At 39.3% G+C, this 72,089-nt stretch overlaps 1 protein-coding gene and 1 non-coding gene across 2 annotated transcripts; one reads left to right on the top strand and one right to left on the bottom strand.

Moving 5' to 3' along the window:
- Positions 1–21,086: 21,086 nt before the first annotated feature.
- LOC148548169 (uncharacterized) lies at positions 21,087–67,468 on the top strand. The gene is made up of 4 exons (XM_088495584.1): positions 21,087–21,293; positions 33,234–33,518; positions 33,615–34,897; positions 66,817–67,468. Exons 1-4 carry the CDS (start codon positions 21,087–21,089, stop codon positions 67,466–67,468), a joined length of 2,427 nt encoding a protein of 808 aa, XP_088351710.1.
- LOC148548170 (small nucleolar RNA R71) lies at positions 50,448–50,555 on the bottom strand. Its single transcript, XR_015897226.1, has one exon. It is a non-coding gene; the product is annotated as a small nucleolar RNA R71 (small nucleolar RNA).
- Positions 67,469–72,089: the final 4,621 nt, after the last annotated feature.

Here is a 72,089-nt window from a genome sequence, read left to right as displayed (position 1 = left end):
GTTGAACCTCCCTTGTTCATCAATGAACTAAGTGATCTGGATCAACTGAAATTGCCTCAGAAGAGACAGGATCCTGAAAAGTTCATAATACCCTGTACCATAGGCACCATGATCTTTAAGGCTCTGTGTGACCTTGGTTCAGGAATAAACCCTATGCCCCTCTCTGTAATAGAGAAACTGGGAATCTATGGGGTGCAAGCTGCTAGAATCTCATTAGAGATGGCAGATAATTCAAGAAAATAGGCTTATGGACAAGTAGAGGACGTGTTAGTAAAGGTTGAAGGCCTTTACATCCCTGCTGATTTCATAGTGCTGGATACTGGAAGGGAAGAGGATGAATCCATCATCCTAGGAAGACCTTTCCTGGCCACAGCAAGAGCTGTGATTGATGTTGACAGAGGTGAAATAGTCCTTCAATGGAATGAGGACTCCCTTGTGTTTAAAACTCAAGGATCTCCCTCTGCAACTATGGAGAGGAAGCATGAAAAGCTTCTCTCAAAGCAGAGTCAACCAGAGCCCCCACAATCAAACTCTAAGTTTGGTGTTGGAGAGTTTCAACAATGCTCTGAACATCTGTGAGGCTCCATGAGAGCCCACTGTCAAGCTATTGACATTAAAGAAGCGCTTGTTGGGAGGCAACCCAATTTTTATTTATCTAACTATATTTTTCTTAGTTATATGTCTTTATAGGTTCATGATCATGTGGAGTCACAAAACAAACAAAAAAATCAAAAACGGAATCAAAAACAGCAGAAGAAAAATCACACCCTGGAGGAGCATCTGTCTGGCGTTCAAACGCCAGAACAGAGCATGGTTCTGGCGCTGAACGCCCAGAATGGGCAGCATCCTGGCGCTGAACGCCCAGAACAAGCATGGTTCTGGCGTTCAACGCCAGAAATGGCAGCAAATGGGCGTTGAACGCCCAAAATGGGCACCAACCTGGCGCTGAACGCCCAGAGTTGTGTGCAAGGGCATTTTGCATGCCTAAATTGGTGCAGGGATGTAAATGCCTTGACACCTCAAGATCTGTGGACACCACAGGATCATCTTAGGATCTGTGAATCCCTCACCCACCTCACTCTCTCTCCATTCATGACCATCCCTTCTGTTCTCCATTCACCACTCACATCCATACACAGATCCCTCCATCTCCTTCATATCTTCTTATTCTTCTATTCTTTCTTCTTTTGCTCGAGGGCGAGCAACATTCTAAGTTTGGTGTGGTAAAAGTATAGCTTTTTTGTTTTTTCCATAACCATTGATGGCACCTAAGGCCAGAGAAACCTCTAGAAAGAGGAAAGGGAAGACAAAAATTTCCATCAAGGGTCTATAGCTTAGTGGTAGAACATTTGACTGCAAATCAAGAGATCCCTGAGATACCTCAGGGGATTCATTTTCTTCCACACAATTATTGGAAGCAACTAAGTGTGGAACATCAAGAGCACTCCATCATCCTTCATGAAATCAGAGAAGATCTAAAAAGCAATGAAGGAGGAGCAACAAAGGCAAGGAAGAGACATAGAAGAGCTCAAAAACATCATTGAAACGCCATCATCACTAAGGTGGATTCATTCCTTGCTCTTATTTCTTCTGTTTTTTTTTTCGTTTTCTATGTTATGGTGCTTATCTATGTTTGTGTCTTCATTACATGATCATTAGTAGTTAGTAACTCTGTCTTAAAGATATGAATGTCCTATGAATCCATCACCTCTCTTAAATGAAAAATATTTTAATTCAAAAGAACAAGAAGTACATGAGTTTTGAATTTATCCTTGAACTTAGCTTAATTATATTGATGTGGTGGCAATGCTTCTTGTTTTCTGAATGTATGCTTGAACAGTGCATATGTCTTTTGAAGTTGTTGTTTAAGAATGTTAAATATGTTGGCTCTTGAAAGAATGATGACTAGGAGACATGTTATTTGATAATCTGAAAAACCATAAAAATGATTCTTGAAGCAAGAAAAAGCAGCAAAGAACAAAGCTTGCAGAAAAAAAAAATAGGCGAATAAAAAAAAATATATATATATAGAAAGAAAAAGCAAGCAGAAAAAGGCAAAGCTCTTAAAACCAAGAGGCAAGAGCAAAAAGCCAATAACCCTTAAAACCAAAAGGCAAGGGAAATAAAAAGGATCCCAAGGCTTTGAGCATCAGTGGATAGGAGGGTCTACAGGAATAAAATCCTGGCCTAAGCGGCTAAACCAAGCTGTCCCTAACCATGTGCTTGTGGCGTGTAGGTGTCAAGTGAAAACTTGAGACTGAGCGGTTAAAGTCAAGGTCCAAAGTAAAAGAAGAGTGTGCTTAAGAACCCTGGACACCTCTAATTGGGGACTTTAGCAAAGCTGAGTCACAATCTGAAAAGGTTCACCAACTATGTGTCTGTGGCATTTATGTATCCGGTGGTAATACTGGAAAACAAAGTGCTTAGGGCCACGGCCAAGACTCATAAAACAGCTGTGTTCAAGAATCATCATACTGAACTAGGAGAATCAATAACACTATCTGAACTCTGAGTTCCTATAGATGCCAATCATTCTGAACCTCAATGGATAGAGTGAGATGCCAAAACTATTCAAGAGGCAAAAAGCTACAAGTCCCGCTCATCTGATTGGAGCTATGTTTCATTGATAGTTTGGAATTTATAGTATATTCTATTCTTTTTATCCTATTTTCAGTTTCTTGGGGACAAGCAACAATTTAAGTTTGGTGTTGTGATGAGCGGATAATTTATACGCTTTTTGGCATTGTTTTTAGTATATTTTTAGTAGAATCTAGTTACTTTTTGGGATTTTTTTAATAGATTTTATGTTAAATTCACATTTCTGGACATTACTATGAGTTTGTGTGTTTTTCTGTGATTTCAGGTATTTTCTCACTGAAATTGAGGGACTTGAGCAAAAATTAGATTCAGAGGTTGAAGAAGGACTGCTGATGCTGTTGGATTCTGACCTCCCTGCACTCAAAGTGGATTTTCTGGAGCTACAGAACTCGAAATGGCGCGCTTCCAATTGCGTTGGAAAGTAGACATCCAGGGCTTTCCATCAATATATAATAGTCCATACTTTGGCCAAGAATAGATGACGTAAACTGGCGTTCAACGCCAGCTCTCTACCCAAATCTGGCATCCAGCGCCAGAAAAGGATCCAAAACTAGAGTTGAACGCCAGAAATGGATCAAAACCTGGCGTTCAACTCCACAAATGGCCTCTGCACGTGGAAAGTTAAGGCTCGGCCCAAGCACACACCAAGTGGGCCCCAGAAGTGGATTTATGCATCAATTACTTACTCATGTAAACCCTAGTAGCTAGTTTATTATAAATAGGACCTCTTACTATTGTATTTGACATCTTTTGATCACCTTAGGATCTTAGGATCATCTTGGAACGCATTGTTCTTAGACCAAGGGGGCTGGCCATCTCGGCCATGCCTGGACCTTCACTTATGTATTTTCAACGGTAGAGTTTCTACACTCCATAGATTAAGGTGTGGAGCTCTGCTGTTCCTCAAAGATTAATGCAAGTACTACTGTTTTCTATTCAATTCATCTTATTTCGCTTCTAAGATATTCATTTGCACCCAAGAACGTGATGAAGGTGATGATTATGTGTGACGCTCATCACCATCTCCCCTATGAACACGTGCCTGACAAACACTTCCGTTCTACATGAAATAAGCTAGAATGAATATCTCTTAGATCTCTTAACCGGAATCTTCGTGGCGTAAGCTAGAATGATGGCGGCATTCAAGAGAATCCGGAAGGTCTAAACCTTGTCTGTGGTATTCCGAGTAGGATTCAATGATTGAATGACTGTGACGAGCTCCTAACTCGCGATTGCAGGGCGTTAGTGACAGACGCAAAAGGATAGTAAATCCTATTCCAGCATGATCGAGAACCGATAGATGAATAGCCGTGCCGTGACAGGGTGCGTGAGCATATTATTCACTGAGAGGATAAGATGAAGCCATTGGCAAGGGTGATGCCTCCAGACGATTAGCCGTGCCGTGACAGGGCATTGGATCATTTTCCCGAGAGATGACCGAAAGTAGCCATTGACAGTGGTGATGTATCACATAAAGCCAGCCATGGAAAGGAGTGAGACTGATTGGATGAAGATAGCAGGAAAGCAGAGGTTCAGAGGAACGAAAAGCATCTCCATTCGCTTATCTGAAATTCCTACCAATGATTTACATGAGTACCTCTATCCTTATTCTATTATTTATTATTCGAAAACTCCATGATTATCTTATATCCGCCTAACTGAGATTTGCAAGGTGACCATAGCTTGCTTCATACCAACAATCTCCGTGGGATTCGACCCTTACTCACGTAAGGTATTACTTGGACGACCCAGTGCACTTGCTGGTTAGTTGTATCGAAGTTGTGACAAATTATGAATGTGTAATCACGATTACGCGTACCAAGTTGCTCACGTGCCAGGAATAGTTTGAGCCTGGACATCACAATTTCGTGCACCAGTACGCGTGGCCCCTGTTTCAGCAAACATGAAGGTTGTATTTTAAAGCTAAATTTTAAACCTTTAAACTTCTAATTTTCACCTTTTTAACCCTGGATCTTAGTAATAGGCCTAGTAATGAAATGAAATTAGGAAATGGAGGTTACTTGGAAGAGAAGAAAGGTTTTGAAGGATAAATTGGGCTTGGTAAAGTGTAGAATTGTTGATGATGTATGATTAATGAATTGAGAATGAATGAACATATAACATGATGATGGTATGGATGTGTAGGGTGTGGGGAAGGCGGTAGGGCGCTAATCTCCCGATTCATTCTCCCGCATTCCTTGCAATTATGTTTTATGAGATGTAGGGAAGACGGTAGGGAACTAATCCCCCGATCTTTTTCCCCTACATTCTCTGTGTTTTGTGATGTGTAGGGTGTGGGGAAGGCGGTAGGGCGCTAATCCCCGATTCATTCCCCCGCATTCCTTGTGATTGTGTTTTGGTGGGGATGTGAGGAGGGTGGTAGGGCACTAATTCCCTGGCGTATTCCCCCTCATATTCTTTCTCTCTCTGTCTGTAAGGTGGTAGGGTACTAATCCCCCGACCGGTATGGCACGGCCTCACCAGGGGAAGATGGTAGGGCACTAATCCTCCGATTTATTTTCCCTTAGTGTATGCCTCCAGTAGAAGGTGGTAGGACACTAATCCCTCGATTTTTTGCCTTCTGGAGATTCGCAGTCGAGAGACGGTATCTGAGTTAGCTATCGGGTGTGTCGGGTTCTGGCAGTTAATCGACACGTGAGCTCACGACCAGAAGGAAAGGCATGCAACATATGCATTTGTATGTTTTGTTTGAGTGTGCATTGTCTTGGCTTGCTTAATTGTCTATTCATGTTAATTGCTAATTGCTTACTTGTTATACATGCTTTCTGTATGTGTTTGACTTGTCTATTTTGTCTGTCTATGCAATTTCATCGCAGTTGGAGGAATGGAGGAAACGCAAAAAGGTTGAGGGATCTAGTTGAATTTTGGTTAAGTTAGGACCTTAGATAACCACCTGTTTATTGTTTGTGTTTTAGTCCCTTAAGTTTTATAATCTGAGTGTCGGCGTTCTAGGATTGCCTCTGGCTTTTTTGGGACCTTATTTATTATATATTTGGGCACCTTAACCATACTGAGAACCCCCGGTTCTCATCGCATACGATATTGTTGTTTTTCAGATGCAGGTCGAGATACGCCTCGCTAGGCATCTGAAGTTTTATCGCAGCAAAGATAGGAGTTTGGGCTTTTATATTTTGTTATGTATATATAAATGCTTAGACTTCTCCTTTTATGTATTATATCTTGGTGCCTCATAGAGGCTTTTGTTGGAGAACTAAGGTTTATTTTGAGGACTTTAGATATGGGTTATATGTATCTATGTGTGTAAATATTCTTTGGCTAGCCTTAGCTTCACAGGCTGAGCTTGGAGCTTGACTACTTTGTATCCTTGATCCTCTACTCTTATACTATATATGTATTTATTTGCGCTTAAACTTTTCTTCGAATGCAAGTAGACGTTATTCATGAGCGTTGCGCTTTTCGGTTTTACGACTTTGCTTTACCCATTTCTTCAAAGGCTCCTAGATATAAAACTTTTTCAACTAATATATTATATATACTAGCGGCTCAACAAGCACTAACGTGCCTGTTCAGCCGCTTTTCTATTATTTTAATGTTGATGTGACTTTATTTATATTATATTTTATTAAAATTAAAATTACTATAAACCAAAATATAATTCAAAAAATAATGATACTAACATTATTCTGATTCAAAAACAGTATATATAAACCAAAATACATGTTAGTTATTTACAAAAGATAACTTTTATTTAAATTTCATGGATATTCATATTTGTCTTCATCTTTTTTAAGTGGTAGGCCAAAATATGAATCTAAATACGAAGAGGTCTTCATTTTTTTATAAGTAGTGGAAAAATAGAATAAATGAGAATGCTTATTTTTTTTGTTTTTTAATATCAAAATATAAGAATAATTAATAAACAAAATAGGAGAGTATAAAAATTGTGTATCTAAAAAAATCCTTCGTAATTCATCATACATCTTCTTATCAATAACTTCTTTAGTCTTAAAAAACTGTCAGATTTATTGACCATAAAAATAAATATATAAACCCTTCAAGATTATTCAATTAAAAATTATGTGTAACAAAATCAAAATAAAAATTTAGAAACATTATTTACAAATTAACTATTTATAAACATTATTAAGTTTAATTATTTATTTTTAATTAGTATTTAATTTGAAGTCGAGATAAAAATTTATATTCAAAGCACTCTCTATCTTCATGCATAATTTCAATTGTTAAAAAATATTTTATTTTTTTAATTTTATATTTAATTTTTTAAATTATCTTTAATTTTATTATTTTTTAAAATTTTTAATTTATATTTTTATTATATCCCTTACTATATCAAACACTATTCTTTCTCTTGCTATTATTTTCTATAAACATACCTGTATGTCATTGTCTCATCGCCATTATTATTATTATTTACCTTGTTCTCCTTTCTCATTTTTTCTTTCTCCTTCCATCTTCTCTTCACCCGACCATCCGTAATTAATTATCACCAAGTATTATTATCGCAGCTTTTAATCTTGTCTATTACTTTGATTTATAACAATCTATTCGGTTAACTTTTATGAGCTGTTAAAGTTTCGCTAAAAAAAGTAAGACATAAAGCATTTAAAATTTTTACCCAAATTATCAAATTAACTTTTAAAATGTATAAAATTTATAAATTTAAATTAAATAAGATATTAAACAAATTTATTATGTTGTTAATATGAATAACAAAATCAAAATAAAATTTTAGAAACATTATTTACAAATTAACTATTTATAAATGTTATTAAGTTTAATTATTTATTTTTAATAGTATTTAATGTGAAGTCTGAGATAAAAATTTATATTCAAATGACTCTTTATCTTCATGCATATTTCCGATTGATAAAAAATATTTATTTTTTTAATTTTATATTTAATTTTTAATTTCATTATTTTTCAAAATTATTAATTTATAATTTTTATTATATCCCCTTACTATATCAAACACTATTCTTTCTCTTATTATTATTCTCTATACACATACCTATCATTGTCTACCATTATTATATTACTTTGTTCTTTCTCGTTTTTTTCTTCTCCTTCCACCTTCTCTTCACCCCATCGTAATTAATAATCACCAAGTATTTATGTGTTACATATTTTATATGTTAATCAAATAACCAGCGCCATATGCCAAACAAATGATATTATAGAAGTAAAAATAATAAGATCTATACAAAAAACCTATTTATCACCACTGAGTAAACATTTGTTGGCTTCTAATTATTTTTTTTCTCATTTCATATATAGCCACAAAAATAAATCTTTTGAAATCGTCTTTACCTAGTCTAAGATGTCACAAAAACGTATTTAAATAATTGTGTCGTACAGAGAAGAGTTTATAAGATAAAGGAGAATTAGAGCAAAATAAAAAAAAATTAAAAAAGAGAGATGGTGGGAATAAAGAATTGAATAGAAGTTATGCGTGAGTTTTTGTAACTGTTAGTAAAATATGTTAGTGAAATAAGTAACTGTAAAATATTTTTGAATTATGTTAGTAGGGTTAAAATAGGAAATAGAAAATTGGACACCAAACCCCATGTATTGGCATTATATATATATATATATATATATATATATATATATATATATATATATATTGTTTTTAGAGGTCGTAATACCTCACCACCAATGTCTTATGACTTAAGTATAACATTCTGTGTGGTAAGGTGTTACATTATGCTATCAGAGCAGTTCGTTCCCATAGAGCCTAGGGAATGGACTGACTATGCTTCTGAGCATACTCTGAGTCGTATTTATGTGCTATTTAGGATGTCTGACTGATATACATAACATAAAGTTCGTGAGCATGCATTTGGGGCTCTAAGGTACTAAACTTGAGTTATTGAGACTGATCACCCTAATATCAATTGTTTGGTGTGATCAGGGACCAAATGACATCTCACGGATCTCGGCAAGGTACTCGGAGAGGAAATCTCGTGGTTGAGTCAGCGCAAGGATGTCGAGATGGAAACTCTGGTGCTGGTACAAGTAACGTAGGTCAATACTATAAGTCTATGACCCTTATTGACTTCCTTAAGAGTGGTCCGTTTCGGTTTAATGAAAACGTCAATGCTTTAGAGGCTGATAAGTGGTTTCGAGATGTGGATAGGTTTTCGTACACGCAGCATGTTCCTGAAGAACAGTCAGTGGAGATAGTGACTTATATGTTGGAGGGAGGTGCTCAGAATTAGTGGCAAGAGCTATGTCATACCTTGTAGGTGGAGTTAACAGATATCCCTTGGAACAGATTTAAGACCGAGTTTTACGGGAAATATTTCTTGCATGCAATCCACACTGCAAAAGAGTTGGAGCAAACGCAACTGACGTAGAAGGATATGTCTGTTGCTAAGTATACCCGGGAATTCAATAACTTGTGCTATTTCTCAAAAGCTTGTTAAGGATATCCAGCCGATTATGAAGAGTGGATGTGTTCTCAGTATGAAAGAGGACTTAAGAGAGACATCTTTGACTATGTATATCCACAAAAGCTAACGAGTTTTACTGAGTTGGTTAAGAAGAGCCAGTTCGCGGAAGATTGCTCCATAAAGTGGGCACTGCTACAGAAAGGCTGTAGAGAAAATGCTCCAGATGGGCCGCACGGTGCTGGACTAGGGATGTGTTTTTGATGTGGGGCAGCAGGACAAATGTCTAGGGATTGTCCGTGACGAAGAGCCAAAGGTGTGGGTTGGCCGCTACATGATCAAGATAAGTGTGATACCGGATACGTAGATCGGATTTGTTCTGTTTGGAGCTGGGACCCTACTTTCGTTAAGGTTATGTAACAGAGTTTAGAAGTTTAAGATTGGAAAGATTGGACGTAGTATTGAACTTGGATACGAACCAAGAGTTGAGGCTAAGGGGAGTATTTCTAACCGTTTTCTTCAGTAACTGGAATTTTCGAGGGCAATAATTTCTGTTTAGGGGTAGGATGTAAAACCCGAGAAATTAGTAAATAATAAGCGAATGAATTAATTAGTAATCAAGAAAATTAGAAAATAAAATTTTTTAGTAATCAAGAAAATTAGATCATACCAAAAACTGAGCGATACCAACTTGTTTTCCTAATTATTATCTTTTATTTATTATATGAGCCTAATCGTTGTTAAAAGCGTAGTTATTTAGTGAGGTAATTTTTTTTTAAACGTTTGGACTAGTAAATGGAATCATTCACAATCAACTCGCAAATAATAACAGATACAACAGTTATAAATAACCACACTTATATACATCTCAAACAGTTAACAACACTCAGTTATCCAGCCTTTATTAGAGTAAAGATATTTAGTTAGAACACCCCTAGATATAGCTAAATAATATCTATATACATATATACATACAACATCCCAGGTCCTGACCTGTTCAAGAAGTCCCTAAGCTGGCACCCAGGCTAGCCTAGACTCTATACTCACCTAGTCCATCTAAACTACTAAACTGAGGAAAAGTACGTTCTAAGTCTTCAAAACTCAAGTAAGGTGGAACGTCATCTGCTACTCCTCTGCACGATTAGACATTGCCATATGACGTCTCTATGGTACCTCATCAAGTAGCCACACAACATGAATCTCGTACACAGGATTTAGGTTAAAGTTCAGTACAAACGGGGTGCAGATATTGGCTGGTCTCACATTATATACATATAAATAAAGAACGAGATTCACCCTAGACTCAGAAGACTAACTAGAGTGGAATCCTCTTCTTGCGAATAGTCGTCAGTGAACTACGAAAGGGAACTCATGCTTCCATCTGAAGGGGGAAGGGAGAGAGAAGGGGTAAGAACTGGGGAGTTCTTAGTAGGGCCGGGGTTATTAGTTACGTTCATTAATTATGTGTTGTTTAGCAGACAAATATCAGAAATACAGAAAAGCAGTAAATAGGAGATACAGATAAATAGAAGAAATAAAAAAATAGAAAGTAAAACACAAACAGAAGAATACAAGAAAATATAACACAAACACAGAGAATAGAATACAAACAAAGAAAGCATACATTTATACAATAATCATAACAGAGGAAATGCACAACCAAGTATGATGCATGTCTAGCCCTAGTGCAGGTAATGAGCTCATTTGTCGATTACATACCCGCTCCCGACGTTACCCAGAGTCCTTTGACCAGGTAAGGCTTCCCTGTTGGCAATGCTCCTCGCAAGAGTCCTTTGACTTGCGAGGCAAACCACTGCAAGAGTCCTTTGACTTGTATGAAGGAGCTAATTAACTTATATTTGCCCAACACACTCACTGTAAGAGTCCTTTGACTTACAGGGGTGTATGCTAATTATGTTTTCTCGATACCTCTGTAAGAGTCCTCTGACTTACAGAATAGCATTATAGCTAAGTATCCCAGGGAAGCGCTCTCAGTGGTTGTACCACCATCTATCTGATTGCCTCTTTGTAGCAGATTCTTACATAATCATTCTCATTGTCATCATTCATTATCATTCTCATTATTCATCATTACTTTCACATGCTTATGCAGTACATCTTTCTTTCTCTATTCAATCATGCTATACAAACTCTACAGCTTTTACTTTTACAACATCTTAACTCAAACCGTTTCTCTGTATTAAATTACTCTTTTTTCTGTATCCCTTTATTCTGCTCTGGTTACTATTTTCTCTGTATCTCTTTACTCTTCTTTGATTTCTCTTCTTAACGTATGTATTTAAAGCTTATGTAAATTTCGGTATGAATAGTTAGCCTGTCCCAAGTATAGGTTCATTAAGTCTATACTGAAACAGTTTAACTTTTCATATAATACCTAACCCTAGTTGCAACTCAAGGACTAACTATGTTGCCCTAGTTCGTTCACTAATCTCTGTCTATCTTTCTATCATTAAAACTTTACAAACTTTTTCTTCGATTTTTACCTCTTCTTTAACTTTTTATCTTTCCTTTATCTTTGCCTCACTAACATGTTATTACCACTCCCTAAGTGTTTTATGAAGGTAATTATGAGATTCTACGCTTAAAGTTGTCTTTCTAAGGCTTTTACAGAAAACTATCTTTTCTGCATTATTTTATTATTTCTATTAAAATATTATTTTTAATTAAATATTATTATTTAATATTTCATTATTTTTTATTATTTTATCATTAAATTTTTAAAAATTACCCCACTTTAATTTTTAACCTTTAAAATTTACTTTTTACCACCCGTAACTTTTAATATTTCTACTTTAACCACCCTAATTTTTGGAAATTACCAAATAACCCCCCAAACACCAAAAATTTTACTTCCTTGTCCTTTTCAAGATCTAAGGCTTGTTCTTCCATGTTCTTCATCACACTTAGAGTGTTCTTTGTGTTCTTCATAAATTCTTCAGATTCTTTCTCTGTTTTTACCCATTTTTTAGTCTTTTCAGCAACCGATATTTACCATAATTCAAAAGAAATTCCCAGCCACTGAAACCCCATCTTTTCTATATTACTTTAACGCAAATTGAACCCCAATTTAGGGCCTAGGGTTTCGTTTTTCTAGCAGCCATGAAGAACATAAGTTCAAAGTTGAATATCATCAAATTTCATCAAAATTTCACCAAAATTTCAACAAGAATCACTCATATAAACTATCAATTTCAAGCACAGCCAAACCATATCATAATCACACAACTCAAACACAATAAATCAAGTTTAATTTCGTCAAACCCTATGATGAGCGAATAATTTATACCCTTTTTGGCATTGTTTTTACATAGTTTTTAGTATGTTTTAGCTACTTTTTATTATATTTTTATTAGTTTTTATGCAAAAATCACATTTCTAGACTTTACTATGAGTTTGTGTATTTTTCTATGATTTCAGGTATTTTTTGGCTGAAATTGAGGGACTTGAGCAAAAATCTGATTAAGAGGCTGAGAAAGGACTGCAGAAGCTGTTGGATTCTGACCCTCTTGCACTCGAAGTGGATTTTTTGGAGCTACAGAAGTCCAATTGGTGCGATCTTAATTGCGTTGGAAAGTAGACATCTTGGGCTTTCCAGAAATATATAATAGTCCATACTTTGCCCGAGATTTGATGGCCCAAAGTGGCATAAAACGCCAGCTAGAGACCCTTTTCTGGCGTAAAACGCCAGAACTGGCACAAGAACTGGAGTTAAATGCCCAAACTAGCATCCAAGCTGGCGTTTAACTCTAGAAATAGCCTATGCACATGTAAAGCTCAATGCTCAGCCCAAGCACACACCAAGTGGGCCCTGGAAGTAGATTTCTGCACTATCTGTACTTAGTTACTTATTTTTCTGTAATCCCTAGTTACTAGTTTAGTATAAATAGCACTTTTTACTATTGTATTCAAGGAGCTTATGCCATATTTTCACGTTTGGAAGCTGGCCATTCGGCCATGCCTAGACCTTTTTCTCTTATGTATTTTCATGAATTAATGCAAGTACTATTATTTTTCTTTCAATTCATGCTTACTTCTTCTCCAAGATATACTCTCGTACTTAATTCAGTTAAGTCAGAATGAAGGGGTGACCCACGACAATCACCCTTCGTTACTCGCTTAGCCAAGATCCGCGTGCCTGACAACGACAAGCGGTCTACATGATGTTCAACGTAGTCATTGGACGACAACCGGAGTATATTCTCTTGGGTCTCTAATACAAAGACCGAGCCCATGAGATTAGAACCTTCGTGGTATAGGCTAGAACCAATTAGTAGCATTCCTGTGATCCGAAAAGTCTAAACCTTGTCTATGGTATTCTGAGTAGGATCTGGGAAGGGATGACTGTGACGAGCTTCAAACTCACGAATGTTGGGCGCAGTGACAATGTGCAAAAGGATAGAGAGATCCTATTCCGACGCTAGTGAGAACCGACAGATGATTAGCCGTGTGGTAGCTATACCTGGTATTTTTCATCCGAGACGAGAAATCCGATAGTTGATTAGCTGTGCAGAGATTGTACCTGGTATTTTTCATCCGAGAGGATCATACAGCTTGCCATGGAAGGGAGCACGCATGATTGGAGGAAGACAATAGGAACGCAGAGGTTCAGAGGCAACAAAGCATCTCCAAACGCTTATCTGAAATTTCCACCAATGAATTACATAAATATCTTTATTTTATTTTATGTTTTATTTATCTTTTAATTATTAAAACCTCATAACCAATTAAATCCGCCTGACTAAGATTTACAGGATGACCATAGCTTGCTTCAAGCCGACAATCTCCGTGGGATCGACCCTTACTCACGTAAGGTATTACTTGGACGACCCAATACACTTGCTGGTTAGTTGTGCGGAGTTTTGAAAAGTGTGATCACAATTTCGTGCACCACCCTACCTGGTTTTGCTGCTCCTAATTCGGTTAGACTTTCAGGTGGTCTTTAAGCACTTTTTCCTCCTAAATCACATCAAGAACAACTTTAAATCCAAAAACCCTCAACTGACCAAATCTCTCTCAGCATATTAGGAAGGGATATCTCATGTTAGACTTGCTAAAAATTAACGTTTCTTGGCCCTCAAGTCAAGTTAAGGATGATTCCTAAGGAAGAATATCAAGAAAACACATGTTTAAGCATGTTTTCTTGAAACCGAAGCAAAAGGGAGATGGTGCAACCAACTCACCTTGATTCCAGTCTTGATAAGTCATATGATTACGTAGAGAAAGAAGAGAGGATCATTTTGGTCTGATTGAAATTTTGATTTGAGTTTTAGTTCAGCAAAAATAAGCTTTGAAGATTTATGAACCAAGAACTTTCACTCCTTTTTCTCTTGATGATTTTCGGCCACAATGAGCAAATGAGGCAGCCTTGTGGGTTTTGGGGGTGTAGGGTGAGTTGTTATTGGTTGGCATGGAGGTGGTTAAAATAATATTAAAACTAGATGTATCAGAATACTCGTAAAAACATCTCTAAAAATTCTTTTCTGAGCTACTAGCATAAATGACACAAGTAACATATTTAATATGAGAATAGAACATGTATGATGACGCATTAGCATTGCTAAAGTCATCAAAGAGTGCTAGTGCAAAGCTGCACCAATAAACTGTGAACCCGGTTAAACTGATTTTCTGATTTTAACTAAAACAGACCAGCTAACCTTATAATATCATTCAAGCATCTTCTAATACTACTATAATGATAGTATTATACTATTATATCTCTTCTCTCATGAATTGTGTCCAGTTCGTCAAACAGAGACTATTTACGAAAACTAGAACCAAAACTCCTAACCAATATGGTTCAAAAACTAGGTTCTTCGTGATTGCGTTATCGAGCTTGCCTCAGAAGAGGTTCTAGCTTAAGGATGACATAATGACAATGAGGATTGAGATGCTTGATGATACAGCAGAGGTGTTCCCTTTACTGATCTTCCGGAGAAATCCGTGCCTTCAGAAAAGATCTCGCGAACTCGAAAAACGGGGTTATTACATGAAAGAGTTAATTAAAATAAGAATTTCAACACCAATTTCAATGAATTCGGCCCAAGATTGGACCGAATGGGCCGAACCGAGCAAATCGGGCCTGTATTGGCCCAAGGCCCAACCCATTCAGCCATGTACACTTAATAAAACACCCTCTTCCTCCCTTATTCAGCATGAAACACTGAAGCATGTTCATGGAGAGAAGAGCTTGAGCATAACCTTAACCCTCCATTAAATCTTACATAACTTTCAATCCGGAGCTCCGATCGCCGCACCATTTGCGACCACGCGACCACAGCGTCGAGCTCTACAAAGCCCAATAAGAAATTTGGTATGGAAGTCACATTATCAATTCCAATTCTCTCTTCTCAAATTTTGAAAATTGTGTGTTGCGGGTGTTGAGATCTTTGGTTAATTTGATGTTTAGGGTCAAGTTAACTTGAGGAATTAGCGAGCTTTTGTCTTATTAACACACACACAAGGTAAGGATCATTAACCCTAGTCAATTCTTTGATTTAGTGTGTTGGGAATTAAATTTGGGTATGTATATGTGATAATTGTGTTAGGTGTATGTATATATGTGATATGAAGCAAAATTGAAAACATTAGAGGCTTGATTGGAAGCTTGGGAAGCTGAATTGTGGTGTGGAAGGCTTGTGAGCTTGCCTTGTGGAGTTGTCTTGAGTTATACGTGGAAATTGGCCAAGGTATGGTTTTGATTTCTCGTATTTAATATATAATGTCTTGTGAAAGCTTAGTCTAGATGACCATAGGGTAAGCTTGGATTGAAGTCGGTGGTTGATTTGATTGGCGAACATATAAGTACTTGTTGTTAGTGTTGTTGAGTTGAGTGGTTTAGTTGTATGTTGGATGATGGATGATAATATTTGATATGGATAATAATTATTTGCGAAAGAGTGTTGAATGCTTATGTATTAATCATGTTGCATAAGAGAAGACTATGTATGGTTTGTGTTGAAAATGATTAAGTATGAGACTACGTTGGTTATGAGTTCTTGGGGGTGAATTTGATGAGTTGTATAAAAATGTATAATAGAATGAATGAGAAGGCTGAGGTTTGATTTGGTAAAAATAGAGGTTTGATAATTCTAGTAAAAGTTGATTTTTGGCCGAACTTCAGCGAGCCATATCTTAGTTTCTGGACTCCCAAATTGTTTCAAAATTGTTTATATGAAAATTGGGCCCCTAAAGTTTACGCCGTTCGAAGAACTGATGAGAAATATTTTAAAATGATAAAGTTATGCTCGTCGGAATTTCGGAGCGCAAAACTAAAAATTCTGTAGCATTTGGCATTTTTGCTGTTTTGCATAGCTTGCGTACGTGACACGACCAACCTTTACGGGTTGGGCATCTCGCATACACGAGTAAAGAGCTTGTGTACGCGAGCATGGGAAATATACGCCCACACGTATGCGTGGCCCACGTGTACGTGTGACGTCCCAATAATGCACTCCCACATATACGCGTAGCTTACGTGTACGTGTGGCCCCTGTTTCAGCAAACATGAAGGTTGTGTTTTAAAGCTAAATTTTAAACCTCTAAACTTCTAATTTTCACCTTTTAACCCTGGATCTTAGTAATAGGCCTTGTAATGAGATGAAGTTAGGAAATAGAGGTTACTTGGAAGAGAAGAAAGGTTTGGAAAGATAAATTGGGGTTGGAAAAGTGTAGAATTGGTGATGATGTATGATTAATAAATTGAGAATGAATGAACATATAACATGATGATAGTATGGATGTGTAGGGTGTGGGGAAGGCGGTAGGGCGCTAATACCCCAATTCATTCCCCCGTATTCCTTGTGATTATGTTTTGTAGGATGTAGGGAAGGCGGTAGGGTGCTAATCCCCAGATCTTTTTTCCCTACATTCTCTGTGTTTTGTGATGTGAGAGTGTGGGGAAGGTGGTAGGGCGCTAATCCCACGATTCGTTCCCCCGTATTCCTTGTGATTGTGTTTTGGTGGGGATGTGAGAAAGGTGGTAGGGCACTAATCCCCCGACGTATTCCCCTCACATTCTTTCTCTCTCTGGCTGTAAGATGATAGGGCACTAATCGGCCTACTGGTATAGCACGGCCTCACTAAGGGAAGGTGGTAGGGCACTAATCTCCTAATTTATTTCCTCTAGTGTATTCCTTTAGGAGAAAGTGGTAGGGCACTAATCTCCCGATTTTATGCCTCCTGGAGATGCACAGTCGAGAGACGGTATCTGGGTTAGCTAACGGATGTGTCGAGTTTTAGCAGTTAATCGACACGTGAGCTCACCGCCAGTAGAAAAGGCAGGCATCATGTGCATTTGTATGTTTTGTTTGAGTGTGCATTGCCTTGGCTTGCTTAATTGTCTATTCATGTTAATTGCTAATTGCCTGCTTGTTATACATATTTTCTGTATGTGTTTAACTTGTCTGTTTTGCCTGTCTATGCAATTTCATTGGAGTAGGAGGAACGGAAGAAACGCGAAGAGGTTGAGGGTTCAAGTTCGATTTTGGTTAAGTTAGGACCTTAGATAACCACCTGTTTATGGTTTGTGTTTTAGTCCCTTAAGTTTTATCATCTGAGTGTTTGCATTTTAGGATTGCCTATGGCTTTTTCGGGACCTAATTTATTATATATGTGGGTACCTTAACTATATTGAGAACCCCTGGTACTCATCCCATACGATATAATTGTTTTTCAAATGCAAGTCGAGATGTTCCTTGATAAACCCTGTTTTTAGGGTTTATCTTGTATGGATTTTGAGGGTTTTATCAATGTTCTTTCACACTTATTCATAGAAAATGCATGGTTTTGTGTTTCCTTCCTGATTTTGTTTCACAGATGAAAACATGCTTCTTTCAAACTAAATATGCCATATTTGAATCCTCTTCTATTACCATTCGATGCCGTGATCTGTCTGTAAAGTGATTTCAGAGTTTATAGGGCAAGGATGGCCTAGAAGAAGGGAAGGAGGTATGCATAAATGGAGGGAGAATGGAAATTGGAGCTTTGGAACTTAAGCAGTGACACGTACACCTGCCTTGCGCGTACGCGTGGATGCGCACTACTGGAATCGGCGCGGGGAAGCCAAGGCTAGAAGCCGACGCATTCGCCTGGCTGGGCCAGAACCTTTTGGACGTGCACGCATGCTTTACGCTTGCGCGTGGATCGTAAAAACCCCAAGGACGTGCACGCGTGCTGTACGCGTACGCGTCGGTGCTCGCACGTGATTTTTTTAAGTGAAAACGTACCCAGCGAATTCACAAAAGCTGTGGGGTCCAAGCTGAACTAATTCTGGTGCCAAAACCTTTAAGAAGACCAAAGGATGAAGGGATATTGATTGATTCACATATTTAGATATTTTCTAGTTAGTTTTGGGAGTTACATTTTGTAGAGAGAGAAACTCTAGCTTCTCTCTAGGGTTTTGCTTCTCAAATTGGAATTCTCTTGGATCCATTGGTGAGATCTATTGTCAATTCAATTCTACATTGCTTTAAGTTATAGATCTAATTCTCATACTCTCTCTATTTAGGGACAATGGAGGAAACCAAAGATGGAACACCAACAATTCACAAAACCGATACTCACAAAACCCTCCACATCAACAACCAAACCAAGGAAGAAACTACCAAACCTACCAACCGCCTCATCATAGGCAACCACCCTAACCCAACCAATCACAAGCCTCTCAGATCACGTATCCTTTCCCTTCCTCCAATCAAGATGAGACGCTCCGGTCCATACTCCAAGGACAAAAAGAAATTCAAACTACACTTGCCTCAAGTCTTACCAGTCTTACTTCTACCCTCCAAGCCCTCATTGCTCGCATGGAACCACCTTCTACCTCCTGATGACAAGTCATCTTATGCTAGCTTTTCAAGCATTTTTTCACTTGTTTCATTATGTTTTATGCACTTTCTTGCATGATAAGTAAATGATTTGGAGTGGATTTGTATGATTATGTTAAATCAATCAACCAACATTTAATTGACACAAAACCATAGGGTTTAAGCTAGAATTAGTTGATTTTATGAATGAATTAGAAACCTTGTGAATTTGGTGATACTTTGATATGTTTATTTGGTTGCTTGTAGGTGAAGAAAAGAAATAACAAGGAAAGCGTGCTCAACCAAAGCGTGTCCTAGGATATAAAAGCGTAGTGCTCAACTCAACCAAGAAAGCAAGGCTGTAGCATTCTCTTTTTGAACGCCATCATTCACTCTTTGAGCGCTAGAGCAAAGACTAAGGGAGCAAAGGCATGGCGCTACGTTGAGAGTGTTAACTGAGCTCTACAAGGAGGCACTCAAACATGTAGCCCTCCATTAACTTATTTCACTTTTTCGTAGGTCTCAACAAAGGAAATCAAGGTGCGACACACACCAAAGGGGGCAGCCAAGGTTCGAACCAAGCATACAAGGGAGTGCTACGCTATACAACAAGGCTTGGCACAAGTAAATTGCCAGCCAAGAGGGAGCACCAAAGTTCGAAATGGGGACAAGCGCATGAAAGAAAGGGCGTTGCGTGAACTTAGTTCACTGAGCGCTATGCTTAACAAAGAAATGGGCACAATTGAAGCCACCAAGGCTCGAAGTGGAGACCATGCACAAGGCAAATGAGTGCTACGTTGGCTCACCTCACTTAGCGATACACTGGAGGCTTGGTTCAAAGGCTAGGAACAAGGCAAGAGAGCGCTACATTATTTGACCAAACTGAGCACTCCCCTGGAGGTGCCCTATGGTTCTAATTTTAAATCAAAAGCCAATTTTGGATCCATTTCTTCACCAACTTAAAAAGCCAACTCCAAATTCTAAAAATGAAAAATAGAAAGTGTATAAATACAAGTTAGTTTGATTTGTAGAGGACCTTCTTTCATTTTTCTAGTCCTACCTTTTAGCTCAATTTTAGTTTTTTTTTTGTATTTGGGAATTTAGATTTAAGTTCTTCTTTCTACATTTTCATTCTGCAACTTCTGCTATCTGTTCTTGGAATTTGAATTGAGATTGAAGAGCTTCATTGATTCTATGTTTGAGAATCATCTTTTACCTTTCTTCTCAATTGTTCTATGAATTGGATTTGAATTTAGTTTTCTGTCTTCATTTTCTTGCTTCAGCAACTTCTACTTTCTGTTTTGAGTTTTGGATTGAGATTGAAGAAATTATGTTTCAATTCTTGATCTGAGATTCATCTTTGTTTTTCTTCTGCACAATTCTAAGGATTGAGAATTGGATTTGAAGCTCTTTTACTGCTTTCATTTACATTTCTTCTGCAATTTATTTTCTGTTTGATCAAGGGTGTAATTGAGATCTAGATCTGTGTTCTAATCTCATTGCTCCTCTTAGATCTTCAATTTTTCTTTTAGATTTCATAATTGAGCTGAGTTTTCTTTCTATTTTGCTTCTTCAAGAAGTTTTCCATTTCTGTTTAGATCTTCTACAATTCATTTCAACTTCTACTTCTCTGATTGATAGTATTTTACATTTTCTTGTTGAATTTTAAATCCCAGCACCCAAATCCCTTTAATCTTCAAGAAATTTAAGTTTATCAGCAATTTAGATTCAGTAATTTAGCTTTCTTGCACTTTAAGCTTCAGCCATTTATATTTCTTGCAATCTAAGTTTCAGTCATTTACATTACTTGCACTTTAAGTTTCAGCTCTTTTACTCTCTTGCACTTTAAGTTTCAGCTCTTTTACTCTCTTGCACTTTAAGTTTCATGCAATTTACTCTTCTGCACTTTACTTTTCTATCAATTTCCCCTCTCCCTTTTATTTTCATGCAATATAGCTTCTGCTTTCCAAGTTTCACTCAAATCATCAATTTTTTGCTTAACTAAATTCATCACCTAACTAAAATTGTTCAATCCATCAATCCCTGTGGGATCGACCTCATTCATGTGAGTAATTACTACTTGATGCGACCCGGTACACTTGCCGGTGAGTTTTGTGTTGTAATCTGATTTCCATACATCACCTCCACTCCTCAAACTTCAAGTTCTAGTGCCATACCCTCTCAACCTCTACCCAACCCCAAGGGTAGCATCAATGCCATTACCTTGAGGTCCAAAACTCAATTGCAAGAGAGGAATCCAAAGGCACCTAGCCCAATGATAGTTACTCAAGATGAGAATGTGGTTGAGATAGAAGAAATTGAAGAGGAGGATGAAACACATGAGGTAGTTGAAGATGAAGTCCCTCAACCAAGGAGTGAAGTCTTTAGAGATGAGCAAGACTTGGAGGAAGTTGCTCCACCAATTCTATTTCCTACATTGGCAAGAAAGACCAAGAAGCGTGTAGAGCTTGACCCCAAAATGGTGGAGATGTTCAAGAAAGTTGAGGTAACTATCCCTCTCTTTGATGCTATCCATCAAGTACCGAAATATGCAAATTTTCTTAAGGATTTATGTATGAACAAAGATAGAATCCATGAGTTAGAAACTATTCCATTGGAGAGTTCTATTTCGCCTTTAATGGGAGCAATACCGGAAAAGTGTGGTGATCCGTGCCCTTGCTTAGTTACTTGTACCATAGATGGAGTTCAATTCATTGATTGTATGTGCGATCTTGGTGCATGCGTTAGCATTTTGCCTCTTTCCGTTTATCATATATTGAAGCTCCCACCATTGAAGTGGTCAGTGGCTAGGCTTGTCTTGGTGGATAAGAGCATCATAACTATGACGGGTATTGCAGAAGATGTGTTGGTAAACATAAAGGGTTTGGTATTTTCGATTGATTTTCACATCCTTGAGATGCCACCTAGTGAATCCGAAAGGACATCCTCTATCCTACTTGGGAGGCCATTTTTGAGGACCTCTAGGTTCAAATTGGATGTCTATTCGGGAACTTATTCTTTTGAAATTGACAGAAGAGTTGTTAGCTTTAGTCTTGATGAAGCTATGAGACACCCACCGGAGAATCATTCCATATTCCGGTGTGACATAATTGACAATGTTGTGGCCGAAGTACATTGTGCAAATATTGATGAGAAGAGTATGATTTAAGGAAAAAGTGTGGGGAGCCCCCACGAATGTGAAGAAAACACCGTACCCCCTCCGGATCCACCGAAAGTTCAAATGCCAAGTCAGGAACAACATGTAGAGTTGAAACCCCTACCGCCTCACCTAAAATATGCCTACCTTGATGAAGCTCACAAGTTCCCGATAATTGTTGCAAGGGAGCTCACTCCTCATAAAGAAGAGAAGTTGCTTAACATTTTGAGGAGGAACAAAAGAGCTATAGGATGGAGCTTTGGCAGGCGGATTTCTGCTAGTAAAGAATTTCACAAATAAGTTCTCGTTGCTAGTATAGTTTCTAAACCAACAAAGAATCCTTTCGTACAAAAGTTTTGGTTGTCACTTAAGCAAACCCAATAAAAATAAACCGAAGTATTTAAACCTCGGGTCGTCTCTCAAGGAATTGCAGGGAAGTATGGTTTATTATTGGTTATGGAAAAGTATCTTTTTGGGTTTTTAAAAAGTTGAACATGGAATATAAATGATAAGAAAATAAATTAATAATTGAGAAAACTCTTGGTAAGGTATGAGAATTAGAAGTCCTATCCTAGTTATCCTTATTAGTTGTGATGAGAATTGTTCATTGCTCTCACTTAGTTAACCCTTACTAAATGAAGGAAAGTCAAGTGGACCAATCAATTTAATTCCTCAAGTCCTAGTCAACTCCTAAGGAAAGACAAGCTTTAGAGGGATCCAAATCAACCAGCAACTTACAATTATCAGTCAACAAAGGAGTTTGATAACTCAAGAGTCTCTAATTACTCAACCAAAATCAAAAGAATATAAAAAGCTAATTTAAAACTCTCCCAAGCATTCTATCAAACACTTGGAAGGCACGACATAAAAACATAAGTAGAAGAAGCAATAAACATGAAATATCTCAAATTGTATTAAATAAAAAATCAAATCTAACATGAAGAGTTCATAAACCAAATAGCAACATAAAGTAATCAATAGGGGAAATAGATAAACTGGAATGCTAGAACAAATAAAGTAGAAGAGAAACTAAATTAAAGTAACATTGAACCTGGAATTGAGAAGAAATAAACCTAAAACAAAGAGAAATCCTAAAACCTAGAGAGAGGAGAGAGCCTCTCTCCCTAGAAAACTAAATCTAAAACCAAAAAATTATGTAAATGAAAGTATGATTCAATGTGTCTTGAGTTTCTGCTTGTCCCCTGGCTTTAGTCTGCGTTTCTGGGCTGAAAACTGGGTCCAAACTCAGCCCAAAATCGCCCCCGGCATTTTCTGTGATTTCTGCAGAAAGCGCATATCACGCGTACGCGTCAGTCACGCGTGTGCATTATTTGGCGATTTTCTTTATCACGCGTATGCGTCAGGCACGCGCACGCGTGAGCCATGCGTGTGCGTCGCTCTTCGTTGGTTGTCTCCTTTATTTCTTGTGCTCCTTCCATTTATGCAAGCTTCCTCTCCATCTTCTAAGCCATCCTTGCCCTATAAAGCCTGAAAACACTTAACGCACAGATCACGGCATCGAATGGTATAAAAGAGAGGATTAATCATAGCAAATTTAAGGCCAAAGAACCATGTTTTCAATCAAAGCACAAAATTAGGAAGAAAAATGTAAAACATGCAAATTATATGAATAAGTGTGAGTTTAGTGGATAAAATCCACTCAATTAAGTACAAAATGTACCAAGAAATAGTGGTGCATCAAATCTCCCCACACTTAAACATTAGCATGTCCTCATGCTAAGCTCAAGGAGACAGAAAAAATGGATGGGGAAAAGTAAGACTCATGAAATGTAACCTATGTATGTGAATGCAACTATATGCTAAGATGTTTCTATCTACTTGGTTAAAAGTAAGCAAGTTCTCCAAGACAAATATAAATCAGATTCCACTAATTCAAACCATACAATAAAAGACAACTAAACTTGTAAGCAGACAGCTCATGAAAGCAGGGTGGTGTATATGCACTCTAATTCTCTCAAATGTCTACGGTTAATTCACTCTATTCTTCTCTAGTCATGCTTTCTAAAACTTTGTTCTTCATCTAACCAATCAACAAAAATTTAGTATACCAATGCAAACATCATGAGGTCTTTTCAAGGTTGTAATGGGGTAAGGTAAGGGTGAGGATATATGTATGCCCAAGTGAGCTAAGATATGAATCTTTGACTAACCTGAGCTCTTACCTAATACACACACACTCTATGTAATTCTAAAATCATGCCTAGCTACCCAAAATTCCCACTTTTGCATCACATACTCATGTACCAATTTTTCTTTAATTTTATCACATATGCATTGACCATTTATTAAACTTAACATTATGGTAATTTTGTCCCCTTATTCACTTATTTACTTAATTATTTGAATATTTTTTGTTTTTCTCTTTTTTTTTTTATGAAAGCAAACATAACATATCAATGCACATGAGTTTTTAATTTTTCTGGTCTCATATGAGTATGCACCCAAATTCCCAATACTTTTGTCACTAAAACACAACACACTTTCATCAAACCAAATTCCCATAGCTCCCCACACTTAATTGACACACAATCTCTATCTTAAACAAACCAAAGATTCGATTAGGGTAATTAATTGTTTTTTCGCTTAAGGGTAGTGATGTGGTAAAATATAGAACAAACGGGAATTAAAAGGCTCAAGGTGGCAAACAAAGGTGATTGAAAGGGTAGGCTATTTGGGATAAGTGAGCTAATAACAATTGATGGCCTCAATCATATGCAAGCATGTAAATACACTAAACAATGGACATATATAATGGAACAAAATATAGATTACAATCATAGAGAAGGAAACACACAAGAATAAAATATTATGGTCAAATAGTGTAACCTTGTAATTAAGCTCAAAATCTCACTGGTTGTGTGTTCTCAGCTATAATTCATGTTCCAAATTACAATCTTCAAATAGGTTTAGCACAAAAGTTTTCAATTTAAATTAGTGAAATATTATAAAAATTTCTTGAAAAAGAAAATATTCCTTCAACCAAGTAGTAGCTAAATGCACAAAATCAAACAAACATGCAATCAAACATGCAAATGCAACAACTAATTTAACAAAGAAAATTAAACATTGGTATTGAGAAGGAAATAGCTAACCCACAGAAGTCGGTATCGACCTCCCCACACTTAAAGATTGCACCATCCTCGGTGCATGCTAAGATGTGCAAGTGGACGGGTGGCTACAACTGATGCTTTTCTCCAAAGATTGTGCAGATGGACTTGTCTGTTGCCCCATATAGAAGTTCTTCCTTTCCCTTCTCGGTGGCCATCCTGAAAGAAGAAGAAAAGGAAGAAAAGTAACCAAAAACAAAGATAAGAAAACAATTAAAACTTGGGTGGGTTAATGTCAAATAATAAGGGTCCTAATTACATGGTAGCTACAACATGCAAGTGAGAAGACAATAGAAGCAAATGGCATATCAATAGTGCAAAAATTGCAACAATGGGGAAGAGATAGTGGGTCCTGAAAGATAATATAAATTCATGTCAATGCAAAGGAATACAAGTATCAGAAAAGATCGACATTGACTTTAAATAATATTACCCAACAGTGTAAAACAAGTCACTAAGCACCAAAATAATACCAGAAAAGATACAACAGTTGAATAAGAACATTTAACACCAAAGGAAAAATAATAAACTTAGAAAAGAAAATAAAAACATACACAAAATTGAAATACAGTGAATGAAAGTATGCGAATGCAATAGGAAAAATAGAATGAAAGAGAATAAGGATAAGAATTTAAAGAAATGAAGAAGAAGAAAGTAAGAAAGGGGGAATAAAGAAGTAGAAAGGAGAGAAGAAAAAGGTATAAAATGAAAAACAGGGCGCGACGTGCGCGCGTGCATCACGCGTATGCGTGGAAACTGAGTTGGCCATTCAACGCGTAAGCGTCGCCCATGCGTATGCGTGGGTGGTCTGAAAGCGAAATGACGCGTACGCGTCAGGGACGCGTATGCGTGGGGTAATTTTGTGCCTCTAGCACAGTTCCAGTGCGAGGGCTGCATAACTCTCGGGAAAACACCCATTTACGCCGATGGCCATGTCCACGCGTGCGCGTGCTTGACGCGTACGCGTGGATTTCCCAAGTTGCAAGTGACGCGCACGCGTCCTAGACGCGTACGCATGGGTCAAAGTGTGCGCAGAGCACACCAGCCGCAAGATTCCATCACAACTTTCTGTTCGTTGGATGGGATAGCAAAATTTGGAATCAACGCCCACGCGTGGCCTGCGCGCACGCGTGGTTTGCCCCCCCTTTTTTATGCAGAATGCAGAATGCAAAATGCATATGAGTATGTAAAAATTATGAATGACCACTACTAAAAATAGAAATAAAATAAAATAAAACTCAGAATAAAAAGCAACGATCATACCATGGTGGGTTGTCTCCCACCTAGCACTTTTAGTTAAAGTCCTTAAGTTGAACATCTGGTGAGCTCCTTGTTATGGTGGATTGTGCTTGAACTTGTCTAGGAATCCCCACCAATGTTTGTAATTCCAATGGCATCCGTGATCCCAAACTAGGCACAAAGAGCCTTCAAGCAAGTTTAAGCAAGTGACAAGGCCCCAAGAGTGTTGATGGCTAAACTGAATTCCGGGGTCTCAAACCTTGCTTTTGCACCCGTCTTCTTGTTGATCATCATTTTTCCACTTGGGTGGTGAGCAATCAGAATTCTCACTGAGACGTCCAAACAACTTCTGAGACCCATTCAATCGAGCTCTACACCAATCCTTGTACTTCAATACGGAGCGTGGAACCTTATTGAACCTTGCAGGACAACTCCTACCACTAACCATCTCCCTCTTACTCTTAAAGCCACAAAGAGCTCTAAGTTGACCATCCGTTTCCAGTAAACCATATTCAAGCAGAATGAGAAAGCTAAGGAAAATGAATTTTACCCACTTGAATGTTGTATTGGATGGTAATGGCTTTGGGAAAGGTGTTTCCAATGGTTTTGCAAGCGCTACTCCCTTGTGCTCTTCCTTGACAACTTCCACCTCTTTGCAAGCTTCTTCAATTTCAATCCTTTGTTCATCAATTTCATCAAAATCCTCTCCATCACTTAAATCATAAATGGGAGGATGAGAAAAATCTACCTCCGCATTGCTTTCTATCTCATTGGGAGAAGGTTCTTCAAGTTTAAAGGATTCACCACCAAGAAGGTTTGATGCAAGGTCTTCATCACCAAGGGAAGTCAACTCTTGTTTTATTCCTTCCAAGTCTTCATTCAACAATTGTTTTGGAGGTTGTGCACTCTCCTCCTCAACATCAAATTCAATCTTCTTGGAGGGATTTTCTCCCACGCTAGATTCCCATGGAGGTTCCACATCTCCTAAGTCTTCAACCACTTCTTCCTCTTCTTATATAATTTTGGTTTCTTCCACTTGCTCTAATACAAAATCGAACTCCTCCTTGATGTCTTCCCTCACCAATTCTTCAGCTACTCCTTCATCTTTAAGGATCTCTACTTCCACATTTTGGTCCTCCTCATGTTTCTTTTGAAGTATGGATTGATGCTCTTGCTCTTGGATTGATGCATCCACACGGGATATAAGAGCTTGAATAGTAGAGGTTAGATCAGTGAAAGCAGAGGTAATTATGGTTTGAAGCTCTGTTTGCTTTTGGCGCATAACATTGAGGGTGTTTTCATCTAGTAGAGGTTGGGGTGGATAGGGGTTCATTATTTTGGAGAAAGGGTTCATAATAGGAAGGTGGTTCTTCTTGGTACGGGTATGGAGATGGTGAATATTGAGGTGGTGGTTCTGGGCATGGTTCATATAGTTCGTATGGTGGTTGGGGTGGTGGATAAGGGTTAGGGTCATATGGAGGTGAATGGTTGTAGGTGGCTTGTGAGTATGGTGGTTCAAAGTTATGTTGAGGAGGTGGTTCATAAGCATATGGTGGGGCTTGTTGGTAACTACCAGGGGGTCCACCATATCCATCATCTCGGTACGCACCTCGGAATGGCTCTTGACCATGGTAATTGGGTGGAGGTTGGTTGTCACGAAAGGGTCCACCATAACTATTGTCTTAGGATGCATCGTAGAATGGTCGTTGCCCATGGCACCTTGGAGGAGGTTGTAGCCGAAAGGGTTGATCAAATCCTTGTGGCTTATCCCATCTTTGATTGTTCCAACCTTGATGCTTGTTCTCATTGTAGCGTCCATTCCCTGTAACATAATTTGAACTAAACTCATAGCCCAAGGGGTGAGAATTCATAGTAGCAAGTAAAAACAAAAACTAATAAAAATTAATGAAAATAAACTCCTAAAACTAGAAACACTAACAAAGAAACGAAAAAGCAAATATTTACAATAACCAATAATAAGGCACACGTTTGCAATTCCCTAGCAACGGCGCCATTTTGGCGGGCGAATTTCTGCTAGTAAAGAATTTCACAAATAACTTCTCGTTGCTAGTATAGTTTCTAAACCAACAGAGAATCCTTTCGTACAAAACTTTTGGTTGTCACTCAAGGAAACCCAATCAAAATAAACCGAAGTATTTAAACCTCGGGTCGTCTCTCAAGGAATTGCGGGAAAGTATGGTTTATTATTGGTTATGGAAAGGTAACTTTTTGGATTTTTAAAAAGTTGAACAAGGAATATAAATGATAAGAAAATAAATTAATAATTGAGAAAACTCTTGGCAAGGTATGAGAATTAGAAGTCCTATCCTAGTTATCTGATGAGCGGATATTTTATACACTTTTTGGGGATAATTTCATATAGTTTTGAGTATGTTTTAGTTAGTTTTTAGTCTATTTCTATTAGTTTTTAGGAAAAATTCATATTTCTGGACTTTACTATGAGTTGTGTGTTTTTCTGTAATTTCAGGTATTTTTCTGGCTGAAATTGAAGGAGTTGAGCAAAAATCTGATTCAGGCTGAAAAAGGACTGCTGATGCTGTTGGATTCTGACCTCCCTGCACTCAAAGTGGATTTTCTGGAGTTACAGAACTCGAAATGGCGTGCTTCTAATTGCGTTGGAAAGTAGAGATCCAGGGCTTTCCAGCAATATATAATAGTCCATACTTTGCACAAGGATAGACGACGTAAACTGGCGTTCAACGCCAGTCCTCTGCCCAATTCTGGCGTCCAGCGCCAGAAAAGGATCAAAAGCTGGAGTTGAACGCCCAAACTGGCATAAAAACTGGCGTTCAACTCCACAAATGGCCTCTGCACGTGAATTGCTTAAGTCTCAGCCCCAGCACACACCAAGTGGGCCCCAGCACACACCAAGTGGGCCCTAGAAGTGGATCTCTGCATCATCCATCATAGTTTATCCAATTTTTGTAAACCTAGGCTACTAGTTTAGTATTTAAACAACTTTTAGAGACTTATTTTGTATCTCATGACATTTCAGATCTAAACTTTGTATTCTCTGACGGCATGAGTCTCTAAACCCCATTGTTGGGGGTGAGGAGCTCTGCTGTGTCTCGATGAATTAATGCAAGTATTTCTGTTTTCCATTCAAACACGCTTGTTCCTATCTAAGATGTTCATTCGCGCTTAACTGTGATGAAGGTGATGATCTGTGACATTCATCACCTTCCTCAAACCACGAACGTGTGCTTGACAACCACCTCCGTTCTATATCCGATTGAATGAGTATCTCTTAGATTCCTTAATCAGAATCTCCGTGGTATAAGCTAGAACTGATGGCGGCATTCATGAGAATCCGAAAAGTCTAAACCTTGTCTGTGGTATTCCGAGTAGGATTCAAGGATTGAATGACTGTGACGAGCTTCAAACTCCTGAAGGCTGGGCGTTAGTGACAGATGCAAAAGGATAGTAAATCCTATTCCAACCGGATCGAAAACCAACCGGTGATTAGCCGTGCTGTGACAGAGCGCGTGAGCGTAGTTTTCACTGGAAGGATGGAAGGTAGCCATTGACAACGGTGATCCACCAACACACAGCTTGCCATAGGAGGACGTGCATGCGTGAACAAGAAGACAGAGGAAAGCAGAGATTCAGAAGACAAAGCATCTCCAAAAACTCCAACATATTCTCCATTACTGCATAACAAGTAACCTTTAATCCATGCTCTATTGTTTATTCGCAATTCAACTGATAAACATAATTGACTTCCTGACTAAGATCTACAAGATAACCATAGATTGCTTCAAACCAACAATCTCCGTGGGATTCGACCCTTACTCACGTGAGGTATTACTTGGACGACCCAGTGCACTTGCTGGTTAGTGGTACGCGTTGTGAAAAGTGTGATTCACAATTCGTGCACCAAGTTTTTGGCGCCGTTGCCGGGGATTGTTCGTGTTTGGACAACTAACGGTTTATTTTGTTGCTTAGATTAGAAAAAAATTTCTCTTTTTTTGTTTAGAGTCTTTTATTAATTATCCCTTGTTAAAACACTTTAAATTTATAGCTCAGTTAATTAGAACGTGGTGTTTATGTTCATGATAATTGGCTATCATATTTTTTAAAACCTTTTTCAAAAATAATTTTTCTATTAAATCCTGTGCCAAACTTTAAGTTTGGTGTTTTCTTGTTGATTTCCCTTTGGTTTTCGAAAATTTTGGTTTGGTTTTCTAAAAATTTTAAGTTTGGTGTTCTTTCTTCATGTTCTTGTGTTCTTGTGAGTCTTCAAAGTGTTCTTGAGTTTTCCTTGTGTCTTGATCTTAAAATTTTTAAGTTTGGTGTTCCTTGGTGTTTTCCCTCCAAAATTTTCAAAAACAAGGAGCATTAGATCTAAAAATTTTAAATCTTGTACTATCTTATTGTTTTTCTCTCTCCTCACTAAATTCAAAAATATCTTTTCAAAATATCTCTTCTAACTTCCTAACTTCTTATCTTTTCAAAATTTGTTTCAACTAACCAACTAACTTTTTGTTTGTTTCTTAACTTTTTCAAAACTACCTAACTAACTCTCTCTCTCTCTAATTTTCGAAAATATCTTCCCTCTTTTTCAAAAATTTCTTTTTTATTAACTAATTAATTTTTATTTTTTAAAAAAAAAATTTTTTAATTTCAAAATTCAAATTCTTTTTAGTTATTTTATTTTATTTAAGTATTTAATTCTTATAAAATAAAATAAATAAAAAGATAAATCAGTCCAAGTTATATCCATATATCCATCATGGACATAAGTGGAAATGAACAGTCCAGGAGGACTCTGGGGTCATATTCTAACCCCTCTACTGCTTCATATGGGAGTAGCATATGCATACCCTCCATTGGAGTTAGTAGCTTTGAGTTGAATCCTCAGCTCATTATCATGGTGCAGCAAAGTTGCCAGTATTCCGGTCTTCCACAGGAAGAACCTACAGAGTTTCTGGCACAATTTTTACAAATTGCTGACACAGTACATGATAAGGAAATAGATCAGGATGTCTACAGACTATTACTGTTTCCATTTGCTGTAAAAGATCAAGCTAAGAGGTGGTTAAATAACCAACCTAAGGCCAGCATAAGAACATGGAAACAGCTGACAGAAAAATTCCTGAATCAGTATTTTCCTCCAAAAAGGATGACACAGCTAAGGCTGGACATCCAAGGCTTTAAACAAGGAGATAATGAATCTCTTTATGATGCCTGGGAGAGATACAGAGAGATGCTACGAAAATGCCCCTCTGAAATGTTTTCAGAGTGGGTTCAGTTAGACATCTTCTACTATGGGCTTACAGAAGGAGCTCAGATGTCTCTAGATTACTCGGCTGGTGGATCTATCCATATGAGAAAGACAATTGAAGAGGCTCAAGAGCTCATTGATACAGTTGCCAGGAATCAGCATCTGTATCTAAGCAGCAACCCTTCCATGAATGAAGAGGTTAAAACAGTAACTGCTGAATTCAGTACTGTAAAACAAGCTGCTGAATTCAATCAGCAATTGGATTTTCTAACAAAGCAGCTAGCTGAATTTAAGGACAGGCTACAGGTGACAAGGATAGCTAATATACATATGGACGAACAGTTTAAGCAAACAAAGCAGCAGCTATCAAGGCAAATAGCAGAAGAATGCCAAGCAGTTCAATTAAGAAGTGGGAAAACATTAAATACCCCACCTCAAGGCATCAAAAATTCAAGAAATGAGCGACCCACCAAAGATTCACCTGAGGACAGTAAGAGCCCAAGGAAAAATAATTCTGGCACTAAAACGCCAGAAAATGGGTGGAAGGCTGGCGCTGAACGCCCAGACCATGCCCAAAACTGGCGTTCAGCGCCAGAAACAAGGCAGGATTGGCGTTCAACGCCAGAAATGGGCAAGAATCTGGCGTTGAACGCCCAACATGGGCACATTTCTGGCGTTCAGGCGCCAGGAACAGACAGTGAGCTGGCGTCTAACGTCATTCCAGCTTCTGACTCTGGCACTCAATTGCCAGTGAGGGATCAGACACACACAAGTGCTGATAGCAACCCCTCTAAAAAGGCTTCTTTAACCACTAAGGTTGAGGAATATAAAGCCAAGATACCTTATCCTCAAAAACTCCGGAAAGAGGAGCAGGATAAGCAATTTGCTCGCTTTGCAGATTATCTAAGGACTCTTGAAATAAAGATTCCATTTGCAGAGGCACTTGAGCAAATACCTTCTTATGCCAAGTTCATGAAAGAGATCTTGAGTCATAAAAAGGAGTGGAGAGAAACAGAAAGAGTTCTCCTCACTGAAGAATGCAGTGCAGTCATTCTGAAAAGCTTTCCTGAAAAGCTTAAAGACCCTGGGAGTTTTCTGATACCATGCATATTAGAAGGTGATTGCACCAAGATAGCTTTATGCGATCTTGGGGCAAGCATCAACCTGATACCTGCATCCACTATCAGGAAGCTTGGCTTAACTGAAGAAGTTAAACCAACCCGGATATGTCTCCAACTTGCTGATGGTTCCACTAAATACCCATCAGGCGTGATTGAGGACATGATTGTCAGAGTTGGGCCATTCGCCTTTCCCACTGACTTTGTTGTGCTGGAAATGGAGGAGCACAATAGTGCTACTCTCATTCTAGGAAGACCCTTCCTAGCAACTGGACGATCCCTCATTGATGTCCAACAGGGGGAAATAACCCTGAGAGTCAATGATGATGAGTTTAAGTTGAACGCTGTCAAAGCCATGCAGCATCCAGACACATCAACAGACTGCATGAAAGTTGATCTCATTGACTCTTTGGTAGAAGAGATCAACATGGCTGAGAGTCTCGAATCAGAGTTGGAAGACATCTTTAAAGACGTTCAGCCTGATTTGGAGGATTCAGAGGACATGAAAGAGCCTCTGAACTTTCTTCTGAAAGAGGAAAAACCTCCTAAACCCGAGCTCAAGCCACTACCACCATCCTTGAAATATGCATTTCTGGGAGAAGGTGACACTTTTCCAGTGATCATAAGCTCTGCTTTAAATTCACAAGAAGAGGAAGCACTTATTCAAGTGCTAAGGACACACAAGACAGCTCTTGGGTGGTCCATAGGTGACCTTAAGGGCATAAGCCCAGCTAGATGCATGCACAAAATCCTATTGGAGGATAATGCCAAACCAGTGGTTCAACCACAGAGGCGGCTAAATCCAGCCATGAAGGAAGTGGTGCAGAAAGAGGTCACCAAGTTACTAGAGGCTGGGATTATTTATCCTATTTCTGATAGCCCCTGGGTGAGCCCTGTTCAAGTCGTCCCAAAAAAGGGAGGCATGACAGTGATTCATAATGAAAAAAATGAACTGGTTCCTACAAGAACAGTTACAGGGTGGCGCATGTGTATTGACTACAGAAGGCTCAATACAGCCACCAGAAAGGATCATTTTCCTTTACCATTCATAGACCAGATGCTAGAGAGACTAGCAGGTCATGATTATTACTGCTTTTTGGATGGCTATTCAGGCTATAACCAGATTGCAGTGGATCCCCAGGATCAAGAGAAAACAGCATTCACATGCCCATCTGGAGTGTTTGCTTATAGAAGGATGCCATTTGGGCTATGTAATGCGCCTGCAACCTTCCAGAGATGCATGCTCTCTATTTTCTCTGACATGGTGGAAAAATTTCTGGAAGTCTTCATGGATGACTTCTCAGTATATGGAGACTCATTCAGCTCCTGTCTTGATCACCTGAAACTTATTCTGAAAAGATGCCAAGAAACCAACCTAGTTTTAAACTGGGAAAAGTGTCACTTCATGGTGACTGAAGGAATTGTTCTTGGGCATAAAATCTCAAACAAGGGAATAGAGGTGGATCAAGCAAAAATAGAGGTAATTGAAAAATTAACACCACCTGCCAATGTTAAGGCAATCAGAAGCTTTCTGGGGCATGCAGGATTCTATAGGAGGTTTATAAAGGATTTTTCAAAAATCGCAAAACCTCTAAGCAATCTGCTAGCTGCTGACACGCCATTTGTGTTTGACACAGCATGCCTGCATGCGTTTGAAACGCTGAAAGCTAAGCTGGTCATAGCACCAGTCATTTCTGCACCAGACTGGACATTGCCATTTGAGTTAATGTGTGATGCCAGTGATCATGCCATTGGTGCAGTATTGGGACAGAGGCATGACAAGCTTCTGCATGTCATTTATTATGCCAGTCGCGTTCTAAATGATGCCCAGAAAAATTACACAACCACAGAAAAAGAACTACTTGCAGTGGTTTATGCCATTGACAAGTTCAGATCATACTTAGTAGGATCAAAAGTGATTGTGTATACTGACCATGCTGCTCTTAAATATCTACTCACAAAGCAGGATTCAAAACCCAGGCTCATCAGATGGGTATTGCTTCTGCAAGAGTTTGATATAGAAATAAGAGACAGAAAAGGGACAGAGAACCAAGTGGCTGATCATCTGTCTCGGATAGAGCCAGTGGAAGGGACGTCCCTCCCCTTTCTTGAGATCTCTGAGATGTTCCCTGATGAGCATCTATTTGCCATTCAGGAAGCACCATGGTTTGCCGATATTGCAAACTATAAAGCTGCACGGTTCATACCCAAGGAGTACAATAGAATACAAAAAAAGAAATTAATCACTGATGCAAAGTACTACTTGTGGGATGAACCCTATCTCTTTAAGAGATGTGCAGACGGAATTATCCGTAGGTGTGTCCCCAGAGAGGAAGCACAGAGAATCCTATGGCATTGCCACGGATCTCAATATGGAGGCCATTTCGGAGGTGAGCGAACAGCCACCAAGGTCCTCCAATGTGGCTTCTATTGGCCCACACTCTATAAAGATTCCCGAGAGTTTGTACGTAATTGTGACAGTTGCCAAAGAGCTGGTAATCTGCCTCATGGTTACGCCATGCCTCAACAAGGAATCTTGGAAATTGAGTTGTTTGACGTATGGGGAATTGACTTCATGGGACCTTTTCCACCATCATATTCAAACACTTATATTCTGGTGGCAGTTGACTATGTATCAAAATGGGTTGAGGCTATTGCCACACCCACCAATGATACTAAAACAGTGCTGAAGTTCCTCCAGAAATATATCTTTAGCAGGTTTGGTGTCCCTAGAGTGTTAATCAGTGATGGGGGCACTCACTTCTGCAATAAACAGCTTTACTCTGCCATGGTTCGGTATGGAATTCGCCACAAAGTGGCCACACCATATCATCCACAAACCAATGGGCAAGCTGAAGTCTCTAACAGAGAATTAAAGAGAATCCTGGAACGGACAGTAAATACCCGTAGAAAGGATTGGGCAAGGAGCTTGGATGATGCTCTGTGGGCTTACAGAACAGCATTCAAGACCCCTATAGGGACCTCTCCATACCAACTCGTGTATGGTAAGGCATGCCACTTGCCCGTGGAACTAGAACATAAAGCCTACTGGGCAACCAGATTCCTAAACTTTGATGCCAAATTAGCAGGAGAAAAACGATTGCTCCAGCTAAATGAGCTAGAGGAATTCAGATTCACAGCTTTCGAAAATGCCAAGCTTTATAAAGAAAAATAAAAAAAATGGCATGATAGAAAGCTGTCATCTAGAATCTTTGAACCAGGACAGAAGGTCCTGTTGTTTAACTCTAGACTCAGGCTATTCCCCGGGAAACTAAAATCCCGGTGGAGGGGACCATACGTGATTGCAAGTGTGTCACCATATGGTTATGTGGAGCTTCAAGATATTGATTCTGATAAGAAGTTCATTGTCAATGGACAGAGAATCAAGCATTATCTTGAAGGCAACATTGAGCAAGAATGCTCAAGGCTGAAGCTAGATTAAAAGCTCAGCAAGGTCCAGCTAAAGACAATAAAGAAGCGCTTGCTCGGAGGCAACCCAGCCATGGGGCATCAATCCTCTAAGCATTTTTGCCCTATTTTTATTTTTATTTGTTTATATAAAGTTCACTGACACTAAGGTACAGAATCATTTGTATAAGTTTACAGGGTTACAGAAGGAATCGGCACACAAAACAGAGTAAAAGAGCTCAATGGCAAGAAAACGCCAGTAAAGGGGCATTTTGGGCGTTCAGCGCCCAAAATGGGCATCCACTGGGCGCTGAACGCCAGTAATGGTAGCAATTTGGGCGTTCAACGCCAGAAATGGCCACCCACTGGGCGTTGAACGCCAGTAATGGCAGCAACTGGGCGCTGAACGCCCAGGAGATCAGCATTTGGGCGCTGAACACCCAAAACAAGCAGTGTTTGGGCGTTCAAACGCCAGGAAGACAGGGAGGAGCCAAATCCATTTGTCCCACACGTATTTCCATTTTAATTTCAAATTTTATGCTTCAATGCATGATTTTTACATGAACATGTCAAGAACCCTAATTTCTAAAATCCTTAATTTCTAAAAATCCATCTTTCCAAATTCAATCCAACTCTTTTCAAAATCTTTTCTGAAAACAAATCTATCTTTTTCACTCAAAAATCTTTTCAACTAATCCATATCTTTTTCAAATATCCATATTATCTTTTTCAAAATTCAGAGTTATCTTTTTCAAAAATCTATCATATCTTTTCAAAATTAAACTCTATCTTCTATCTTATCTTTTTCAACTCAATCTTTTTATCTTATCTCTTCCATTTTTTTCGAAAAGCCACCCCCCCACCCCTTTAAAATTGGGTTCGGCCTCCCCCCTCCTCCATCAACAAGTGCACCTCGATCTCCTTCTATCCCTCTCCTTTCTTTTCTTTTGCTTGAGGACAAGCAAACCTCTAAGTTTGGTGTGTTTTTCCGAGATCACTAAGATCATGGCTCCCAAAGGAAAACAATCCACTCCAAGAGGCAAGAAAGAGAGCGTTCCAAAACCACTTTGGAATCAAGGGAAGTTCTTATCTAAAGAATATTCAGACCATTATCTTAAAGTAATGGGTCTGAGATCAGTGATCCCAGAAGTTAGATTCGATCTGAAAGAAGACGAATATCCGGAGATCCAGGAGCAAATTCGAATCAGGAACTGGGAAGTCCTAGCTAATCCTGAAACGAAAATAGGAAGGAACATGGTCCAGGAGTTCTATGCTAATATGTGGCAGACTGACAAGCAAAGACTATCTGGAACTGCCTGCTACGAATTTCGGACCATGGTCAGGGGAAAGATTGTTCATACCACCCCTGACAAGATCAGAGAGATATTAAAGCTACCTCAGCTAAAGGATGATCCAGACTCCTTCAACAGGAGGATGATGAGAGCAGACATTGGCCTGGATAAGATTCTAGAGGACATATGTATCCCTGGAGCCAGGTGGACCACCAACACAAAGGGCGTCCCAAATCAACTCAAGAGGGAGGATCTCAAACCAGTTGCCAGAGGATGGCTGGACTTCATTGGGCATTCTCTGTTGCCCACTAGCAACCGTTCTGAAGTCACAGTTAAAAGAGCAGTGATGATTCATTGCATCATGATGGGAAAGGAAGTGGAGGTTCATCAGCTGATTTCAACTGAGCTCTATAAGATTGCTAACAAAAATTCAAAAGAGGCCAGGTTGGCTTATCCAAGCGTGATTTCTCTGCTCTGCAAGGACGCTGGAGTCAAGATGGGAATAACTGAATATATCCTAATTGAAAAGTCAATCACCAAAGCATCAATGGAGAGACAACAAGCACAGGAGGATCTTATCAAGAAGAGAGCACAGGAATTCCTCCCAGAGATTCCTCAAGCGGAATATTGGGAATATCTTGAGACGTCTGTCACCAAGATACAGGAAGCTATGGAGCAAATAATAAAACAACAGAAGGAACACAGTCAAATGCTGACCCATATGTTTAAAGAACAAGAGGAGCAGGGACGTGACTTAAGGGAACTGAAGCGCCAAAAGTCTTCTGTAATACCAAGCACCCCAAGGATCAGAGGAACCCCCATACCCCCAGAATAAAGGTTGTTAATTTCCAATTTCTGCCTTAACTCTGTGACAGTGTCCTTATAAAAAGTTTACCTTAGAAGTCATATAATAGTAATTAGTATCTATTTGATTTTATCTCCAATTAAGCTATAGTTTATTTTTCTCATCATCATTAAACATGAATAAAATAGTAGATCTTTTGAATAAGAAGCAATAAAATTTCGAGTTTAATAAAAGAAATTCTAATTGGTTAAATATGGTGGCAATGCTTTCTGTCTTCTGAATGAATGCTTGAACAGTGCATATGTCTTTTGAATTTGTTGTTTAAGACTGTTAAATATGTTGGCTCTTGAAAGAATGATGAACATGAGACATGTTATTGATAATCTGAAAATCATAAAAATGATTCTTGAAGCAAGAAAAAGCAGCAAAGAACAAAGCTTGCAGAAAAAAAAAAAAAAAGCAAGCAGAAAAAGCCAAAAGCTCTTAAAACCAAAAGGCAAGGGCAAATAAAAAGGATCCCAAGGCTTTGAGCATCAGTGGATAGGAGGACCTAAAGGACTAAAATCCTGGTCTAAGCGGCTAAACCAAGCTGTCCCTAACCATGTGCTTGTGGCGTGCAGGTGTCAAGTGAAAACTTGAGACTGAGCGGTTAAAGTCAAGGTCCAAAGCAAAAAAGAAGAGTGTGCTTAAGAACTCTGGACACCTCTAATTGGGAACTTTAGCAAAGCTAAGTCACAATCTGAAAAGGTTCACCCAGTTATGTGTCTGTGGCATTTATGTATCCGGTAGTAATACTGGAAAACAAAGTGCTTAGGGCCACGGCCAAGACTCATAAAGAAGCTGTGTTCAAGAATCATCACACTGAACTAAGAGAATCAATAACACTATCTGAATTCTGAGTTCCTATAGATGCCAATCACTCTGAGCTTCAATGGATAAAGTGAGATGCCAAAACTGTTCAGAAGCAAAAAGCTACTAGTCCCGCTCATCTAATTAGGATCTGAGCTTCAATCAAAAACTCTGAGATATTATTGCTTCTCAACCTATTAGTCTTCTATTTTATTTGTCTAGTTGCTTGAGGACAAGCAACAGTTTAAGTTTGGTGTTGTGATGAGCGGATATTTTATACGCTTTTTGGGGATAATTTCATATAGTTTTGAGTATGTTTTAGTTAGTTTTTAGTCTATTTCTATTAGTTTTTAAGAAAAATTCATATTTCTGGACTTTACTATGAGTTGTGTGTTTTTCTGTAATTTCAGGTATTTTTCTGGCTGAAATTGAAGGAGTTGAGCAAAAATCTGATTCAGGCTGAAAAAGGACTGCTGATGCTGTTGGATTCTGACCTCCCTGCACTCAAAGTGGATTTTCTGGAGCTACAGAACTCGAAATGGCATGCTTCCAATTGCGTTGGAAAGTAGACATCCAGGGCTTTCCAGCAATATATAATAGTCCATACTTTGCACAAGGATAGACGACATAAACTGGCGTTCAACGCCAGTCCTCTGCCCAATTCTGGCGTCCAGCGCCAGAAAAGGATCAAAAGCTGGAATTGAACGCCCAAACTGGCATAAAAACTGGCGTTCAACTCCACAAATGGCCTCTGCACGTGAATTGCTTAAGTCTCAGCCCCAGCACACACCAAGTGGGCCCCAGAAGTGGATCTCTGCATCATCCATCATAGTTTATCCAATTTTTGTAAACCTAGGCTACTAGTTTAGTATTTAAACAACTTTTAGAGACTTATTTTGTATCTCATGACATTTCAGATCTAAACTTTGTATTCTCTGACGGCATGAGTCTCTAAACCCCATTGTTGGGGGTGAGGAGCTCTGCTGTGTCTCGATGAATTAATGCAAGTATTTCTGTTTTCCATTCAAACACGCTTGTTCCTATCTAAGATGTTCATTCGCACTTAACTGTGATGAAGGTGATGATCTGTGACATTCATCACCTTCCTCAAACCACGAACGTGTGCCTGACAACCACCTCCGTTCTATATCCGATTGAATGAGTATCTCTTAGATTCCTTAATCAGAATCTCCGTGGTATAAGCTAGAACTGATGGCGGCATTCATGAGAATCCGGAAAGTCTAAACCTTGTCTGTGGTATTCCGAGTAGGATTCAAGGATTGAATGACTGTGACGAGCTTCAAACTCCTGAAGGCTGGGCGTTAGTGACAGATGCAAAAGGATAGTAAATCCTATTCCAACCGGATCGAGAACCAACCGGTGATTAGCCGTGCTGTGACAGAGCGCGTGAGCGTAGTTTTCACTGGAAGGATGGAAGGTAGCCATTGACAACGGTGATCCACCAACACACAGCTTGCCATAGGAGGACGTGCGTGCGTGAACAAGAAGACAGAGGAAAGCAGAGATTCAGAAGACAAAGCATCTCCAAAAACTCCAACATATTCTCCATTACTGCATAACAAGTAACCTTTAATCCATGCTCTATTGTTTATTCGCAATTCAACTGATAAACATAATTGACTTCCTGACTAAGATCTACAAGATAACCATAGATTGCTTCAAACCAACAATCTCCGTGGGATTCGACCCTTACTCACGTGAGGTATTACTTGGACGACCCAGTGCACTTGCTGGTTAGTGGTACGCGTTGTGAAAAGTGTGATTCACAATTTGTGCACCATTATCCTTATCAGTTGTGATGAGAATTATTCATTGCTCCCACTTAGTTAACCCTTACTAAATGAAGGAAAGTCAAGTGGACCAATCAATTTAATTTCTCAAGTCCTAGTCAACTCCTAAGGAAAGACTAGCTTTAGAGGGATTCAAATCAACCAGCAACTTACAATTATCAGTCAACAAAGGAGTTTGATAACTCAAGAGTCTCTAATTACTCAACCAAAACCAAAAGAACGTAAAAAGCTAATTTAAAACTCTCCCAAGCATTCTATCAAACACTTGGAAGGCACGACATAAAAACATAAGTAGAAGAAGCAATAAACATGAAATACCTCAAATTGCATTAAATAAAAAATCAAATCTAACATGAAGAGTTCATAAAATAAATATCAACATAAAGTAATCAATAGGGGAAATAGATAAACTGGAATGCTAGAACAAAGAAAAGTAGAAGAGAAACTAAATTAAAGGAACATTGAACCTGGAATTAAGAAGAAATAAACCCAAAACAAAGAGAAATCCTAAAACCTAGAGAGAGGAGAGAGCCTCTCTCCCTAGAAAACTACATCTAAAACCTAAAATTATGTAAATAAAAGTATGATTCAATGTGTCTTGAGTCTCTGCTTGTTCCCTGGCTTTAGTCTGTGTTTCTAGGCTGAAAACTGGGTCTAAACTCAGCCCAAAATTGCCCCCAGCATTTTCTGTGATTTCTGCAGAAAGCACACATCACGCGTAGCGTCAGTCACGCGTGCGCGTTGTTTGGCGATTTTTCTTATCACGCGTATGCGTCAGGCACGCGCACGCGTGAGCCATGCATACGCGTTGCTCCTCACTAGTTGTCTCCTTTATTTCTTGTGCTACTTCCATTTATGCAAGCTTCCTCTCCATCCTCTAAGCCATCCCTACCCTATAAAGCCTGAAAACACTTAACGCACAGATCATGACATCGAATGGTATAAAAGAAAGGATTAATCATAGCAAATTTAAGGCCAAAGAAGCATGTTTTCTATCAAAGCACAAAATTAGGAAGGAAAATGTAAAACATGCGAATTATATGAATAAGTGTGAGTTTAGTGGATAAAATCCTCTCAATTAGGTACAAAATATACCACAAAATAGTGGTGCATCAAGCTTGGCAGACCTAGTGGGCATAAGCCCCCAAGTGTGTGAGCACCGAATCTTCTTAGAAGAAGGAGCTAGACCCGTTCGACAACCTCAAAGACGTTTAAATCCTACCATTCTAGAGGTTGTAAAGAAGGAGGTAACCCGGTTATTAGAAGCGGACATCATTTATCCCATTTCGGATAGTGAATGGGTAAGTCCGGTCCAAGTTGTTCCAAAGAAATCCGGGATTACTACAATTAAGAATGAGAGTGGGGAGCTTATAGCTACAAGGGTGCAAAACTCATAAAGGGTATGTATTGACTACCGGCGTTTGAACATGGCCACTAGGAAGGATCACTTTCCGCTACCATTTATCGATCAAATGCTTGATCGATTGTCTGGTAAATCTCATTACTGTTTCTTAGATGGCTATTCGGGGTATTTTCAAATCCACATTGCTCTAGAGAATCAAGAGAAAACTACCTTTACGTGCCATTTTGGAACTTATATATGCCTACAAGCGTATGCAATTTGGCTTATGCAACGCACCGGCAACTTTTCAAAGGTGTATGATGAGCATATTTGCGGATCTTCTAGAGCATTGCATGGAGGTGTTCATGGACGATGTTAGTGTCTATGGGGACTCTTTTGATCTTTGCTTGGACAACCTTGCAAAAGTGTTGGAGAGTGTACTAAATCAAATCTTGTCTTGAATTTTGAAAAGTGTCATTTTATGGTTAGACAAGGTATTATTTTAGGAAACATTGTCTCTAACGATGGTATTTCTGTGGATCCAACAAAGATCAATGTTATATCTAGTATGCCTTTGATAAACCACTATTTTATGGTTTATATTGTGTTTAATTGTGTGGTTTTATCATGATCTTTATCCACTTATTCATTAAATAAGCATGCATTTATAATTCCTTCCTAAAGTTATTGTATGATTGAAAGCTTGCTTCCTAGGGACTTTAATTATGTATTTTATTTCTCCTTTATTCCATTCGATGCCGTGATCTGTGTGTTAAGTGTTTCAGGCTTTACAGGACATGAATGAGTTGGAGATTGGAGAGGAAGCTTGCAAAAATGGAAGGAACACAAGAAATTGAGGAGATGACAAGCGAGAAGTGACGCGATCGCATGGATGACGCGACCGCACGAAGAAGAGGAAATTGCGGTGACGCGGCTGCATGGATGACGCGACCGTGTGACATACGCGATCTGCATAATCTGCAGAATCGCTGGGGGCGATTTTGGGCCCTATTTTGACCTGGTTTTCGGCCCAGAAAAGCAGATTAGAGCCAGAGAACATGCAGAAACCAACAACAACATTCATTCCGCATAATTTTAGTTTTTAGATCTAGTTTTTCTCTCCTCTAGGTTTTCTCTCTACACATTCATAGTTTTTAGGATTTGTTATGTTCATTGTTTTTGCATTGGGATATTGAGAAGAGTTATTGCCTCATCAAGACTTCGACACTCTAGTTCGTTTTCTTTATTTGTCTCTTACTCTTCCATGTTCCTTAATTTACTTAATTTTATTGTTGGATTATTTTAGCATTTATTAATACAAGAATCACTTTTATTTTTGATTAATCTTTTGATCATTATTTATGATGTCTTTCTTTAATTCCTTTTCTTATGTTATGAATTTTACATTTACAATGAGCGAGTAGTCCCCTAACTTGATGGGGAGTTGATTGAAAGAAACCCTTGAAGTTGGGATGCTCAAGAGAGAGATTGTAGTTGGGTTTATTGTTGGATTGATCTCTAGTCACTAACACCAATCCTCCCCAGAGCGGATTGGAACTTGTGGATAGAAATAGCATTCCAACTTGTTTAACTTTCCCTTACTTAGTGAGGGACAACTAAACAGAATAATCCCCAATTATCAATTAATCTTGAGAGTACTGCAACAAGAATAGGGCTTCCAACTAATCAACTCCCAATCAAGGCTTTTATTTAAATTTATATAAATTCTCTAATTTAATTTTCTGCCATTCAACTCAAACCTTTTTGAAAACATCTGATTAATAAAATAGCACACTTTTCTGCAACTCGTTGGGAGACGACCTGGGACTCATACTCCCAGTATTTTGATTTTAATTTCTGTGACACCCTTTTTAAATTGATAAAGCATATTTCTGGTTGGTTGAAAACTATACTTGCAACGCATATTTTATAATCATTCTTAACTCGCCAATTTCCACCCGCATCAATTTTTGGCGCCGTTGCCGGGGAGTTGCAATAGAGTGCTAAAGTTATTAATTAGAATTTATTTATTTGCATTTTATTTAATCTTGCTACTATGAGCTGCTTGTTTCTTTCGTTAGATGACACGTTCGCTTCCTGATCCAAGCTTGCTAATATTCGATCCTGAGATTGAAAGAACTATTTCACGAATAAGGCAAGCTCGGCGTTGGTTAGTCCTCTCTGAGGGTGGATCTGAAATGTCACCTGAGAAAGAAACCAGCCCCCGTTCTACTGATTTGGTTGTTTTACGTACAGGTAACATGGCAGCAGCCAGGAGAGTTACTATCCAGGAGGCTGGAGCCCCTGATTTTACAATGCAATCATTTCAAGCGCATCACCCAACGGTGGCTACAGACTTTGAAATAAGGACCGCACTGCTCAATTTGATGCCCAAGTTTCATGGCTTACCTGCTCAAGAGCCTATCAAGTACCTGAGAGATTTTCAGGCAGCCTGTTCTACTGTCAAGTGTGATGGTGCAAATCAAACTTCAATTTTGCTGAAAGCTTTCCCGTTTTCTCTTGAGGGGAAGGCAAGAGAGTGGTACTACACTCAACCAGCAGCAATTGTATCCAACTGGGATACACTGAGAAGAGAATTCTTGGAAAAGTTCTTTCCAGCTGAAGTTACTGATAAACTGAGGAAAGATATTTCCATGATTGTTCAGGATGAATCCGAAACTCTTTATAAGTACTGGGAGCGCTTCAATAATCTTCTGGAAGCTTGCCCCCACCATATGATTGACAAGCTGGTGTTACTCGGTTATGTCACACAGGGAATAAGGCCCCAAGATAGGACCACATTGGAAAGTGCTAGCAATGGGTCTATTAAAAAGTACAAGACCACTGATGAGGCATGGCAATTAATCAGTGACTTAGCTGAATCTACTAGGAATCACAGGCAGAAATAAGGCCATTCAAAAGCCATTGTAGAAGTATCTTCTAGCAGAGAGACTGCTGCTTTAACTCAGAGTATCTGTGAAATGACCAACTTGCTGAAGCAGATGCAATTGAATCAACAACAAGTTCAGCAAGCTCAACCTTCTCCACCACAACAAAACCAACAGTTAGTCCCACAGAGAGTTTGCAGAATCTGTGCTAATTATAGCCATTATACTGATGAATGTCCGCAGCTCCAGCATGAAGACAACACCGTGGCAGCCACACATAACTTCTATGACCGCCCCAACCAAGGGTACAATCAAGGTGGCAATTACAACCATGGATGGCAAGACAATTCTAACCAGAATTGGAGGGACAACAACAACAGAGGAGGCAGAGATAATCAGGGAAATCAGAGGTAGAATAACAACAACAATAGGCAGCAGAATCAGAATCAGCCTTACAAAGCACCTCACCTAAGGCAATCCCAAGGACCACAGAATACCCTACAGCAGACCTCTCAACTTACCTATCCTTCTTCATCTGCTAATGATGACTTACTACAATCTATGGATCGAAGACAGTAGACCATGGAAAATAATATTAATGCCACTCTAAATGGTCTGAACACTACTTTACAAGCTCTTGTCTCCCAGATTGGATCAATGACCAACTCCAATAACCAACCTTCGAGCTCCAGTGGAATTCCCTCTCAACCATTACCCAATCCCAAGGGTGGTATTAATGCCATCACCCTAAGGTCCAGAACCACACTGCAGGAGAGGAACCAGGAGGAGCCAAGCCCACCAGAACACGCGTCAGCTGAAGAGGTAGTGGAAATAGAAGATGTTGAAGAGGAAGAGGACATACAGGACATAGCTGAAGAAGAAGTGCAACCACAGGAGGAAGCATTAAAAGGCACAGACACTGCAGAAGACACCACTACTATTCCATTTCCACAACTTGCAAGGAAGCCCAGGAAGCAGCTAGAACCTGATCCAAAAATGGTAGAGATATTCAAAAAGATTCAGGTAACTGATGAGCGGATAATTTATACGCTTTTTGGCATTGTTTTTAGTATGTTTTTAGTAGGATCTAGTTACTTTTAGGGATGTTTTCATTAGTTTTTATGTTAAATTCACATTTCTGGACTTTACTATGAGTTTGTGTGTTTTTCTGTGATTTCAGGTATTTTCTAGCTGAAATTGAGGGACTTGAGCAGAAATCAGATTCAGAGGTTGAAGAAGGACTGCTGATGCTGTTGGATTCTGACCTCCCTGCACTCAAAGTGGATTTTCTGGAGCTACAGACCTCGAAATGGCGCGCTTCCAATTGCGTTGGAAAGTAGACATCCAGGGCTTTCCGGCAATATATAATAGTCTATACTTTGGCCAAGAATTGACGATGTAAACTGGCGTTCAACGCCAGCCTTCTGCCCAAATCTGGCGTCCAGCGCCAGAAAAGGATCCAAAACCAGAGTTGAACGCCCAAACTGGCACAGAAACTGGCGTTCAACTCCACAAATGGCCTCTGCACGTGCAACACTCAGGCTCAGCCCAAAAACACACCAAGTGGGCCCCGGAAGTGGATTTATGCATCAATTACTTACTCATGTAAACCCTAGTAGCTAGTTTATTATAAATAGGACCTTTTACTATTGTATCAGGCATCTTTTAATCATCTTAGGATCTTAGGATCATCTTTGGACGCCTGGTTCTTAGATCAGAGGGGCTGGCCATTCGGCCATGCCTGGACCTTTCACTTATGTATTTTTAACGGTAGAGTTTCTACACTCCATAGATTAAGGTGTGGAGCTCTGCTGTTCCTCAAAGATTAATGCAAAGTACTACTGTTTTCTATTCAATTCATCTTATTTCGCTTCTAAGATATTCATTCGCTCTTCAACCTGAATGTGATGAACGTGACAATCATCATCATTCCCTATGAACGCGTGCCTGACAACCACTTCCGTTCTACCTTCGACTGAATGAGTATCTCTTAGATCTCTTAACCAGAATCTTCGTGGTGTAAGTTAGAATGATGGCGGCATTCAAGAGAATTCGGAAGGTCTAAACCTTGTCTGTGGTATTCCGAGTAGGATTCAATGATTGAATGACTGTGACGAGCTTCAAACTCGCGATTGCTGGGCGTTAGTGACAGACGCAAAAGGAGGGTGAATCCTATTCCAGCATGATCGAGAACCGACAGATGAATAGCCGTACCGTGACAGGGTGCGTTGATCATTTTCACTGAGAGGAGGGGATGTAGCCACTGACAACGGTGATGCCCTTGCATAAAGCCAGCCATGGAAAGGAGTAAGACTGATTGGATGAAGATAGCAGGAAAGCAGAGGTTCAGAGGAACGAAAGCATCTCTATTCGCTTATCTGAAATTCTCACCAGTGATTTACATAAGTATTTCTATCCCTATTTTATTAATTAATTTCGAAAACCTCATTACTATTTTATATCTGCCTGACTGAGATTTGCAAGGTGACCATAGCTTGCTTCATACCAACAATCTCCGTGGGATTCGACCCTTACTCACGTAAGGTATTACTTGGACGACCCAGTGCACTTGCTGGTTAGTTGTGCGAAGTTGTGAACCATGGTATTGGCATCATGTTTTTGGCGCCATTACTAGGGAAAGAAAGAGCGATGAATTTACATAATTAAAGTGTAATCACAATTTCCGCGCACCAAGTTTTTGGCGCCGTTGCCGGGGACTTAATTGTTCCTGTTTGGCGCCAAGAATCGTCTGAGATCCCAATCCCGGCAACAACACCAAGTTTTTGGCGCCGTTGCCGGGGATTGTTTGAGTCTTCGGCAAGCTTTTGGTCCGGTAACATCAGTGCCAAATTCCCTTTTGATCCGGCAACAGCACCAAGTTTTTGGCGCCGTTGCCGGGGATTGTTCGAGTTTGGACAACTGACAGTCCATCTTGTTGCTCAGATTAGGTAATTTTCTTTTTATTTTCTTTTCAAAAATTTTTCAAAAATATTTTCAAAATCTTTTCACCTGTCTTCGAAAAATAAAAATAAAAATGTTTTCAAAAAAATTTTATTCAAGATTTTTAAGAATGAATTCTAGTGTTTCATGAAGCATGTGAAGCCTGGCTGGCTGTAAAGCCATGTCTAAATTTATTTGGACTGAGGCTTCCAAACCATCAGAGGAAAGTTACATACTTGATAAATGATGAGCAGCAATTTGTTATCAAGATCAATATACTCTGGTGTTAAATGCTAAAGCTTGGCTGGCCATTGGCCATGTCTAGTGTTTTGGACTGGAGCTTTCATTGAAAGCTTGGCTGGCTAGTGAGCCATGTCTAATTCCTGGACTGAAGCTTTAGACTAAGAATGCAAGATTCCTGGAATTCATATTAAAAATTTTGGAATCCTTATTTTTTTTTTCATATAATTTTCGAAAAAAAATTACCAAAAAAATTAGAAAATCATAAAAATCAAAAATATTTTTCTGTTTCTTGTTTGAGTCTTGAGTCATATCATAAGTTTGGTGTCAATTGCATATGCATCTAGCATTTTTCGAAAATATCATGCATTCATAGTGTTCTTCATGATCTTCAAGTTGTTCTTGATAAGTCTTCTTGTTTGATCTTGATGATTTTTTGTTTTGTGTCTTTTCATGTTTATCATATGCATTCTTGAATTCTTAGTGTCTAAGCATTAAAGAATTCTAAGTTTGGTGTCTTGCATGATTTCTTTGCATTAAAAATTTTTCAAAATTGTGTCTTGATGTTCATCATGACATTCATAGTGTTCTTGGTGTTCATCTTGACATTCATAGCATTCTTGCATGCATTCATTGTTTTGATCTAAAAATTTCATGCATTGCATATTTTTCATGTTTTTCATAAAAATTTCAAAAATCAAAAAAATATCTTTCCCTTTTTCTCTCATCAAATTCGAAAATTTGGATTGACTTTTTCAAAAATTTTTAAAATCAAGTTGTTTCTTATGAGTCAAATCGAATTTTCAATTTGAAAATCTTATCTTTTTTCAAAATCTTTTTCAAAAATCAAATCTTTTTCAAAATTCTTAGTTATTTTCGAAAATTCCAAAAATATTTTTCAAAAATCTTTTTCTTATTTTTATACCAAATTTTTGAAAATAACATAATCAATTAATGTTTTGATTCAAAAATTTGAAGTTTGTTACTTGCTTGTTAAGAAAGATTCAAACTTTGAGTTCTAGATTCATATCTTGTGATTTCTTATGAATCAAGTCATTAATTGAGATTTTAAAAATCAAATCTTTTTCAAAAACTAATTTCTATCATATCTTTTCAAAAATATCTTCTCATCTTATCTTTTTCAAAAATATCTTTTCAAAATATCTTTCCTAACCTCCTAACTTCCTATCTTTTCAAAATTTGTTTCAACTAACTAACTAACTTTTTGTTTGTTTCTTATCTTTTTCAAAACCACCTAACTAACTCTCTCTCTCTCTCTCTCATTTTTTGAAAATATCTCCCCTCTTTTTCAAAATTTCTTTTTAATTTATTAATTATTTTAATTTTTAAATCTTAATTTTCGAAAATTACTAACACATTTTTCAAAAACCATTTTTCAAAAATCACTAACTCTTTTTCAAAATAATTTTCGAAAATTATCCCTCCCCCATCTCATTCTATTTATTCATTCATATCCTAACATCTCATTTCACCTCTCTTCCATCTTCACAGTTGTGTTTCTTCCATTATATTACATTCTTTGTCTCCCCCTCTTCTTCCACTCACACAGGAATCCCTATACTGAGGTATAAAGGATCTCCATTATTATTATTATTTTTCTGTGCCTTCTTCTTTGTCATATGAGCAGGAGCAAGGATAAGAGCATTCTTGTGGAAGCAGATCCAGAACCTGAAAGGACTCTGAAGAGAAAATTTAGAGAAGCTAAAATACAACAATCCAGAGATAACCTTTCAGAAATTTTCGAACAGGCAGAGGAGATGGCAGCCGAAAATAATAATAATGTAAGGAAGATGCTTGGTGACTTTACTGCACCTAATTCCAATTTACATGGAAGAAGCATCTCCATTCCTGCCATTGGAGCAAACAACTTTGAGCTGAAACCTCAATTAGTTTCTCTGATGCAGCAGAACTGCAAGTTTCATGGACTTCCATCTGAAGATCCTTTTCAGTTCTTAACTGAATTCTTGCAGATATGTGATACTGTTAAGACTAATGGAGTAGATCCTGAAGTCTACAGGCTCATGCTTTTCCCCTTTGCTGTAAGAGACAGAGCTAGATTATGGTTGGATTCTCAACCCAAAGACAGCCTGAACTCTTGGGATAAGCTGGTCACGGCTTTCTTAGCCAAGTACTTTCCTCCTCAAAAGCTGAGCAAGCTTAGAGCTGATGTTCAAACCTTCAGACAGAAAGAAGGTGAATCCCTCTATGAAGCTTGGGAAAGATACAAATAGTTGACCAAAAAGTGTCCTTCTGACATGCTTTCAGAATGGACCATCCTGGATATATTCTATGATGGTTTATCTGAGCTATCAAAGATGTCACTGGACACTTCTGCAGGTGGATCCATTCACCTAAAGAAAACGCCTGTAGAAGCTCAAGAACTCATTGACATGGTTGCTAATAACCAGTTCATGTACACTTCTGAAAGGAATCCTGTGAATAATGGGACGCCTATGAAGAAGGGAGTTCTTGAAGTTGATACTCTGAATGCCATATTGGCTCAGAATAAAATATTGACTCAGCAAGTCAATATGATCTCTCAGAGTCTGCATGGAATGCAAGCTGCATCCAATAGTACTCAAGAGGCATCTTCTGAAGAAGAAGCCTATGATCCTGAGAACCCTGCAATAGCAGAGGTAAATTACTTAGGTGAACCTTATGGAAACACCTATAACTCAACATGGAGAAATCATCCAAATTTCTCATGGAAGGATCAAAAGCCCCAACAAGGCTTTAATAATGGTGGAAGAAACAGATTTAGCAATAGCAAGCCTTTTCCATCATCAACTCAGCAACAGACAGAGAACTCTGAACAAAATGCTACTAATTTAGCAAATCTAGTCTCTGATCTATCTAAGGCCACTGTAAGTTTCATGAATGAAGCAAGGTCTTCCATTAGAAATCTGGAAGCACAAGTGGGCCAGCTGAGTAAAAGGATCACTGAAATCCCTCCTAGTACTCTCCCAAGCAATACAGAAGAGAACCCAAAAGGAGAGTGCAAGGCCATTGACATAAGCGCCATGGCCGAACCTGTGAGGAGAGGAGAGGACGTGAATCCCAAGGAGGAAGACCTCCTGGGACGTCCAGTGATCAATAAGGAGCTTCCCTCTAGGGAATCAAAGGACTCTGAGGCTCATCTAGAGACCATAGAGATTCCATTGAACCTCCTTATGCCCTTCATAAGCTCTGATGAGTATTCCTCTTCTGAAGAGAATGAGGATGTCACTGAAGAGCAAACTGCCAAGTTTCTTGGTGCAATCATGAAGCTGAATGCCAAATTATTTGGCATTGATACTTGGGAAGTTGAACCTCCCTTGTTCATCAATGAACTAAGTGATCTGGATCAACTGACATTGCCTCAGAAGAGACAGGATCCTGGAAAGTTCATAATACCCTGTACCATAGGCACCATGATCTTTAAGGCTCTGTGTGACCTTGGTTCGGGAATAAACCTCATGCCCCTCTCTGTAATAGAGAAACTGGGAATCTATGGGGTGCAAGCTGCTAAAATCTCACTAGAGATGGCAGACAGTTCAAGAAAACAGGCTTATGGACAAGTAGAAGATGTATTAGTAAAGGTTAAGGGCCTTTACATACCTACTGATTTCATAGTCCTGGATACTGGAAAGGAAGAGGATGAATCCATCATCCTAGGAAGACCTTTCCTGGCCACAGCAAGAGCTGTGATTGATGTTGACAGAGGTGAAATAGTCCTTCAATGGAATGAGAACTCCCTTGTATTCAAAACTCAAGGATCTCCCTCTGCAACCATGGAGAGGAAGCAGAAAAAGCTTCTCTCCAAGCAGAGTCAACCAGAGCCCCCACAGTCAAACTCTAAGTTTGGTGTTGGGAGGCCACAACCAAACTCTAAGTTTGGTGTTGAACTCCCATATCCAAACTCTAAGTTTGGTGTTGGAGAGTCTCAACAAAGCTCTGCACATCTGTGAGGCTCCATGAGAGCCCACTGTCAAGCTATTGACATTAAAGAAGCGCTTGTTGGGAGGCAACCCAATGTTTATTTATCTAACTATATTTTTCTAAGTTATGTGTCTTTATAGGTTCATGATCATGAGGAGTCACAAAATAAATATAAAAATTGAAAACGGAATCAAAAACAGCAGAAGAAAAATCACACCCTGGAGGAGCATCTGTCTGGCGTTCAAACGCCAGAACAGAGCATAGTTCTGGCGCTGAACGCCCAGAATGGGAGCATCCTGGCGCTGAACGCCCAGAACAAGCATGGTTCTGGCGTTCAACGCCAGAAATGGCAGCAAAGGGGCGTTGAACGCCCAAAATGGGCACCAACCTGGCGCTGAACGCCCAGAGTTGTGTGCAAGGGCATTTTACATGCCTAAATTGGTGCAGGGATGTAAATGCCTTGACACCTCAGGATCTGTGGACCCCACAAGATCATCTCAGGATCTGTGGACCCCACAGGATCCCCACCTACCTCATCATCTCTCTTTCCATTCATGATCATCCCTTCTTTTTTCCATTTACCACTCACATCCATACAACCACTACCTTCAAAATTCAACATCTCTCTCCCACCCAATCCCACCCATATGGCCGAATACACACCTCCATCCATCGCCTCCATATCCTCTTCTTCTTCTTCTTCTATTCTTTCTTCTTTTGCTCGAGGGCAAGCAACATTCTAAGTTTGGTGTGGTAAAAGCATAGCTTTTTTGTTTTTTCCATAACCATTGATGGCACCTAAGGCCAGAGAAACCTTTAGAAAGAGGAAAGGGAAGACAAAAGCTTCCATCAAGGGTCTATAGCTCAGTGGTAGAACATTTGACTGCAAATCAAGAGATCCCTGAGATACCTCAGGGGATACATTTTCTTCCACACAATTATTGGAAGCAACTAAGGGTGGAACATCAAGAGCACTCCATCATCCTTCATGAAATCAGAGAAGATCTAAAAGCAATGAAGGAGGAGCAGCAAAGGCAAGGAAGAGACATAGAAGAGCTCAAGGACATCACTAAGGTGGACTCATTCCTTGTTCTTACTTTCTCTGTTTTTCATTTTCTATGTTATGTGCTTATCTATGTTTGTGTCTTCATTACATGATCATTAGTAGTTAGTAACTATGTCTTAAAGTTATAAATGTCCTATGAATCCATCACCTCTCTTAAATGAAAAATGTTTTAATTCAAAAGAACAAGAAGTACATGAGTTTCGAATTTATCCTTGAACTTAGTTTAATTATATTGATGTGGTGACAATGCTTCTTATTTTCTGAATGTATGCTTGAACAGTGCATATGTCTTTTGAAGTTGTTGTTTAAGAATGTTAAATATGTTGGCTCTTGAAAGAATGATGACTAGGAGACATGTTATTTGATAATCTGAAAAATCATAAAAATGATTCTTGAAGCAAGAAAAAGCAGCAAAGAGCAAAGCTTGCAGAAAAAAAAAATAGGCGAAAAAAAAAATAGAAAGAAAAAGCAAGCAGAAAAAGCCAAAAGCTCTTAAAACCAAGAGGCAAGAGCAAAAAGCCAATAACCCTTAAAACCAAAAGGCAAGGGCAAATAAAAAGGATCCCAAGGCTTTGAGCATCAGTGGATAGGAGGGCCTAAAGGAATAAAATCCTGGTCTAAGCGGCTAAACCAAGCTGTCCCTAACCATGTGCTTGTGGCGTGTAGGTGTCAAGTGAAAACTTGAGACTGAGCGGTTAAAGTCAAGGTCCAAAGCAAAAAAAAAAAAGAGTGTGCTTAAGAACCCTGGACACCTCTAATTGGGGACTTTAGCAAAGCTGAGTCACAATCTGAAAAGGTTCACCCAATTATGTGTCTGTGGCATTTATGTATCCGGTGGTAATACTGGAAAACAAAGTGCTTAGGGCCACGGCCAAGACTCATAAAGAAGCTGTGTTCAAGAATCATCATACTGAACTAGGAGAGTCAATAATACTATTCGAAATCTGAAGTTCCTATAGATGCCAATCATTCTAAACCTCAATGGATAAAGTGAGATGCCAAAACTATTCAAAAGGCAAAAAGCTATAAGTCCCGCTCATATGATTGGAGCTATGTTTCATTGATAGTTTGGAATTTATAGTATATTCTCTTCTTTTTATCCTATTTGATTTTCAGTTGCTTGGGGACAAGCAACAATTTAAGTTTGGTGTTGTGATGAGCGGATAATTTATACGCTTTTTGGCATTGTTTTTAGTATGTTTTTAGTAGGATCTAGTTACTTTTAGGGGTGTTTTCATTAGTTTTTATGTTAAATTCACATTTCTGGACTTTACTATGAGTTTGTGTGTTTTTCTGTGATTTCAGGTATTTTCTGGCTGAAATTGAGGGACTTGAGCAGAAATCAGATTCAGAGGTTGAAGAAGGACTGCTGATGCTGTTGGATTCTGACCTCCCTGCACTCAAAGTGGATTTTCTGGAGCTACAGAACTCGAAATGGCGCGCTTCCAATTGCGTTGGAACGTAGACATCCAGGGCTTTCCAGCAATATATAATAGTCCATACTTTGGCCAAGAATTGACGACGTAAACTGGCGTTCAACGCCAGCCTTCTGCCCAAATCTGGCGTCCAGCGCCAGAAAAGGATCCAAAACCAGAGTTGAACGCCCAAACTGGCACAGAAACTGGCGTTCAACTCCACAAATGGCCTCTGCACGTGCAACACTCAGGCTCAGCCCAAACACACACCAAGTGGGCCCCGGAAGTGGATTTATGCATCAATTACTTACTCATGTAAACTCTAGTAGCTAGTTTATTATAAATAGGACCTTTTACTATTGTATCAAGCATCTTTTAATCATCTTAGGATCTTAGGATCATCTTTGGACGCCTGGTTCTTAGATCAGAGGGGCTGGCCATTCGGCCATGCCTGGACCTTTCAATTATGTATTTTTAACGGTAGAGTTTCTACACTCCATAGATTAAGGTGTGGAGCTCTGCTGTTCCTCAAAGATTAATGCAAAGTACTACTATTTTCTATTCAATTCATCTTATTTCGCTTCTAAGATATTCATTCGCTCTTCAACCTGAATGTGATGAACGTGACAATCATCATCATTCCCTATGAACGCGTGCCTGACAACCACTTCCGTTCTACCTTCGACTGAATGAGTATCTCTTAGATCTCTTAACCAGAATCTTCGTGGTGTAAGTTAGAATGATGGCGGCATTCAAGAGAATTCGGAAGGTCTAAACCTTGTCTGTGGTATTCCGAGTAGGATTCAATGATTGAATGACTGTGACGAGCTTCAAACTCGCGAGTGCTGGGCGTTAGTGACAGACGCAAAAGGAGGGTGAATCCTATTCCAGCATGATCGAGAACCGACAGATGAATAGCCGTACCGTGACAGGGTGCGTTGATCATTTTCACTGAGAGGAGGGGATGTAGCCACTGACAACGGTGATGCCCTTGCATAAAGCCAGCCATGGAAAGGAGTAAGACTGATTGGATGAAGATAGCAGGAAAGCAGAGGTTCAGAGGAACGAAAGCATCTCTATTCGCTTATCTGAAATTCTCACCAGTGATTTACATAAGTATTTCTATCCCTATTTTATTAATTAATTTCGAAAACCTCATTACTATTTTATATCTGCCTGACTAAGATTTGCAAGGTGACCATAGCTTGCTTCATACCAACAATCTCCGTGGGATTCGACCCTTACTCACGTAAGGTATTACTTGGACGACCCAGTGCACTTGCTGGTTAGTTGTGCGAAGTTGTGAACCATGGTATTGGCATCATGTTTTTGGCGCCATTACCAAGGAAAGAAAGAGCGATGAATTTTACATAATTAAAGTGTAATCACAATTTCCGCGCACCAGTAACTGTTCCCCTTTTTGATGTTATTCAACAGGTACCTAAATATGCAAAGTTTCTAAAAGATTTATGTATACATAAGGATAAAATTAATGAATTAGAAACTATTCCTTTAGGAAGTTCCATATCTGCTTTAATGGGAAGTTTACCTAAAAAGTGTAGTGACCCAGGTCCTTGTATAGTCAATTGTACTATTGGTGGTGTGATAATTTCTGAATGCATGTGTGATTTAGGAGCATGTGTAAATATAATGCCTTTGTCTATATATGATGTTTTGAGGCTCCCTCCCTTAAAAAGGTCGGCAGCTCGTTTTGTGTTAGCAGATAAAAGCATTATTACAGTGGTTGGAGTTGCTGAAGATGTACTAGTAGGCATTAAGGGAGTCATGTTCCCCACTGATTTTTATATCCTGGAAATGCCCCAAAATGACTCAGACAAGCCATCATCAATCCTACTCGGAAGACCATTCCTGAAGACCTCAAAGTTTAAATTAGATGCTTTTTCAGGAACATACTCTTTTGAAATAGATGGCAGAGTAGTAATCTTCAATCTGAATGAAATTATGAAGCATCCTCCAGAGGATCATTCTATCCTCAAGTGTGATATCATAGATGAAACCGTGGCTGAAGTCCATCAGGAGGAATTTGAAGAGAAGCACACAGGACAATGTCCAAGTGTGGGGACACTCTCAGAGGACAATGACAGTGCCTTACCACTGTTACCAGCTCCAGACAACCCAGAGCCTGAACATGATCAGAAGTTAGAATTAAAACCCCTTCCCCCACACCTCAAATATGCTTACCTTGAAGATGGGTAGAAGTTTCCAGTTATCATTGCAAGAGAACTCACTTCTCAACAGGAAGAGCAGCTACTTGGTGAGCTGAGGAGGCACAAGAAGGCAATTGGTTGGAGTTTGGCAGACATAGTAGGCATAAACCCTCAAGTCTGTGAGCATAGAATATTTTTAGAAGAGGGAGCAAGACCTGTCCGTCAACCCCAGAGAAGACTGAACCCCACTATCCTAGAGGTTGTCAAAAAGGAAGTGACCAGACTACTAGAGGCAGATATCATCTATACCATCTCAGACAGTGAATGGGTAAGCCCAGTACAAGTGGTACCAAAGAGGTCTGGAGTCACTGCAGTGAAGAATGAGCATGGAGAGCTCTTGACAACCAGAGTTCAGAATGCCTGGAGGGTCTGCATTGACTACAGACGCCTCAACCAAGCAACCCGTAAGGATCACTATCCTCTCCCATTCATTGATCAAATGCTGGATCGCCTGTCAGGTAAATCGCATTATTGTTTTCTAGATGGTTACACAGGTTATTTCCAGATTCATATAGCTCCCGAGGATCAGGAAAAGACCACTTTTACATGTCCTTTTGGGACTTATGCTTACAAGAGAATGCCATTTGGCTTGTGCAATGCACCCGCTACTTTCCAAAGGTGCATGATGAGTCTTTTCTCTGATCTTATTGAGGACTGTATGGAAGTTTTTATGGATGATTTTAGTGTTTATGGCGATTCCTTTAGCCTTTGCTTAGTTGGATTATCTAGAGTATTAGATAGATGTGTTAGTACAAACCTGGTATTAAATTTTGAAAAATGCCACTTTATGGTTAAACAAGGGATTGTACTAGGACATGTTGTGTCTAATACTGGCATTTCTGTAGATCCAGCAAAGGTGGATGTTATTTCTAGTTTACCTTATCCCTCTTCTGTGAGGGAGGTCCGTTCTTTCCTTGGCCATGCAGGTTTTTACAGGAGGTTCATTAAGGACTTCAGTAAGGTAGCACTTCCCTTATCTAGACTACTGCAGAAAGATATTGAGTTCGAGTTCAGTGAAAATTGCAAACAGACGTTTGATAAACTGAAGGCTGCACTGACTCAAGCTCCAATTGTGAGAGGACCAGACTGGAGCCAGCCTTTTGAAATAATGTGTGATGCTTCCAACCATGCAGTAGGAGCAGCACTGGCTCAACGTGAAGGTAAGGATCCTTTTGTTATTGCTTACGCGTCTAAAACTTTGGATGCCGCTCAGTCGAATTACACTACTACTGAGAAAGAGCTTCTTGCTATTGTTTTTGCTCTGGATAAATTCCGAGCCTATTTACTTGGTACTAAGGTAGTAGTGTATTCAGACCATGCAGCTCTAAAGTATTTATTATCTAAAAGGAGTCCAAACCAAGGCTTATACGTTGGATACTGCTATTACAAGAATTTGATTTAGAAATTAAGGATAGGAGTGGTAACCAGAATCTAGTGGCAGACCACTTGAGTCGCCTTGAGCATATTACAGATGACTCTACTCCTATAGCTGATAATTTTCCATTTGATAACCTGCAAGCAGTATCTGCGATAGTCCCTTGGTATGCACCTGTAGCTAATTATCTAGTTAGCCGCACCTTTCCTCCAAATTTTTCTAAGCATCAAAGGGACAAGCTGAAAAGCGAGTCTAAATATTATATATGCGATAACCCATATTTATGGAGATGTGGAGCTGACCAAGTAATTAGACGGTGTGTGCCTCAATCAGAATTCCAGTCTATCTTAGAGGCCTGCCACTCATCTGAGAGTGGAGGACATTTTGGCCCTCAAAGAACTGCTAGAAAAATCTTAGATTGTGGATTCTGGTGGCCTACTCTTTTTAAGGACGCTGCTGAATTTTGTAGATCTTGTTTTCCATGCCAGAAATTTGGTAATATATCCAGGAGGGATGAGATGCCTTAACAGATTATGCTTTTCTGTGAAATTTTTTATGTTTGGGGCATTGACTTCATGGGTCCATTTCCAAATTCTAATGGTTATTTCTATATATTGTTAGCTGTGGATTACGTTTCCAAATGGGTGAAAGCAATTCCTACCTGCACTGATGATGCTAACACTGTTGTTTTCTTTGTGAGAAACCATATTATTTGTCGCTTTGGATCACCACGAGCAATCGTGAGCGATCAAGGCACCCATTTTTGTAACAGGAGACTAACAGGACTAATGAAGAAGCATGGGATAATTCATAAAGTTGCAACAGCCTACCATCCTCAGACTAATGGGCAAGCCGAGGTGTCAAATAGAGAGATAAAGCGTATCTTGCAGAAGATAGTCAAACCTCATAGAAGAGACTGGAGCATTAGGCTACAAGATGCACTCTGGGCATACAGAACAGCATACAAAACACCATTGGGATGAGTCCTTTTCGCTTAGTTTATGGAAAAGCTTGTCATCTCCCTGTTGAAATAGAGCATAAAGCCTTTTGGGTAGTAAAAGAATGCAACATGGGAATTGAGATAGCCGGAGCTGAAAGGAAGTTGTAACTGCAGGAACTGTAAAGCCTTCATCTAGAAGCTTATGAGAACTCAAGACTATACAAGGAGAAGATGAAGGCTGTACATGATCAGCACAACAAGAGGAAAGAGTTCCAACCTGGGGACTTAGTCCTCCTTTACAAGTCTCGACTGAGGCTCATGCCATGCATGTTGAGATCGAGATGGGAAGGTCCATACAGAGTAGAGAAGGCCGAACCGTACGGAGTTTATCACCTAAGCCATCCTTCAAGCTTTGAACTTATCAAAGTTAATGGACATCGTCTAAAGCTGTACCATGGCGAGAAGCTGAAGAAGAATAAGGAGCTCGAGATCTTCCTCTTGGAAGATCCCCACATAGCCGAAGACTGAGCTAGTGGAGCGTCCAACTTACGGACGTTAAAGCAAAGTGCTAGGTGGGAGACAACCCACCATGGTATGATCGTTCTTTTCCTTATTTTTAATTTTCTTATTCAATAACTCTTCTCTTCATTAGTACATTTCATGCATCTGCATTCACATATTTTTAATTAAAAAAAAAATCACCACGCGACGCGACCGCCTCGTTGACGCGTCCGCGTCGCAGGGAGCTGGGAGACAATAATAATATGAACAGAGAGTTACACAGGAGCAGGGTTGGAGGCGTGTCAATGGCACAAACCGTCCCACGCGACCGCATCACTGACGCAACCGCGTCATATGGGAATAATGGCATCCCACGCGACCGCGTGCCCCACGCAGCCGCATGATCTGAATTTTGACGTAACAAGGGTACACAGCCGAAAGTTGTGCTAGAGTGGTGCTGGACTGGCGCTGGACGCGCAGTCCCTCTCACGCGATCGCGTGCCCCACGCGACCGCGTCGTATCCCACTAATTGACCACTCACGCGATCGCATGCCCCATGCGATCGCGTCACCCAAAATTTGGCACTAATATGATTTTGAACAGAGAGTTGTGCGAGTGCGAGGCTACCCTCGCGCCATTAGCCTAAAACGGGTCACGTGACCGCGAGACCGATGCGACCGCGTCATTGAGTTTAAGCGCAAGTCGTGCGACCGCGTGCCCCACGCGACCGCGTCGATTGCGCCGCACAGTTTTCCTAATTTGCCAATTATCATATCTTTTTCTCCCCAAATCCTATTTTCTCTTTTCCCTCCTTATTTCTTCTCCCTTCCTTCCTCCCTTCTTCCTTCTTTCTCACTTTTTACACTTTCTCTCTCTCTCACCTCCATTAACAAGGTTTTTCTTTTTCTTCTCTCCTTACTTTTCTATTTTTCTTCTTATTTTTATATGTTATCTTCTTTCCTATTCTCTTTTTCTTTCTTTTTCCTTTTTACTTGGTGTTCTCAATTTATGTGAGTCATTATTTATTATTATATGCTTGTGGATTGTTGTAAATTTATTTGACAATTATACATTGCTTTTTAAGGGATTACTCGCATGTTCCAATTCTTATTTTCAAGAGCCTCTTCTACATGCATGCTATGTGTTTGTGAAAAAACCTATATGGCATTATGAACTTCTCTACATTTTTCTACTCTAATATTCAATGCTTGCTTTTCACAATTTCCCTTTACTATTTTATTAATTGAAATTAATTGTCAATACAAACGTGATGGTTTGTTACGAGTGATGTTTGATCTATGCTACTCATGCCCTTTGCCGGCATGCCAATAAACACCTTGCATTCACTTGTCATCATATGCACTAGCTATTTTCCATTAATGAGTTTTCACATGTACTCATGAGCGTGTGTTAACTTCATTTACCTTTTAATGTGCATTTATAACCATCCTTTTCCATTATCTTCCTTGCTCTATCTCTGTAAACTTAATTTACTTTCTCTTCCCTTTTTCAGGATGGCCACCAAGAAAGGAAAAGAGAAAGCCATTCCCAAATCAACAGCAAGGAGAGGAACGAAGAGAGCATTAGTGGCAGAGCCTTCTTCCACCGCAGTCAAGCTCTCAACAAAGAAAATTAAGAGGATTATAAAGGTTGATGATAAAGAAAGAGCCTTCCCAGCAAAGGACACTGCGCGGTTTCCCAATCGTTACTGTGAGCAGATGTTCCCCATCCTGGCTGAAAGGAGTTACAACAACGAATACCTTCTTCTCCTCCCAAACCACATTGCTACATTTGTTGAGCCGCAGATTGCCCGAAGACAATGGGGTTTCCTACAAAGACAGCCAAGGCAGGTCAATCTTTCTTGGGTAGTCGAGTTCTACTCCAACTACCACTTACTAACCCTGAAATCTGTCTACGTCTGTCAAAAGCAAGTCCCCATTACAGAAGAGGCCATTCAAAAAGTTCTAAGTCTTCCCCCTGTTCTAGAAAGACTGGATGCCTTTCAAGAAACCGAACTCAAGCGCCAGATGTACCAATTTGACTAGGATGCTGTTCTCAGAGTTATCGCACTACCTGACAGCCGTTGGATCTACGGATACCATCGTACCCGCCCTAAGGGAATTTCGGCTTCAGCACTTACATTGGAGGCTCGCATATGGGCACAGATCATGTCCCATTATGTCTTCCCGAGTACTCACGAATCCTCCTTCACTGTGGACATGGCCGTTCTACTATGGTGCATCCTTACAGACCAGCCTCTGAACCTACCAAGACACATCCGGAATGCCATGGGAAACGTCCAAATTGCGGGCAATGTACCTTTCCCCGCCTTGGTCTCAGATCTTGTCTCAGCCGCCGGAGTCTCCTACAGAGCTGGGGACACCAAAGCCATGCTTCCCCGGGATGATCAGTATGTCCTTAACGGGAAGTACCTTAGACTTCCAGCAGCCACTACCAGCCAGCCTACTGAACCAGTTGAAGATATTCCTTCTTCAACACCACAAGCACCTACTACTGATCAGCTGCTCCAGCAGATACTTGAAAAGTTGGATCCGCAAGAACACAAAGCTAAGATGAGAGAGCGCCGTAACAAGCGCGATTCACATACCTCAAGGAGCTGATCATAGGAAAATTCAAGGACTCAGACACCCCGGACTCCCCTTCCTTTACCAGCACAAGGAGCCATGATGGTCCCGACTGTGGAGATACTGCTACCAGCCCACCTTTGTTCTTGACAGATGGCACCGAGGACGGTGCAAAGCCTTAAGTGTGGGGAGGTCGGTCAGTACCTGACTTCCGGAGGTAATTTCTCTTCCCTAGCACCAATAAATTAGGATATTTAGTTAGATTTTTTCTTTTATAGAATAGGATAAATTGCATAGTAATAGATTAGTTGCATGCATGTTCTGCTTGATTGAAAAGACAATGAGTTTCTTCTAAGACTCTATCTTTGGAACAAAATTTCACTAATTTTAATTAATTATTTTATATTAAATTTGCTTGAAGTTGTATTTGGAACATGATTTTTGAGCTAAAGAACACACAACCTGTGAGATTTGAGCCTTTATGAATGGTTACATTATTTAACCATAATTATTTTATTCTTGTGTGTGTACTTCTCTATGGTTGTAATCTACATTTTGTTTCATCCTATATGTCCAATGTTTATTATATCTATATGTTTGCACATGATTGAGGCCATTATTTGTTTAGCTCACTTATCCAAATAAAGTCTATCCTTTCAATTACCTTTGTTAGCCACTTTGAGCCTTTAAATCCCATTTGTTCTATATTTTACCACATTACTAGTCTTAAGCGGAAAAACAATTATATATCCCAAATTGAATCTTTGGTTAGCTTAAGATAGAATTGTGTGTGTTATCTAAGTATGGGAAATTGTGGGAACAAAGGATAAAAAGGGAATGAGTCATGATAATATAATGGGAATTTGGATACCTACTCATGTGAAACTATAAGAATTAAAAAAAAATCTATGTGCATTGATAAGCTATGTTTATGTTTATGTTGAAAAAAAATAAAATAAAATAAAATAAAATAAAATAAAATAAAATAAAATAAAAATAAAATAAATAAGGGGACAAAATTACCCCAATGTTGAATTAAGAATTCAAGGATCAATGCATGTATGATAAAATCAAAATAAAAGGTTGATACATGAGTATGGATGTGAAAGGAAAATTCTGGGTAGCTAGGTATGAATTCTAAAATTATATTGAATATATATAGGTTATGTTAAAGCTTGGGTTAATTAAAGATTCAATTTATAAGCTTATTTAGACATATGTATATCCTTACCCTTACCTTGGCCCCATTACAACCTTAAAAAAAAAAAGACCTCATGATGTTTGCATTGGTATATTAAATGTTGTTGATTGGTTAAGAGAAGAACAAAAAAATTAGAGAGCATGATTAGAGAAGGATAGAGTGATGACCCTATACACTAGAGAGACTAGAGTGTACATACACCACCAGTGAGGGTTCCATGCTTGAATTTCTATGTTCCCTGCTTTCATGAGCTATCTTCTTGCATTTTTATCTGTTCTTACCGTATAAGAATTGAGTTAGTAGAATTTGATTTGTAATTGTTTTGAAGAGCTTATTTACTTTAGATCAAGTGGACAAAAATTATATAGTTGCATTCATATATATAGGTTGCATTGTATTTCATAGGTTTTACATGTTCTTACTTATTCATTTTATCTCCTTCAACTAAGCATGAGGACATGCTAATGTTTAAGTGTGGGGAGGTTGATAAACCACTATTTTATGGTTTATATTGTGTTTAATTGTGTGGTTTTATCATGATCTTTATCCACTTATTCATTAAATAAGCATGCATTTATAATTCCTTCCTAAAGTTATTGTATGATTGAAAACTTGCTTCCTAGGGACTTTAATTATATATTTTATTTCTCCTTTATTCCATTCGATGCCGTGGTCTGTGTGTTAAGTGTTTCAGGCTTTACAGGGCATGAATGAGTTGGAGATTAGAGAGAAAGCTTGCAAAAATGGAAGGAACACAAGAAATTGAGGAGATGACCAGCGAGAAGTGACGCAGTCGCATGGATGACGCGACCGCGCGAAGAAGAGGAAATTGCAGTGACGCGGCCGCATGGATGACGCAACCGCAGGCATGGAATAGCACGAGTGACGCGGCTGCATGGATGATGCGACCGCGTGGCAAAGCAGAAAGCCGAATGACGCGGCCGCATGGATGACGCGACCGCGTGACATGCACGATCTGCATAATCTGCAGAATCACTGGGGGCGATTTTGGGCCCTATTTTGACCCGGTTTTCGGCCCAGAAAAGCAGACTAGAGCCAGAGAACATGCAGAAACCAACAACAACATTCATTCCGTATAGTTTTAGTTTTTAGATCTAGTTTTCCTCTCCTCTAGGTTTTCTCTCTACACATTCATAGTTTTTAGGATTTGTTATGTTCATTGTTTTTGCATTGGGATATTGAGAAGAGTTATTGCCTCATCAAGACTTCGACACTCTAGTTCGTTTTCTTTATTTGTCTCTTACTCTTCTATGTTCCTTAATTTACTTAATTTTATTGTTGGATTATTTTAGCATTTATTAATACAAGAGTCACTTTTATTTTTGATTAATCTTTTGATCATTATTTATGATGTCTTTCTTTAATTCCTTTTCTTATGTTATGAATTTTACATTTACAATGAGCGAGTAGTCCCCTAACTTGATGGGGAGTTGATTGAAAGAAACCCTTGAAGTTGGGATGCTCAAGAGAGAGATTGTAGTTGGGTTTATTGTTGGATTGCTCTCTAGTTACTAACACCAATCCTCCCCAGAGCGGATTGGAACTTGTGGATAGAAATAGCATTCCAACTTGTTTAACTTTCCCTTACTTAGTGAGGGACAACTAAACAGAATAATCCCCAATTATCAATTAATCTTGAGAGTACTGCAACAAGAATAGGGTTTCCAACTAATCAACTCTCAATCAAGGCTTTTATTTAAATTTATATAAATTCTCTAATTTAATTTTCTGCCATTCAACTCAAACCTTTTTGAAAACATCTGATTAATAAAATAGTACACTTTTCTGCAACTCGTTGGGAGACGACCTGGGACTCATACTCCCAGTATTTTGATTTTAATTTCTGTGACACCCTTTTTAAATTGATAAAACAGATTTCTGGTTGGTTGAGAACTATACTTGCAACGCATAGTTTATAATCATTCTTAACTCGCCAATTTCCGCCCGCATCAGCCTTACCCCTTCTCCGAGAGGAAAGTCCGTGCGTTCCTTGGTCATGCAAGTTTTTACCGGCAATTTATTAAGGACTTTAGTAAGGTAGCACTACCTCTATCTAGATTGTTGCAAAAGGATGTTGAATTTGATCTAAGCAAAGAATGCATGGAGACTTTCGACAAGCTCAAAGTCGCGTTGACCCAAGCTCCCATAGTAAGAGGGCCCGACTGGAGTCGGCCATTTGAAATAATGTGTGATGCTTCAAACTTCACCGTGGGAGCCGTGCTAGCACAGCGCGAGGGTAAGAATCCTTAGGTCATTGCCTATGCATCAAAAACTTTGGATGGAGCCCAATCCAATTACACTACCACCGAAAAAGAGTTGTTGGCTATTGTTTTTGCTTTGGATAAATTCTGAGCTTATCTACTTGGTTCCAAGGTGGTAGTGTACTCGGATCATGCGGCGTTGAAATATTTGTTGGCTAAGAAGGAATCCAAACCAAGGTTGATTAGATGGGTTTTGTTATTGCAAGAATTTGACTTAGAAATTAAAGATAGGAGTGGTTCGCAAAACCTAGTGGCGGATCACTTGAGTCGCCTTGAGAACACCAAGGGTGATGCCACTCCTATTAATGATTCTTTTCCCTTTGAGGGCTTGCAAGCAATCTCGGAAGTCATACCTTGGTATGCGCCAATTGCCAATTACTTGGTGTCTCGCACCTTTCTTCCTAATCTCTCCAAGCATCAAAAGGATAAGCTAAAAAGCGAATCCAAATATTACGTGTGGGATGACCCATACCTTTGGAGATGTGGTGCGGATCAAGTAATTCGGAGGTGCATTCCACAAACCGAATTCCAATCAATCTTGGAAGCTTGCCACTCCTTTGAGGGAGGTGGCCATTATGGATCTCAAAGGACGGCAAGAAAGATCCTAGATTGTGGATTTTGGTGGCCAACTCTTTTCAAGGACTCTTCTCTCTTTTGTAAATCTTATTCTCAATGTCTTAGATTTGGTAATATCTCCAAGAAGGATGAGATACCACAACAAACCATGCTATTTTGCGAGATCTTTGATGTGTGGGGTATTGACTTCATGGGGCCATTCCCAAATTCTAATAGTTTTCTCTACATTCTACTAGCCGTTGATTATGTGTCCAAATGGGTGGAAGCGATACGCACCCGGACGGATGATGCTAATGTGGTCTTTTCTTTTGTGAGGAATAACATAATTTGTCGCTTTGGGTTACCACGAGCAATCGTGAGTGACCAAGGTTCACATTTTTGCAACAAGAGAATGGAAGGGCTAATGAGGAAATATGGCATCATGCATAAAGTAGCCATGGCCTACCATCCCCAAACGATGGCCAAGTCGAGGTTTCCAATCGGGAGATTAAACGCATATTGGAAAAAATTGTGAAGCCGCATAGAAAGGAATGGAGTGCCAAGCTCACCGATGCACTATGGTCCTACCGAAAGGCTTACAAGACGCCAATTGGCATAAGCCCCTTTTGGTTGGTCTATGGCAAAGCTTGCCACCTACAGGTGGAAATAGAGCACAAGGCATATTGGGCCGTCAAGGAATGTAATTCAAGTTTGGGAGGGGCTGGAATTGAGAGAAAGCTACAATTAGTGGAATTGGAATGCTTGAGGTTAGAAGCCTATGAGAACTGTAGACTCTACAAGGAGAGGATGAAAGTCGTGCATGATAAGAACATAAGGGGAAAAGAATTTAGAGCCGGCAAATTAGTCCTCCTCTACAATTCAAGATTGAGGTTGATGCCCGGAAAGCTGAGGTCAAGATGGGAAGGACCTTATAGAGTAGAAAAGGCGGAGCCGTATGGGGTATATCACTTGCACCATCCTTCAAGCCCCGACATCTTCAAGGTTAATGGGCATCGTCTAAAGTTGTACCATGGAGAGAAGATGAAAAGCAACAAGGAGATTGAGGTATTCCTTTTGAAAGATGCACCTAATGGCAAAGGGAATTGAGCTAGTGACCGTCCAACTTAAGGACATTAAACAAAAGTGCTAGGTGGGAGACACCCCACCATGGTGAGATCTACCCTTTTTTGTCTCTTTTGTATATAGTTTTTAAATTGTTGCTTGATTTGGTGAATGCTTAATTTTTGAGATTGTTTAGATAGACTTTATTATGCTAGTTGTGATAATTCATGAGGGTTTGCATTGATCTTAAGTAGGTTGGATCCTTAGTGTAGAAGACAACACTCCATTTTGAGCATTACATAGAGTTTTGAGTGTTTTTGATCTCTTTAGTTTTATTGCCTACTAAATTTTTGATGAAAATGCATCCCTTCATGTCTATGGAAAAAAAAGGGGGTATCCACGCGTGGGCGTACGAGATGCACACGCGTCGTTGGCATTTCACAACTCCTGGTACTTCAACCAGAGAGTTGTGCAAACTCTGAGCCAGCACTGAGCTCCACGCCTAAGCCCTATCACATGTACGCGCACATGACGCGTACGCGTTCCTAAACTGGACCGAGCAATCCACGCACGAGCGTGCTAGTCACGTACACATCGGTTGCATTTCCCATTCTCTGATACATTTTACCCGGGAGTTATGCGAGGACTGGGCTAACACTGCGCCCTCCGCATGACTCATGCCACGCGTGCGCGCACACGACACGTGCGCGTGCCTCTGTGTATTTGCGCATCCACGCGTAAGCGTGCATGACGCGTCCGCGTCGATTGCACAATGTGTTGCACGGAAACTTGTCTCTCAACAAATTTTCTTCGGCAAGTATACCGAGTTGTCGTCAAGTAAAAACTCACAGTAGAGTGAGGTCGAATGCCACAGGGATTGATTGGTCAAGCAACTTTAATTGGAAGAATGTTCTAGTTGAGCTAAGCAGAAAGTGAGTTGAGAATTGCAGGAAATTAAATGGCGGGAAAGTAAATAGCAGAAAATAAATGACGGAAAGTAAATTGCAGAATCTTAAATGGGGAAGGGAAGTTTAGCATGAAAGTAAATGGCAATAAGTAAAGAGAATGGGTAAGATCAGAAATGGGAAATTCATTGGGCTTAGGAGATGTTGCATTCTCTGAATCAAGTTCATTTTCATCTCTTCCTCAATCAATGCATTCATTGATCTCCTTGGCAATCTTAAGTGATTGAATTCCAATTCCTTGGTAATTCAATCTCTCAAATCAGATCAATAGCCAATTCCTTGGTCTAATTGCTCATAAGAAGAGATGAAGTGTGGTCACTGATTATACCACATGTATTTCCAAATCAAAGTATTGGGAGAATTATATGTCACCATATCCGCCCAAACTCTAATTTGGTCCAACATGAGAAAGCATTTCTAGCATGATCTCTTCATTCCTTTTCCAAGGTTCAGAAGCGATCCAAGTATGAATAGCTTTTTTTCCAAGATAACTACTCAATTGGATGAAGATTGAAAGCTTTCTAGTAAAATCAAGAGAAAAGAAAGAAGAAGAATAATGAAAACTATTATTGATCCATCAAATTACAACAGAGCTCCCTAACCCAATGAAAGGGGTTTAGTTGTTCACAGCTCTGGGAAATGAAAGCAAAGATGGAGAGTACATTCTCAAAGTTAAACTAGAAGTGCAGAGAAAGTAAAATACAGAGAGTGTAATTCTAATAATACCCAAAAAGCTCCTCTTTTTTAGTTCAAAGCTCTCCCTATTTATACTACTCTTCTGATCTTCTAGTTGGCTCTTCAAGTCTTGGATATGGGCCTTTGGATCTTGAGTTGAAGCAGTTATCTTCTTCAGTGGGCTCAGCTTTACTTGCAGAGAGACTGTGAAGTAGGCATGGACTTTAGCTTAGGGCGTTAGTGGTGTTAACGTTAAGTGAAAATGTGGGGTTGAGAATGTTAGTGACAATCACCTTTTTCACTAACGTTCCTAACCTAAAGTGGTCCACGTTAACTTCAACGTTAATGGCACTAACGTGACCACTAACGTTGACCCTTGGCCCTTCGCAAACGTTACTGGTGTTTACCTTTTTCAATAACGTTGAGAGTACCCCTTTCTCCCTACGTTAGAGTTCACGTTAGAATAGTTAACGTGGCCTTTAACGTAAGCTTGCCAAATCTTCGAGAGCGTTAGTGACACTTACCTTTGTCACTAATGCTTCAGAACGCCCCTACTTCCCACGTTAGAAGTCACGTTAACTTAATATGACTTCTAACGTGGTATTAATAGCCATCTCTAACGTTAGTGACAAAGGTGAGTGTCACTAACGTTGGCTCATCATCCCTCTTCTCCACGTTAGCTTCCACGTTAATGTAATTAACGTGGCTCATCGTGGCTCAATCCAACGTTAGTGACAAAGGTGGGTCTCACTAACGTTGGTGATTCTTGCTCCCTCCATGTTAGAGTCTACGTTAACTAGGTTAACGTAGCTTTTAACGTAGCCAATATGGGCTTAGTCCAATATTAGTGACAAAAGTGAGTGTCACTAACGTTGGCATCATCTTCTTCTTCCACGTTAGAGCTCACGTTAACTACGTTAACGTGGCTCTTAACGTGGCCAATTGCCCCTTTTGGAACGTCAGTGGCACTTACTTTTACCACTAACGTTGGAGTTCCACTTCTCTTCCACGTTAGCTTCCACGTGGCAACTAACGTGGGCTATGATGGCTCACGAAGGCGTTATTGGTAATCACTTTTCTCATTAACGTTACAAGCTAGCCTTCATTCCACATTAGTGGTCACGTTAGCTAGACTAACGTGGCTACTAACGTGGTTCTTTCTTGCTTCCTTTATCCTGAAATCAAGCAATAAAGTGCATCAAAGCTCTGATCCAAGTTATGAGACATGCATCATTCAATTTGTCCTTTAATTCTTGCATAATTCTCATGAAATCATGTAAAATTCACAATGTTTGCTTGAATCAAGATGTAAGTGATTATTTACCCAAAACTTGCTTATTTCCTAAGAAAATGCATGAAACTACCTTAAAACCATAAAGAAAAGGTCAGTGAAACTGGCCAAAATGCCCTGGCATCACAATGGTGCGCAGAAATCGTGATCGTTCATTCCTTGGTAACGGAGCTAAAAACTTTATACGCACGTTCATAATCTTAGTTCTTTGTCACAACTTCGCACAACTCGTATCACTAACCAGCAAGTGCACTGGGTCGTCCAAGTAATACCTTACGTGAGTAAGGGTCGATCCCACAGAGATTGTCAGCTTGAAGCAAGCTATGGTTATTTTGTAATTCTTAGTCAGGAAATCAATGATAAGAGTGATTGTATTTATGAAGAGTAAAAAGCATAAATTAAATAGTACTTGTTATGCAGCAATGGAGAACAGATTGAGGATTTGGAGATGCTCTGTCTTCCGAATCTCTGCTTTCCTACTGTCTTCTTCTTCACGCACGCAGGTCTCCTTCCATGGCAAGCTGTATGTTGGTGGATCATCATTGTCAATGGCTACCATCCGTCCTTTCAGTGAAAATGGTGTAGGTGCGCTGTCACCGCACGGCTAATCATCTGTCGGTTCTCACTCATGTTAGAATAGGATCCATTGATCCTTTTGCGTCTGTCACTACGCCCAACCCTTGTGAGTTTGAAGCTCATCACAGCCATCTGATCCCTGAATCTTACTCGAAATACCACAGACAAGGTTTAGACTTTCTGGATTCTCAAGGATGCCGCCAATGGATTCTAGCTTATACCACGAAGACTCTGATTAAGGAATCCAAGAGATACTCATTCAATCTAAGGTAGAACGGAAGTGGTTGTCAGGCACGCGTTCATAGGTTGAGAATGATGATGAGTGTCACTGCTCATCACATTCATCATATTGAAGTGCGAATGAATATCTTAGATAGAAACAAGCGTGTTTGAATAGAAAATAGAAATAATTGCATTAATTCATCGAGACACAGCAGAACTCCTCACCCCCAACAATGGAGTTTAGAGACTCATGCCGTCAAAAATACAAAGTTCAGATCTAAAATGTCATGAGATCCAAAATAAATCTCTAAAAGTTGTTTAAATACTAAACTAGTAACCTAGGTTTACAGAAAATGAGTAAACTATGATAGATAGTGCAGAAATCCACTTCCGGGGCCCACTTGGTGTGTGCTGGGGCTGAAACTTGAGCTTTACACGTGCCTAGGCTGTTCCTGAAGTTAAACGCCAGGTTGTAACCTGTTTTGGGCGTTGAACTCCAACTTGTAACCTGTTTCTGGCGTTTAACACCAGAATAGGGCAGAGAACTGGCGTTGAACGCCAGTTTGCATCATCTAAACCAAGGCAAAGTATGGACTATTAGATATTTCTGAAAAGCCCTGGATGTCTACTTTCCAACGCCATTGAGAGAGCGCCAATTGGACTTTTGTAGCTCCAGAAAATTCACTTTGAGTGAAGGGAGGTCAGAATCCAACAGCATCTACAGTCCTTTTTCAGCCTCTGAATCAGATTTTTGCTCAGGTCCCTCAATTTCAGCCAGAAAATACCTGAAATCACAAAAAACACACAAACTCATAGTAAAGTTCAGAAATGTGAATTTTGCATAAAAACTAATAAAAACAAAGTAAAAACTAACCAAGTCATACTAAAAACTACCTAAAAATAATGCCAAAAAGCGTATAAATTATCCGCTCATCAC

The sequence above is a fragment of the Arachis ipaensis genome, chromosome B8, assembly GCF_059453495.1.
Source record: "Arachis ipaensis isolate K30076 ecotype BB chromosome B8, ASM5945349v1, whole genome shotgun sequence".
NCBI classification, from domain to species: Eukaryota; Viridiplantae; Streptophyta; class Magnoliopsida; order Fabales; family Fabaceae; genus Arachis; species Arachis ipaensis.
Note: the sequence above shows the minus strand (reverse complement) of the source record. Positions and strands in the feature narration are given on the sequence as shown.

Coding starts and splice junctions, on each gene's coding strand:
- LOC148548169 (XM_088495584.1), top strand. CDS start 21,087: ATGATAGTTACTCAAGATGAGAATGTGGTTGAGATAGAAGAAATTGAA. Junction 33,519..33,614: donor ATCCAGCCATGAAGGAAGTG/GTGCAGAAAGAG, acceptor GTCCCAAAAAAG/GGAGGCATGACAGTGATTCA. Junction 34,898..66,816: donor GCAAACTATAAAGCTGCACG/GTTCATACCCAA, acceptor TGCATAAAGTAG/CCATGGCCTACCATCCCCAA.